Genomic DNA, 61443 nt, shown 5'->3' with positions numbered 1-61443 from the left:
CTCCCATAAGACAATCTAGATAGCTTTGGGAAGGTGGCTATCTAAATTACTATTTTTTTGGTAATGTTGTAATAAAAATTTTGAATAAATTATCTCTCAAAAAAATCATAGTGCTGGTGCTCTTCTTTCCCCTTTGCTCGTGGCTTCTCCATGCCCAACACCCCCAATCCCCTCCCCGTGCCACCGTGGCTCCTCCGAACCCGCAACCCCCTTGTCTGCCCATGGCTCCTCTGCCCTCATCCCCCACCACCCTCCATGGCTCCTCCGCGATCGTCCCCTTTGTACACAATTGCCCCCTCCCCTCGATCTGTGGCTCCTCCCCCCCTTTTGTCTGTGGCTCCTCTGTCTTCGTCCCCCATCATCCCTCCATGGCTCCTCATACTCGTCTCCACCACCCCTATGACCTTTCTGCACATGCCCGTCCTCTTATGCTTATGGTTCCCCACACCTTCCAATCTGCCGCTTCTCCGTGTCATCACTACACCCATACGTCAGAGAGAAAAAAGAGTACCAGAGCAATAATAGATTTTAAAATTTTAATTTACGTTATCAATAATATATTGTCATATCAAATATATTAATCAATATTTCATTAATTTTATCATAATATTGTATATATATATAATAATTAATATTATTGATAATTTAATTACTGATAACCCATGCTGTCTTCCAAAATTATCTGGCGGCACGTGAAACGCAACCTAAAAATTTGGGTATTTAAGAGGATATATATATATTATTGTTTAAGTGGGTCGATCAAGAAAAGGATAGACGAAATTCTAGGACTAAATTTAAAATTTTCATTCCCCGAACCTCGAGCAGGGAAGAAATCTCGAACCCGAGTCTCGGAACCTCTGCTTCCTTTCCCTCCACCCTTCTTCAATCCCTTACCTTTCGGCGACGACGGCAGCAAACAGAATCATCTCTCTTCCCCGCCAAAGTTTCCCAAACCGAAGCCATGTCTCCAAACCTTCTCTCCTTCGCCTCCAAATCTCCTCACATGAAACCCACCACTCCATCTTTTCCTCTCCTTCTACTTATATACTCTGCAACTCCACCTCATATTCCATTGTCTTCTCTCGGAAAGAAACAAGATGGCTTCCGAAGAAGGCGCAGTTCTCGATGCGCAGCAACAGCGGCAATCCGTCGAATGGTTCAAGTACTCAAAGAGGGTGGTTTTGAGGTCGATCTTGTGTCGCGAAGACAAGGGGCTGGGACTGGTCGGAGAGAGAGTTGTGGTGGGGGGATGGGTCAAATCGCGGAAAGAAAAGGCAGAGAAGTGTCCGGCGGAGGCGCAGGACGAAACGTGGTGCGAAGCCCTCTTTTCTCGAATGCCTCTCCTCAGATCGATCGCGAGGATTTTGGTGGGAAACGACGGAGCTTTTGTTCCGAGACCTGCTGCAGGGCCGGCTAAAAGCGAGCTGGTTGTCGCTTACTTGCGCATCAATGATGGGTCTTGTGTTGCTAACCTTCAGGTTTGGATTTGCTAGAATTATTGATTGCTTTATAAGAGATGTACATGAGAATTCTTTGCTATAGTATTTTAAAAAGCATGCTTATTTTTCTGACATCAATCTTGATCAGTGATTTCTAATATACAATTTTTTATTACAGATTGATTGGGTGTCTTGAAATGGGTTAGTAATAATCATAAAAATTCTTACTGATGTAGCATCACAAGGATGGGCAAAGAAAGTCTTTAACTTATTCTCTGTATTGCTGATGAACTATACTGGTAGAGTATTAGTGTATAGATGCTCGGCATTTAAAAGATTACATGCAAATATTGATACTGTTTTTACAAATGTATATAGTTGGTATACGTGCAAAATGGATTTTATTGGGTCTTTTCATTGACTTGGGTTGCAATATTTTTCAGATAGTAGTGGACTCCTCCATGTCTCTTCTTGGCCAAGTTATGTCTATTGGAACTTCTATCCTGGCGAAAGGTGTGGTAGAGAAGATACCATCTCCAGGCAAATATGTTGTACAGCTTAAAGTAGAGAAGATTCTACATGTTGGGATTGTTGATATCAAGAAATATCCTTTAGCAAAGACAAGGCTAACTTTGGAATTTATCAGAGCTTATCCCCACCTTCGTCCTCGTAGAACAATGGTTAGTTGAATATCAAATTTCCAATTGTCAACTGATACTTGGCTTTTCTCAGATTATCACACTATCTTTATTGACTTTACATCACTTTCCTGGGATAATCTCTTATTCTGAATCTCTTTGAGATGGCCTTGCTTGAAAATCCCTATCCATCTATTCTCTTTGCTCCTTTTTTTTATTATAAAGCAGGAAATAAGAAGTTTAAAAAGCCTTTTAATCGTTTAAGTAGTTTTCAAGTTATTCTAACTTGAATGCATAATATCCACACGTGGCCATGGTTGAAGTGTATATCTAGATGTTCTTCTAGTGCATCACTTATGTTCGCAAATTAATCAATGGGATGTTCTTGCATGAATTGTCTCTCTGAAACAAGATCCATAGACAAAGCCAAGGGGGTGCATATATCCTCCCATTCTGGGTGCTATTGTCTTTGATATACAACATAATTCTTATGTTTCTTCAAGAGGCCACTCTACCTCCTATTTTGGATTATATGAGTGCAATAGCAAAAATAAACACTCTTTTCTATATTTTGACTGCTTCATCATGCTAACTTCAGATACCCAATTTGCATTTAGCAAATAGAACTTGCTCCATAAATTTATGCAATTAGAAATAAACATAAAATGTCCTTTAATATAGGAGACTACTTGAGTCTGAATATGAAATGTAATATAGAGCAGATTTCTTTAAGGATTTGCAAGAATGGTAAAGCCACTTGAACTTAGTTTTGTTATTTTCTATCAGCACATCTGTTTATCCATTTAAACTAGGATGATGTATAAATGAATTTTTTGGAGAAAAGATATGAAAATGAATTTTATTCCACATAAAAATGAAGACAACTATTAAATGATTCATGCTAAAAGCAATTGTTTTCATTATTGAACATAACAAATAAGTCTTCTTTCCTATTGATTGTGATTGTCACATCTAGACTAGCAAGCAACTCCTTTTCTTCTTCTTCTTCATTTTTTTTTTTTTTTTGTGCAGGCGGGGGGGGGGGGGTATGCAAAGTCCATTTTTGTGACTCTAATTTGCAATATTAATCATGCAGGTTGCATCTGTCAACCGTATCCGTAATGTCCTATCTTATGCTACTCATATGTTCTTCCAGAACAACGGTTTCTTATATGTTCACATGCCTATCATCACAACTACTGATTCAAGAGTTTGTAGCAAGATGTTCCATGTTACAACTCTTTTCAGCAAATCAGATGATATGGAAAAGTTAATCAAAACAAGTGATGATGAACACATCAACCTTGAAGTAGTCAAGGCCGCAATAAGGGAAAAAAGGAATAGAATTGACGAGCTGAAAAGAAGTGACAGCAATAAAGAAGCTCTAATTGATGCGCAACGGGATCTTCAGAAGGCTAATGAGCTAGCTCTACAGCTGGAAAAGCAACAAAAATCAGCCTTTGTAAAAATTGGAGAAGTTGATTTCTCCAATGATTTCTTTTCTTGTCCAGCATATCTCTCATTTTCTATGAAACTTCATCTTGAAAGTTATGCATGTGCACTTAGTAGTGTTTACACATTTGGACCAATATTTCAAGCAGATGAGTCTCAGTCTCCAAGGCACTTGGCAGAAATGTGGATGGTCGAGGCTGAACTGGCTTTTGCGGAATTAGAGGTAGGTCCATGTCATGTTATTCATGCTTCTTTGCATCTCATTATCCCTTTCTTATTTCTTAATACTTTTTGAGTTGAATTGAATATCAGGCTTAAATTTTATGGAAAACGTACATGCACACATTAGACAAACAAAAGAAAAAAGGAGGAACAAAGTAAGAAACAAAGAAGGATATTTAGCTTGAACAGTTCAGCTATTTATAGCAACTCGGATTAAAAGAGTTAACAGGATCATAATTCTTACTCTTGGAAATGTTTTCTTCAGGATGTCAATTTCCCAAGAAGAAAGTGAAAAAAACAGAGGAAATATTTTTAAATGATTCTGAAACATAAATGAATTGGAAAAATAATTGCATAGTTTTCATGGACATCAAGCTGGAAATCTTGTCTTGCTTGAAACTAAAAATCCTCGATGTCAATCAGACTATCAGAGCGTAAAACCACTAGTTTAAAACTTGATTAGACCTAAAATGTTCAACTATAATTAGGAGTTAAGCTTTACCAAAGAACTTAAACAAGTAACTTAACATTGTCAAAATCGAACTAGCCATCAAAACAGAAAGGTGTCTGGCCAGATTTAGCCAGGTAACTAATGGCGTCATATCCAAGAATATTTGTGTTTGGTGCTTCAGTGTAGAGAGTAGTATACCAAAGAACTCAAACAAGTAACTTAACATTGTCAAAATTGAACTAGACATCAAAACAGAAAGGTCTCCGCCAGATTTAGCCAGGTAACCAATGGCATCATATCCAACTATATTTGTCTTTGGTGCTTCGGTGAAGAGAGTAATAGAAGATGCTACTATGGTATTAATCTGAGTACATTAGACCAATCTTCTTTTTATATTGAAAAGAATATAGTTGTCATTGTAATGCATTGACAATGACCAGAACTTCTTGAACAATTTATCTAACCTGATTGTTGACTCAAAATCAATGCACGTGGAAGCTGATGGGTTTTGAAAGTACCAGTGAGTGATAAAAGAAGCTATGGAAGCTGTGCTGTTTTCACCTGAAAAAATTATCAAGTATTGTTGTTGTTCTAACTCTGCAAGCTTTTCTATCTTTTTGTTTCCTTAAGATCTAATGGTCCAAACCAGAAATTATATTGTCTGAGTCATGTGCTTTCACAGATCTGCTTCGACATACAGCTGGCAGATGAGCAAGCTGTTTGCAAGCTAGCTTGAGTTCGGCCCAGAATTTGTCTCAAGTTTAGTTTATTCGGTTAAAAAACGAGCTCAGCTAGAGCTACACTTAGCTCGCTCAAGCTCAGATTGAATTAGCTCAAAATTCTAATTTTTAAGCCATTTACATAACTATATATTATTTTAGTTACATCAATTATACAAGTAATTATTTTTATAATTATTTATTATAAATTAGTATAGGTTATGTAGAGTGTCGGTTAATTATAAGATTAAAATATATTGGGATTATTGCTCCAAACTATGTAAATGAAAGCCTCAAATAATTCTAGACTATCACTAGATCTCTTAAATAATCTATGTGGGAACAGCTTGAGCTCAGCTTGAAATTAAATGAGCTAGCTTGTACTCGACTTGATTATTAATCGATCCGAGCTACGGCTAGGCCTGGCTTGGCTCATGTTCAGCTCATTTCCAGTCCCACTTACATGACGCAATACATTGGTATGTTTGGTGTTTTGTTATTTGTCCTTTGTCCTTATGAATCTCTGAGGCAGTTAATAGCCTAATTTTTTAGTTATAGGTGTTCTATTGGGATGATTTTGTAAGGCAGTGAATGAATCATGACCATAAGTATGATCTTTCTTATAATATTAGGATTTCACCTATCCTTGATGGATTCTTTTCACCCACTCAACCAATGTTGCTCTCCTCATTTCATCCTTAAATTTGAACCATGTTTTTATTAAGTGTCAGTGAGCTGTTTTATGTCTTATGGCATGCAACTAGAAGCCCTAGAACTGCTGAGGTGCTAACCCAAAGACATGGTTTTGGTGATGTTGTTATTACTCCATGTCAGGCATGGCTGAAACTATTACACTATAATGACGTTATAATCAACAACTATTTAATTTAAACAAGATTCAACAGCACATACATATTTTCTGACTGTCCTTTTGTATGTCTAAAAGTTTAAGACTTTTGACAAAAAAAATTCTGTATTGATGCTTCCAGGATGTAATGAACTGTGTGGAGGACTTGTTGAAGTTTATTTGTCACTCAGTATTGGAGAATTGTTCTGATGACATGACATTCATGTCAAAATATAAAGACAAGAACTGCATCAATCGCCTTCAATCAATAGGGTCAAGTTCTTTTGCTAGAATCACTTATGCAGAAGCAGTGGAGGTTCTAAATCAGGTATTTGTACAGAATATTTTTGGCAGAAGCCATGAAACTATTTAGTTGAAAATTTTGAACATTAGAACATGATGGACAGGTAAAGGATCAGACATTTGAAACAAAAGTAGATCAGGGTCTATCAGAGGAGCATGAGAGGTATGTTTTCAATTAGAGAATGGGGAAATTCAATTCAGTAGATAAGTTTGTGCTGCATGGTTGCCATGCATTTAAATATTAGTACATCGTTGTGCCTTTCCCATGATGTCAACATTCCTCTGATATTTGTTTGTGATGGTGGCAGTTATTTGGCGGATAAGATCTACAGAAGGCCAGTAATTATATATGAGCATCCAAAAGAAGTCAAGCCATTTTATGTGCATGTCAAAGATGATGGAAAAACGGCTTCCACTTTTGATATCATTGCACCGAAGGTAAATTTTTTATGCTCGATTAAGTTTGAGACATGCAAGCACAGCCTAGACTTTCTAGTTAAAAGTTAAGCTTTTGATGGCTGCACTTGTAGTGTTTCATCCACTAGTCACTCAGCTGGATTTTCATCCACAGGCTGGAGTTTTGGTTAGAGGAAGCCAAAAGGAGGAGCGCATTGATATGATCAGTAAGAGGTATTAGATTTTATCTGGGTATTATTGTGCTTGATTTTGTCTCTCTTTTGAGCTAAGAACACTCGTATCTCTCAGAAAATTATCTTTGGATCTGTTGTGGTGAAAATATAAGTAATTGGGCAAATGCGATTCTATCCTAGTTTCATGATCCCAGCTAGCAAGCAATCTTCGTATTCTTTCTTCTTCTGCTAATGTTTTCCGGTCCACGGGCTTTTTGGTTGATGCTGCAACTTACAAAAGACCCACCTGCAAATATTGTTACAGGATCGAGGAGCTTGGTCTACCTCAAGAACAGTATGATTGGTATCTGGATCTTCGAAGACATGGCACTGTCAAACACTCAGGTTTCAGCCTTGGGTTTGAGAAGATGATTATGTTTGCCACTGGGCTTGATGACATCAGAGACACAATTCCATTCCCCCGAACCCATGGCTCTGCAAATACATAGACTATTTGCTCACCTGATGATGGCACAAAGCACCGTACAGTAATGAATCATGTATTTAATAAAATATTATTGGCATTGTATTATTCTCAAGAAATTTGTTATTATAGTGGCCTCTTATGATGGAGACCGCAGTATCCATATTGTTACTTACCATTTTCTTCTGTACAAAATGCAGAACGTTGGATATAAAGTATTCTGATTCTAAATATATACAAGTTATTTTTTAAAATCTTCCATCCAGATGACCTACGCTGTTCCGCATGATGCAAAATTGTTCAAGTGTTTTCACAAAGTGCAAAACATTTTAGGAGCTTATTACCATGTGTCAAGCAACAAATGACAGAATGAAATGTTCGTTTTCATCTATGACAAGGGGCCATCTGATCAACTTGAATTTGGTTCTTGTGCATTCCAAGACATGTAAAGTTTTTGTAGACAATTCCCATTATCTACTTGAATAAACTTGAACGACCCACCATTTGTTAGGGCACAACAACTAGAAATGTCAAGACAATTCCTATTATCTAAAGGTTATGAAACATGAAAAATCATCCGTTAAGGGTCTATGTGGGGATGCTATAATGTTTGACCCCAAAAAAAAAAAAGTTTTTGATAAAAGCTACATTTTCAACATCAAAAGCCATTTGGAATTAGTCAGTCTTTTGCTGTAAAAATATTTGGCTATCGACATCCGAAAGCTATTCGGAAGCTGAGTTATTTGATGCAAATTAATCACCGAGTATGAACATTTGTTTCTTATACACTCCTTTGACTCTTGAAATATGGACAAATCCTTTCAGATGGCGAACGGCTAATCTTGACTCTTGCCCTGCCAACCTTGGAGAGCATGGGGTATGACCATGGATATGAGCTGTGAGGATTCACACACAGACGCGTGTTCGTAAACACCACCCAACAACCCGTCCCAAAATTCTCCTTGCCATGTGCGATATTCCCAACCCTTATCGTGCAATTTCGAGTGCTCACGCATAACCCACAACAAATGGACGCGCAAGCTAGTTGGTCAAATGCTGATGAGGAGGAGACATTTCTAAAGAGAAATCAAACCCCACTACAAAACTAATGAAGACAGGATGGCGTGGTTCCTTTCATGATGGCCATAGTGGCACATAGTCTCAAGACTAAACATGTCCTATCAGGTTCTCTTCCTTATATTTTTTAAGTTGTGTTAGATTAAAAAAGGAACACCCCAACAACGTGTTATAACATCCTTTACGTTTTTTTGGGGTGGAGAAAACAATTTTCCAAACAAAGGGTTGGTGATTGTCTCGACCCCAAAATAATAATAATAATAATAAAATTAAAATTAATTTTTTTTTTAAAAAAAAATCCCGAATTGTGGGCAGGGTGATATGTTGACCAATTGCTCATATATTCATTTTATTTTTTTTGGTAAGCTCGTGTATTTCCTCTGGCCTGCAAACTCTATGATGATTGTGCTGTATGGCATTAATCCTAAATATCATATATGAGCCAATATTACCGTCGGTCAAATGAGATATTGAAAAATGAGATAAACTTATATAAAAATCATAAAGTTCGTCAAAATATAAGCAAGTTCGCTTTAATAAAGTCGTTGCTACCTTACATTGCTGTAGATAGCGCAAACTCCATCTCATATAAAGTTCTCGTACGAATAACCGGTGCTTCTGCAGTACCGACCCCCACTTTGTTGTTTAGAACAATTACTAGGAATTGTCACGGTGTACAAGGAGTAGGTAGGTATTAGCTGAAGTCGGACAGCAGTTCAGCTTTTTCTTCTGATCAGAACCGTTGGATAAAAAGGTGGTACCCGAAACATCGTTGCATTCGGGGGCCAAACCATGCAGCCATGCTGTCTGGATCCAGAAGAAAGAGGATGGAAGACGTTGACAGCAAAATTTTGACCGACGTCTTAAACGTCCCAAAAGCGCTTCCACCTCACCAGGCTTGCCAAATATCGCTCCGTTCATCCAGCATCGAAGAAGGTAAAAAAGAGAAACTACCAGAAGACGGTGTGGGGGGGAAAATTTGGAAGAGAGAATGTCGTCGGACGAGGAGGAGGAGGCGGAGGAGTATCTGTTCAAGGTGGTGATAATCGGGGACTCGGCGGTGGGGAAGTCGAACCTGCTGTCGAGGTACGCGCGGAACGAGTTCAATCTCCACTCCAAGGCTACCATCGGGGTGGAGTTCCAGACGCAGACCCTCGACATCGAGGGCAAGGAGGTCAAGGCCCAGATCTGGGACACCGCCGGCCAGGAGCGATTCCGCGCCGTCACCTCCGCCTACTACCGCGGCGCCTTCGGTGCCCTCGTCGTCTATGACATCTCCCGCCGCTCCACCTTCGACTCCGTCCCCCGATGGCTCCACGAGCTCGACAGTAATGCTACTCTATATGCTCTCTGCTGATATCTTCTCTCCAGCTGCTGCTACCAGTACTTGTCTTCTTCTTTCTTGTTAGAAGAACTGATAGATTTTCGAAATCTCTGTGTGATTTTGGTGGATCTGTGCTTTTTTTTTTCCCATTTTTCTGTAAGTATTGTTTGGCTGATGGTTGCGGGCGGGTAGTTTTGCTGCTAAGATTAGTTAGAAAGATGGAGAATTGGGTAGCTGGTGGAGGGACTTGAGAAAGGTGGCAACTTTGTTGATGGTAATGTCGGTAGTGGTCTGATTCTATGTGATTTAGTGATCTTTGATTCTGGCAGTAGATTTTTGGTTGGAGGAATGGAGAAACTGGAAAACAGGTTGAGGAAGGGGAACAAAGACACGGCTTGGTTGATGGGAATGTTGGTGTTGGATGTGCTAATTGTGGAGCATCTATTGTTGTTGTTGTTGTTTATGCATGATGGTGGGTTTTGGATTTGGGTTTTCTTTTTGGACTGGGGTTGCTGATTGGTGATAGATAGATGTCGTTAGAGGGTGGATGAATTATGACATTAATGGAGGAACAAAAATAAATCCAGAATTTGGTTGATTTGTATGATTGTTAGAAATGTGTTTATGATGCAGTGGATCTGTTATTCTTTTACAATAGGAATTGTTGTGGAATTTTGTTTGATTCTCCAAATCAGTTTACTGCTTTTTCGTAAAAAGAAAAGGAAAACGTTATTGTAATTAGTGGAATGAAGAGAGAATGTAACAAAGAAAATGAACTCCGAAACTGGGTGAGCAGAATGGTGGGAATCAATTTATTCACTTACTAGAGTTGCTCATCCTTAATGATTGATGAGATTTAAATTTGGAATTTCCTTTGTATACCTAGCTTAATACTCTTAGTGCTAATTCTGGTTTTAGTTTGAAGAATTCAGAAATTACAAGATGGAGAAAACATGCAAATTAGCTGATAGTTATTTTGAGAATGGATGTATTTATGTGGTTGATCTGCCTTTTCTATATGGTGCTTGATTTTGGGTTTGGGCCTAAGCATTTATACGAGTTTTATCTGTAATACATTTGATCACAATTTCTTTTTTCTAAGGTTTGACATTTTTTTCCTTTTCTTTCAAGTATAAATTTGGGATGCAATTTTGGATTTTGCTTCCTAGGATCACTAGAATTGATTTTAAGGTTTTTTTTTTTTTCTTTTATTTATAGGTATCATCCTCTATTTACATCATTTTTGGGATAGGGATGCATTTAATTCCTTAGAGCAAGTCAAAAGGGCATCCCAATGCACAAGGCTCCCATCACTACGAGGAGGGTCAAATGTATGCAGACTTGCCCCATGTGCAAAAGTGTTGTTTCCGTGTTTCGAACATGTGAAACTCAGGTTGCAATTAGTTTTTGGATAATTGTGACTTACTCCTCAAAGTAAGTCAATATTAGTTTATTGGAAAATTTTTGAAATCCTCCTTTCCAAGTCACCATGAGAATATGTAATGTCAAACAATAGTTTTACGGTCACCACATGCAGCAACTAATCTTTTCTGATTTTCAAAGAGCAAGCTGAGAATCAACGTATGTGCCTTAGGAGCCAAGACACATCCTCTTTACAGGACCTTTTTTATCTTGGAATGCTTAGGTTATAACCAGAGTATGCTACAGCTTCCTTCAATACGTTCCCTGTGTAGTTTTTCATGGGAAGCATGCCTTTAATTTTGGATCCTTCATGACCTTTTTGGTCTGATTGGATTCTAGATCAAACAAAGCCATATCTTTTCAATGAATGTTTTGATTAGGGAGCAGTAATATTGATTATAATCTTTGTAGCATGGGGCACTTCTTCTCATACAGTCAGATTGCTCAATCTGTATGAAAATGGATGAGAATCTTGATCAAAAAAACCTACATATGTTTGATATGGAAGCCTTATGCATCGTAAGATCAATCTCATTTTCAAAAAAGAAAATGTAATACAGTTTCCATTTAAGAAATTTAAAGCTCTAGAGGGTTTGCCATAATGAACTTTCTTCAGAAATCAAAGCTATATCTGCAAGCAATTTCCCTGCTCAGTCTTTCATTTTACCAATTCCTACATAATAATTGATATATCAAGGATTTTTCTGTAAACACTTATATGTTTTGTACCCGAGAAATCTGGCAATATAAATTCTTTGATGTGCTTTTTTATGAACTATATATGACTACACATGAAAGCATGACATGTTTAAGTAATTTTTGGGAATTTACAAGTATCCACTTGGCCACCTAGCCATGCTGCCTAGGCCTTTAGAAGGCTGAATGCCTAACACTGGCTAGGCAATTTGACAACTTTGCTACTATGTATGCTTGAGAGCCTTAGCTGATGTTGATGACCACTATGAAGCCTCTAACAAAGTCTCTTATTCAATTAATGAGGTCCTTTTGATTGTATCTCTATCAAGTTCATTTTTTGGAGTGGGAAGAGGAGAGGATCCTATCATCAATCATATAAAATTATACATCAACATGTTCAAAAAATAAATAAATAATTAAAGTGATTATAGAACATAGTTCCTGGCAATTAATTTTAATTTTAAGGAGATCACAGTAATCCATTTAGTAATCCATTCTCTTAAATCAGTGACATTTAACAAGATATGATTCAACAAATGGAGAAACACTGTACAAAGTAATTATGCTTTTGTTCGGTGATATTCCTACTACTTTGCTTATAAGCAGCAGGACAAGAGTCCTATGAACATATGAGCATGTCTATTTCTAGTTGCTTTAAGCACAACAATTGACAACTCATGAATTTTGTTTATATTTTGTATCAAGTCTCACAGCATTTATTCTATTTGCATTTGCATAATCAGATCTGACAGAACATGTTAATATTCTTACCTATATGCGTTTTTATCTTGTTTTTCTCTTCCCCTTTATACTTTATCTGCTATTCTCATTCGATAGCATCAAAAAAATTGCTTGATATGTTTGAATTTAAAGGACTCTTTCTCACCCCAGTTGTTAGGGAACTTTTCTACTTAAGCTTGGTTTTATGAAACAAGCACTGAAAGGGTTCGAGACAGTTTACTCCATATCCACTACTAGTCACTACTGATGGCTCTCTCTCATGTCAAGGTTAGCACAGTCTTCAAGAACCTAACATGGTGACCTCCATATGCATGTATATGTTGAACTGGCTGTTCCAGAGCTGCACATGAATAACAAATTGTTGCTGAACATAATTTTTGGCTTGACATTTTTGTAAGAACTTAAAAAACAAAATGATAAGGCCACACTGTTTGATAATATCAAGTGCTGTTTCAAACTCAGATGCATGCATGCAGTTTGACCAGTGACTTAACTTTCTTCTCTTCTTTTTTACACCTATCATCTTGCAATTATGCCTATTATCAAGGTACAAGTGCATTGACCTGTAAATTGAAGTATAGCAGTTAAAGGCATTGCGCCACTTTTTTTCTGTAATTTAGCAAGAATCCTCTTTGGAAATGCTAGCGGCCCAAAAACTTCCAATACCCAATCAATGCAATCAAATGCGGATATTGATTAAACAACCTAGGACTTATATTTAGTAGTAGATTTTAATGTCCCAGAGAAGTAGCTGATATTGATTTCATTTTTCTGCAAAAGTTGCTGATACTGATTAATGAAGTCCTTGTAGAAATTTACTATGGTAGAATGTACAAGATATACATGTGCAAACCTCATCAGCATTAGTCATGTTATCAAGATTAAATCTATTTTATGAAATCTGTGGTGGTGATCCATTATCATTCTAAGCAAGCTATTAGTCTGTAGATGGTAATGTTCATCTATACTTTGTAAGATGCAAGAGTCAATTTTAGACATATGTCAACATATTAATGTGCTTTGATCTCTTGTGCCTTTTAGTGATTAATCATCTGAAATCTCTGTGAAACTTTGTCGCAGCACATTCAGACACAACCGTCGCAAGAATGCTGGTCGGTAATAAGTGTGATTTGGCTAATATTAGGGAAGTGTCTGTTGAGGAAGGTAAAAGCCTTGCAGAAGCTGAAGGGCTGTTTTTTATCGAGACTTCCGCCCTAGATTCCACAAATGTGAAGACCGCCTTTGAGATTGTTATCAAGGAGATCTACAATAATGTCAGCAGAAAGGTCTTAAACTCAGATTCCTACAAAGCAGAATTATCGCTCAACAGGGTAAGCATTACTGGCAATGGAACTGATGAATCAAAGCAAACAACCAGAAGTTCTCTTGCTGTTAGTTTCACTTGTCGGTTTTCTGGGAGCCAAGGCTTTATCATGGTGGGCCACAAGATTGGATAGGCCAAATTAGTTTTTGTTTGTTACATATCTGGAAGTGTATTCATGTCCCCTAAATTATAAAATAAAAAAATGTTGTTGTTAGATATGATTCCTTGTGCTATCTAGAAAAAACATGCTACTGCCATGGCTTGATAAGGTAGTTAATATTTGTAAATCTGCATAGCAGGCCTGTGTTATCTTCTTTTTCACCATTATTCTCTCTTGCAAGCAGTACTGCAGAATAAGAGCTTTATGTGCAGTCAGATCAGGCTAATCTAGTGGTTAAATTCCTCATTCACCTGGGGAGAGGTTTGTATGGTATGAACTCAGGAGCTGTTTCCCCGAGTGTTTCGACATAGACCAGGCTAATCTAGTGGTTAAATTCCTCACTGTTTTTTGAAATGGTTGGAGGTGTTCGCTACCTCCCTCGTTCTGTATTTTCTTTCTTTCCTAAGATTGCTTTGGACGTCATTTCAAAATTTTTGTGATATCTATTAGCAATTTTGATTTCTTCTAATATTCTGAAAACAAAACTGGTTTCCTAGTCTAGTTCGTTTTCATTTTTCAGACCTTTAGACGATATAACAAATGTGTGGTGCTTGTGGTGGGGGGTAGCTGCGGTGTTGATGTTGTTATTCGGACTTCGGAGGCCTGGCAGATGGCGTGTGGGAGCAGGTCTACCGGACGTTGCTTCTATATTGGATTTTGTTTATTTTGCTTTAAAGGGAAAAAACGAGAAAAGAAACTGAGAGTAAAGGGGGCGACTAGGGATGGGATGTACCAAAATGTTTTCCAGACTATTGTAAAATCAAGTGCTGTTTGGTAAGGAGATATCTTACATCATCTCAGTGATGTAAGCTAGGTGATGAAATCTTCTTATTTGGTATTGTAAAATTCTATCTTCAGTAATAACCACAAATACCTCAATTGATGGCATATTACCAAATACTGAAGATGTGCTGAAATTATTTTGAGATAAAAATATTTTTAATCAATAAATTAAAGAGAAAATAAAATTCTTTCTTATCTTTTTCTATAGATGGCTATCTACTAGATGTCAATTTTATTTTTATTGATAGGTTTAGTTAAATGATATAGATATTTTTTATTTATTTATTAGATATCTATTTTATTTCTATAGATAGATATGATTAATTGGCATGGACGGATCATGCTAAATTTTTTGTGCTTTTCTTTTTTTTTATTTTATTTTGATGAGCTAAATCATTCCTGATGGGCATTTCTGATATTGATGGTCAAAATTGACTGAGCTTAGCCTGATTATATATAATATTATCACAATATCATTTTAATAGCTTCATCAAAATAAATATCTATAATAATAATAATAAATAAATAAATAAATATATTATTACTATTGCTATATATTTTTGTGAAGAGTTGTGAATGAAGAATATTTAATCAAGTTGTAGAGTAATTATTATATACTAATGTATAAAGCTATTTATGGTATTTTATACATTATCACTATCACTATTTGGTGATATACCAAACACAGAAAAATTTTATTTTCAATGATATACCAAACATGCTGTTCACATATCACCTCAGTATTTGTACATCATCATAATATTCATATCACCCCAGTGATCATATCATCTCAGTGATTACATCACTGGTGATATACCAAACAGATCATTCATAGAAATGGCAATGGACAATGAAATTATTCCTAATAATTGAATTAATTATACATAATCCGATAATAGAGGTGTTTTCATAGTTTGTTAGTGTCATTACTAAAATTTATTAATGATCTATTTATTTTATTTTTTATGGCTGCAGTCTTAGACTTCATGTGTTTTAGCCACAACTGAAGTTTTATAAAATTGAAGTTGTGGAGCTCAGTCATAAGATATACCAAAGAAGGCCATGCTCATTCAGAAAGAGAGTTTGTTTTTAGACCCAAAAAGATGACTGGCCCATATAGCCTAGTTTTTTCCCAAATATTTGAAGTTAATTTTATGGAGTCTCATTCACCACATATTTCTATTTAGTGCCATCTACGATGTTATTCTAATTTTTTTTATATCCTTCGTCACAACCTCTACTGTATCATCTAATGTCTTCCCGACGTTTTTTTTATCACCTTCAACATAAATCAAAGTAGATTTCTTTATAAGAGCCTCCATAGGTTTTTATTGTATATGTCCATATCAATTTTTATTTCTTTATATTTAATTTTTGCAGCTTCTGGAACTTTTCTAATATTTTTATTTTTTATTTTATGTATTCTAGTTTTACCATACATCTATCTTGGTATACTTATTTCTGCTACATTCAACTTATTTTCATATACCTTTTTTTATTGCCTAGCATTTGAGCTATACAATATAGCAAGTATTGCTAGTCTTTTTTTTTTTTTTTTTTTTTTTTAGTCTCTAAAGTATGTGCCTGTTACCTAATATTCCAAAAGCATCTTTCTTGTCCCACCGGTCCTAGTTCTATAGCATATATCTTCATCTATCTCTCCAGTATTTTATATAATAGTTCTCAAATAATGAAAATAGTCATATATATTTTGATGTCTCTTAGTTGTCAATCTTAATTGGTATCACATATTCATTTCTATGCTTACTAAATTTATATTTCATATGTTTTGCCGTTGTTCTACTAATCTTTAAACCCCAATCTTTTTTTATTTTCTTCCATATATTCAGTTTAGTATTTAATATAGTTCTCCTTTTGCCAGTCAATGCTGTATCATCCATAAATAACATAAATCATAGTATATCTTTCTGATATTAGCAGTAAGTTGATCCATAATTAGTGCAAAAAGATATGGACTTAATACTAATTATTGATGCAAAGCTAGAGTAACTGGAAATACACACATGTATAATAATAAATTCTAACACTTATCCTCAAATATTTTAATATACATTTATGTAAATAATTTTTCTTAAATAACACCAAAATTACTTCTTTGCGTACATATTACAAGTTTTTCTAAGTCATGAAGACCATATATAGACTTTTCATTTTTCTCTATATTTTTGTATCAACATTGATATTTCAAACATAAATCCAAATTAGATATCTGAAAAAATTATTATTTTTGCGAACTATTGTCTAATAATTTTCATAATTTCATAGAGTGCCTCATAGCTTTGTTCATTACCTTCATTCTTATAGATCGAGCTACAATACTTCTCCAATCATCTCTGCCTTTTTTAAATTTTTAATATCTTATTAAATAAATTAGTAAGCTAATTTTGTCCAATATCTTTCATGATCTTTTGAACCTTAACATATATTTTATCTAATCCTAATGCCTTACCTTCTTTAATCTTTTTTAAAGCTATCTCCACTTTATTTTTATAAATTATATGAATCGAACACTGACTCCTCTATGCTTTTTTACTTCTTCAATAATATCTTCGTTGTAGAAATACTATTAATAATGGTTAAAGATAATATCTCCATGTTTCTTTATTTTTCTCATCTTTCACTAAAATCCTATTATCCTTGCTTTTCATGCATCCAAACTCAGTCAATATTTTTAGATTTCCTCTCTCTAACTTTGACTATTTTATAAATTTTATTTATCTTTTTAATCTAATATATCATATAAATTATCATATGTCACATATTAAGAAATGTTTTCTAAATTCTTATATCTTATAAATTATCTTATCTATATGCACGCATGTGTGCATGCATGCATGCATGCAAAAGCTTTGTCATGCTGGTCTTCTGCTTCGCTGAGCACAACTTCGACCTCCATTTCTTTTGCCTTCAACCCACATCAGCAGCAGCCAAAACAGTCATCAACAGGATGTCTCCAAAGAGCTTTTGATTCCCTTCTCATGACTGCATTGTGACCATACAATCTCGTGTAAGATGGAGAGACGAAAACTCGATGGCTTCTCTCTCTCCATTCGTGCTTTTTCCAGGCCCACCATTGTTCTTCTTGCTGTACAGATTTGAAAGCAGCTCATGATGGACAGCACTTTGAAAAAGGATGGCAAGGCAGTCACAGCCAAACAGAGAATATTGCATGCTTTATTTAAAAATTAATAGCCGTATATAAAAATTTTTTATCAAGTATGTACATTGTAACTCGTATATTTCAAGAATAACAATGGAGCAACCATTTAAAGAAATGATGAAGTGATGTAATAATTATTTAGGAAAAACATGAACACCTGGGAATACCTCCCGAGCTTTTAGTGGTTATTCAACCATCACCCAATCTCATCGACTGTTGAGATTGCAGATAGATCAGTTTGTATCAGTACCCATAAAGGATTCCTGCTAATTAAAATCAACAAAATAAAACTTCAGAATCAACCAAAATCCATCTCCATACAATATATCCATTTTACAATCCTCCAACAGTGAAAGAAAAATGTTATAAGGTTTTAAACATTCTCGACAAAAAAAAAAAAAATCTCAACAAAACATGCACATTTATGTTAATTAATTCGCATCATAATCACCACCTAATACATTCGGAGGACATACTTGGCAAAGAGATGGCTGAAAAGATAATATATTTTAAAATTCCAAGCCTTCAGAAGTAGCACAGACGCAACCAGATAATCTCTCACCAAGAAAATACATTTGAACATCTATTGAGAAAGAGATCCAGCTCTTTCCTTTCCCATGCGAACATAGCCATGTGTGCTAAGTTGGGATGACTGAAGACTGAAGAGTATACAATTTCATTTTTCTGGCATGGCATAAACCCAATAATACACTTACATGTTATGGTAATAATAAATACACTAAATTCTGTTCATCTTACAAAGACTGGAGAAAGCAGGAAACCTCTATTATTACAAAGATATTGCTTCAGATTCAGATGATGCCTTCTTTACCAAACCAAGTGCTCTGAAACAACCAACTATACAAAATAGAAGTCACAAGCATGACTCTCAGAGCAAACTTGAGGCTATTTATCTCCTTCCATCTCCCTCTAGGCTGAGGCATCAGTCATCTATTAGATGAATTAGGATTTAGGACAGAGGGAACGTCTCCCAACACTGCAGAAAATTATTGATGCACAAATTAAATATTCATTATCAGATAATTATTGATGCACAAATAAAAGAACCGTCAGTGTCATTAAAGGGCCTTTGTTTCTCTTAAAAGAGAAATTACAAACAAGTAAATCAAAAGAAATGATTGTGGTATGATTCAGACATGACCTTCCAATCAGGTTCGAATCTCATAAGCAGCAAGAGAAGTGGCAAAACACATATAGGTCCAAATAATTTCTTTTTGTGATTATTAAATGGTGCTTTTAAGAAAATCAAATTAGGTTTGTCCGCACCTTTTGACCAGCCCAACAAAAGAAAACATTTTTTCATGGCAAAAGGCAAACAAGATGTTCAGAATAAAGATAACCACTACCAATGACTATTTCTGGAAAGAAACAGAACAAGAGAATAACAACAATCAGAAATACTAATTTAATACTAGCTTGGTTAGTCTGCACTAAATAACCAGCCATAAACTAATTGAGATATGCACTTGAAGTCACACCAATTCGACCACCCACACAATTCCTATCAAGATGCACTCAAAATTATTTTTTGTCCCCTTTGATATTCCCTTAGCATCAATGTACTCAAATAGGTTCTCACTTTGATGTCCCAATCACATTTACCTGACAGTTGCACCCACTATTTTTTTTTCCCTAAATCTTTTCTTGGGTCCAAATATGATTTCGATATTATACTGACTGGAAAGTGCATCCAGTCAGGAGTTTAATGCTTTTTACAGAACAAAATTTTGAGTTTGGGCTACAAGGTTAAAACCCATTTATAGAAGGCTGCACAGAATGCTTTGAGTTACAGAGGATCGAAAGATATTTCAACAGGCCTGGAAAAAAAAAAAACAATAGGCTCTAGGGAGTTATAGCCTGGCTCCTATAGGGTTCTTGGGCTTTTTCACCTTGTTGAACTGAAAACCATCCCTACATATTTCTCATCCTTTTCTTTAGTTGCACATCTAAAGCTAGTGAAGTCTGGCAGCATCAAGGAACCTCTAAAATAAGCCCACACTCTTAAGGAGAATTACAGGATTTAAAGGTATCCTGATGGACCTGGCACAGAATAAAAGGGATGCTAGAGGAAGTTATAGCCTGGTTTGTAGAGGATTTTTAGGGCTTCTGCATCTTGTTTGAACCAAAAAAACCATCTTTACATATTTCTCATCCTTTTCTTTAGTTGGACATCTAAAGCTAGTGAAGTCTAGTAGCACCAAGGAACCTATAAGATAAGCCCATACTCTCAATATCTAAAGCATCCTAGAAAAATCCCCGTGTTCTCACTGATGGCAAGGCTAGCTTGTTTCTTAAGACAGACCATACATTAAATTTTTATTCTAAGATATTGTGGAAGCAGAGGTTTGTGTCTAGGAGAGCCAAAGCTATGGCTTCATGTTTCAAAATTCATCTGCTTCTTTATTCTTCTTTGGTCTCTCTACTTTAATGCTTTACTCTTTGGATTTCTGCATATAACTTTTTTCTTGCACAATTATCTTTATCTTTGGTAAAGTCTCAATTTTTTATTGGGGGTTAAATTTTCTAGAGTGGGAAAGATCCTGAACCTTCATCCATTTCCATCAACCCAACCAAATTAGTTTCATTTTTAATTTTTTCCAATGGTAATCATTAAGATGGATGCTAAAGTTACATTTTTGGCACGTCTCTTATTTTTTAATTCGTGCAGTTTCCTTATGCAAAGACCCTTAAGAAGCATATACACTGGTTTAAAGAGGTAGAAAACCATAAAATCTCCTAGGAGTGAATAAAGGAATTCATGGATCTTGTCGACTTAAGTAGGTAGAAATCCTAAGATCCTCATATTTTAATCAGATCGTGCACAAAGGTTAATACTTCATTGCTGGCATGCTCTGTTAAGTTTGGAGAATATGACCACGTCCAATAATGCTGAATCTCAATATGTTACATGTTACATGCACACTCCAAATCTTGGGTTTGTAACACATCAAACACTTCCGACACTTTGAATACTTTGAGCAGTTCATGACACTCCTTGACACTTCATACCATGATGCCACCATCATCACATATCTACTTTTGGCACTTGTTCATGAAAACTATCAGACTTTCATAATGGTTAGCCAAAGATTTGTCAAGCTTTATGAGCTTATATTGCATTGGACTAGCTCATTATTCATTATATGCATACATCAATACGTTACTTAAACATATATGCCCCATGTCCAATTTTTGGAGATCCCCATGTCAATCTTTTGGATAATTGAATATTAGTACTCATGTCACTTGTCCAAGTAACATTGCTTAAAAGATTCCTTCTTTTGAACCAACTTTCCAGATCACAAGAGATATGACCATATTAGGATGGGTTGCACAACCTTTCTGTCTGGAAAATGGAAAAAAAATTAAGAATAGCAATTACAGTCACCTTTGTGAATGGTGGTTATACCAGAAGTAATACCAATGTGAGAAATTCACCACCTTAAAGCTTTATAAATACTTAAAAGTTTGAAGAGAAACGTCTTTAGATGGAACATTCATGGTTATCGCGTAGAATGACAATCTTCTAGATTATAACAAAGGCTCAAACTTGCGAAGCTGAGATGACTTCAGGTCCTCAATTATATAGAGAGTGGAAATTATAGGATAACAGAAGCCTCAAGGGAAGAAGAAAAGAAAAATGAAAAAAAGCATAAGAAAAGGTATGGTTAAAGAGGAAAGCAAGATGCAGGAGCCATTTCTATAGTGTTATTTGATTGGGGGACTACTTACAAGGTGAAAAATGACAAAAATACCTAAATAATTGTGCAGCCAGGGTTTGGCCTTTATGACCTAGGCCCATTACACAATAAACTCAAATACATTGAACCAGGCTCAGTGGTAGGCACATTAGCTGTCCAGTCCAACTATAGAACCCAAAGACAAGTATATAAAGGATTACCCAGAAGCTTTGTAAGATGCTAAACGTATCATAATTTTTGCATGTCAATACTCAATATGCGTAATGCTGTCCTTTGACTGGAAGCTCGATGTAATTGTTGCTACCTCACATTATCAGAGTGCAGTGCCCAGCAAAAAAAAAAAAGGCAAGATGTCAAAGCATAGAAAATGTTAGTTCCTAGCCATATGGTTATTTATTATTTGTTGCTTAAAGGAAACCCCAAACATTCATTATGATCTACAGCCATGAGAACTCATGCAATGTAAATAACACATGTTTTCTATATGAAAAGGCAGCATAACATAGTAAATTTTTCAAGATAAGGACATTCTAGCAAAGGCACTTTAACCTTCAATAGCTGTTCACTGGCATGACATGTTTCATTTTTAAAAAAAAATTAAGGTATAGAGTTAGTTACCAGTGAAAAACGTGAGAGATCATCAGAATATATCACTATTTTGAGGCTACTGTTCTTGTAACTGTGGAAACTCCATCAACGAATTTAGTCCGGAATAAGACATTAGCATTGTTAAACATCCCCTCTTTAAGAGAAACAACAATGAACTGCAGAAAAAAAAATATATATATTAACTAAGAATTCAGTACAAAGTCAAAGTTGTGATAATTATGCAATCCTCCGCAGACCCAAGTTGGAATACTGGGAGATGAATGAAATAGGGAAGACAAGGAACATAAAAAGAAGAAAACATAAAAGTTATGGTTTGTGTAGAGATGAATATTTTTGTACTCAGATTAATATTACAATCCTAGTTGGTGGAAAGACGATACACTCAAGCAAATTCTAAAGATGAACAAGAGAATAGGATAGGTACCTGTATAAAATAATAAAAGCACGCTTCTACCTAGTAGCAAGAACATAAAAGGGAAATCCAAACTCCCAAAACTTTAAGATTAAAAGAAAAAAAATACAGTTTGTCATTTCAAGGCCTACACCTTAGAACACAACTCTATTCAACTAAGCCTTAATGCCAGACTAGGTTGGATCAGCTACATGAATCCATTTCCCCCATTCCACGGCCTATAACTTAGAACAAAGTTCCTAGTAGTAGGAAATGAAAACAAAACTTTTCCTTTTCACAAGAATTAGAAAATACTGATGGATAAACAATGTTACAGAATATTAAATACAATACAACTCTCAAGCCAAGTGATATAGGAAAGAAGTTAACCTGTGAATGTGGAAAATGAGTTTTGATCATTCTTCCAATGTTTTGTGTATGGCTGAGATCAAGAGCAGCATCCACCTGTTGAAGAAAGAAAACATTAAAAGACATAGTTTGAGCATCAAGAAGATATTTTTACAAATCAAAACTGCAAAAGCTGTTAGAATAAAGTTAGCACTGTTACAGATAATTATGTAAAATTACAAAGTATGATCATTTTTATGCCTTTCAGTCAAACTGAATTCAAGTCGCAAAAATATGCCCACCCAAATTTCACTGAAAAGCAATCTGATTTACCTGAGGGCTGGATTAGATAAGCCCTACTGAACAAATTAAAAAATAGAAGATCAGAAATTAGGAAACCCTCAGCTGAATATCAGCCTTGAAACTCAAAATTTATGTGTATGTTAGAGAAACATGTGACAGAAAATAGACAAATAAGGGAATGCAATTTGCTTGAGGGAGAATCATCAATCCACAGATTGAATACAATCAAATTATTAAAGGAAGGATGAGCAAGAGAGATGAAAGAAAACTAAATTTCAGTAAATTTTTATAAATGGTTTATGGCATCTCCTTTGTAGCTTATACAAATAAATGGACAATTTACCAAGAACTGGCAAGTAAAAGTAATAGACATAACCAATAGGAACAACTGAAGAAAGGAAAGAGAGGGATTCATCTTAAACAGCAGACCCTATTTTAACCATTTCCTTCATTCCTTATTTTTTTTCCATTTCCTTTTCTTCCCATTAATTTCTAGTTTTGTTGCTTTTATTTAACCTTTCCTGTCTTCTGTCTTGCAAATAGGCTCTGCAGGCCTGCTATTTTCCAATGAAACAGGAGGAAGTAGATGCCAGGCCTTCAAGATGCAATATCCCAATTCTAAGTGGAACAAAGTTATAAACCACAAAATTTATTTTAGAAAGAGGAAAATCCCCACCCACCCACCCACCGCCAAGGAAAAAAGGAGGAAAAATAAAAATTACAGTGGAGAACTAGTTTTAGTTGTTGAACTTAACAACATCAAAACCTAAAATAAACTATCAAAAACTTAAAAGAACAAATATATACACCTAAGCACAAAATTAAGTAAAATAATAGAAAATAAAAAAAATGTTTTAACTCCACAACAAAGTTAAATGCTCTTCAACTTGATGTAGGGCTACACTATATATAAGAAGAAATTACAAAGTTATGCTCTCCATTTTGTGTAAAATATGATTAAAATCACCACCATTCTGCTCAAAAGATAAAATGATACAAGTGGGAGGGGAAAGGACCGACAAAAATATTCCACTAACTCAAGGCTTCAACCTTCTCTGAATCACGGGCCATAGTCTATTGTAGAATCCAAATAACTGAAAGAACCTTAATCCAGCATAGTTCCACACGTCCGAGACACCTTTGGTATTTATTCGCCCCCCAAATGATCTAGAATGATCGCAGCAACTCTCTAGTTGGAGATTGATGAAAGCAGAATCAAGGTAAATAGTCAAAATCTAAAGGATGGTCCATCTAGGCCTCCTACTTGCTATCTCTGCTCTCACTCTGCACTAAAGTTCACTGAAACTTGGACAGCAATCCTGAGCTAAGGCACCATGACTCCAGCTTGAGTGTCAAAGACAGCCCTTTAAGATAAGCTTCTAGTTTCTTCTCATGATCTCCTTTCTCCATGCTTAGATTAGAGCTTCCTGCTGAATCAGAGTTTACAGCTTCATGCCTACCAGAAGAACAATGGGAATGAGGCCCAAATGAAAGACCGATGCTAGGATAGAACTGAAAGCAACTACTGAACTTGCATCAGAGTTGTTTGAAGCACCATCAGAATGCTAACAGCCTCTCAGCATGCTGAGGTAAGGCTATATACATCTGATCCTCCCCAGACCCCACAATGCTATGTACATCTGATCCTCCCCGGACCCCACAATTGTGGGAGCCTCATGCATTGGGCTGCCTTTAATATCTGAATGCTAACATTAAAAATCTTTGAAAATATTAGCCTGCTTTGCACCATTCATCCACCATAACGTTCTCTGCTTTCATCTCCTTTGCAACAACAACTAAATCAACCCATTAGAAGCTCCACCATTTAAATGCATCGCAAGAATGCAAGCACTTGCAGGCATTTTGGTAACAAGGTGCCTAAAAAGTAGTACATATGAATAACTATCTTTTTTTTCTTCACTTATATAGAAAGTCGCATTCTACATCATAGAATGTCGAGATAATACTCTTCCACAATTGCATTTGAATATCTTCAGTCTTTCCTTCCTCTATTCACAAAAATTGCTCCTAATTATAAGTCTATATCACATACGACTTTCAATCTTCATTTACAACGGCCAAATTTTTGTCCTTTCATGCAACCATGGCTTAAAAAAAAGGGAAGAAGAAGAAGAAGAAGAGAAAAATGTTTCTTCCAATATACTATTTTTTTTTTATAAAAAAGTTAAGTTGATCCATGGAACAATTTACCTCCAAAACTCTAAGTTTGACATGTTTTAGAAGGAAAAAAATAGTAAGGTGGTTCACAAGATAAATTTAAGTTCCAATGAAGAAAATACCATTAGGAATGACGTCTTGGATGAAATTTATGCAGTTTAAGCCTTTTAGAACAAAAAGGGAGTAGGATTCATTAGTATGAACCAAAATGTACATGAGTTGCATGACAATTTACCAGGCAAATCGGCAATATAATGAATTATCTAGGATATAGCATAAAATAATTAATGATATGGTGTTGGAAACATGCTTGAAACATATGAAATAAGCTGAAAGTAAGAATAAGTGTAAGTAGATATGTATAAATACTCAATTCAATGATTCCATTTTCTAGCCCCCCAACTTGATTATAGAATGTTAGTCTGCCTTCTAGTAGTGTTTCTGGACACTTGCATCTAGCTCTGAAAATCCATATCAGATACATAATTGAATCGAATATGAATCACACCCTTAGACATTTATAAAATTCTCTGTGCAGCACCTAAAGATTGTTGGAGAGCTCGACTCTACCAAAAATGAGTGTGATCCTTTATTTTAGATGTTAGAAGTGAAATTTGTTCAAGACTGTCAAGGATGTAGGTATAAAAAAATTAACTTGAGATATATTATTTTTTCTTATATCCTTAAGTCAATTGAAGAATTTGGATGAGAAATATACATTGAAGACTATAAAGCAATGTCTTCTAAATTTTAACTTTATAGAATATTTAAGGTATGAATATATATTATTTGCTTAAATATAAATTATACCCCATGTATCCCGGTATCTCCATTTTTTTCTCTTGCCAAGTTAGACACTTGGATATATGTCCAAATCCAATTCCCATATCTGTATCCCTACAATATTACCATCTAGAAATGCTAGCATAGGTGTGACTTGTGACACATTATTAAGAATAGATTTATTAAATACCTAAGAAAATTAACATACACTTTCCAAGAATTCATCTGAGCCTGCAGCTAGCAAAAGCATACAAGCCAGTACCACAGACAGCTTGTGTGTTTCATGGGGCATTTGCATATTCGAATGAAACGACAAGCATGCTCACCACATGCTGTCTGCAATGATATGAAATGGATGTAGGAAGGACATTAGCAGCGTCCTTCAATTATAATAGGGCCTTTTGTATATATGCCCCTGCAAATGTTGCTATTGCATATTTACCTCCAAGAATCACTATTTGTATGTCTTGTTTTTGCAATGATGCCCCTCTCTTTAGAATTTTGCCTTACAATGTTAATAAATAACCATTTGAAGTGTCAAAATATATATATATATAAATCTTTGCAAATATAGAATACTTTCAGGAATGAATGTATGTATATGAAAAAACTGATTATAATAATATCCTACCATCTATGATCAATCAAAATTTGATCATCTTGCAAGATTAATCAAGGAATTGAACCACCAACAGCCTATGGAATGAAAAAGCATGTACAATAAAATTGGTTAATTACATCATAAGCTAAAGAGCATTCCGGACAAGCCCTTTCAAATACTTGTCAGACCACCGTTAAGTATTGTGAAAATGTTAGTAACCAGTATGGAAAAACAAAACTCAAAGAAGAAAAGGCACGGTTGCATGGTCGATTTGCAAAGCATGGGCAGGAGATTCAAAGCCAGAACAACATAAACTCACAGTGAAGATTCATTCATTCTTGGAACCAGTTTAATGCTTCATTCCAGTGTTAATTGAAGGTTATGATGGTTGTGGATATTAAAAATAGGGCACTTCAACTAGTGAAACATTGTAAAGCATGACAAATGACAATCAAAATTTGCTGATAAAATAGCCACAATGATTATATTGGTTCATTTGGGGACATTGTGAGGCATATTGTGAAGCCAGAAGGGTTGTAGGAATGATAATCATAGTCCTCTTTCTTTATATATATATATAACCTTCAAAAGGTGCACATCAGACAAACAAGTGACTGCATATTTTCATATATGATACATAGCATTAAAAAGCTCTCTTAACCCAAGACCAAAAGTAAAATAATATTCATATTGGAAGAGTGGGTAACAAGCTCGGAGCGATAAGAGTATCTATCAAAACTGATGTACACAATGGCTGGAGACTGATTGCTCAAATGCATTTTTTTCTTGCTTTCCATTTTCTTCATCGATAGATTAATTTCCATAGTTCTAGCTCAACATTTGGACTTTACACAGCTTTCAGTCATATTGTCATTTGACAGATTATTCAACCAAGGTTCCATTAGATTTTGCATATATAATTTATATGTATATTAGGGTCTATGCCTAGGTTTCACCTAGTCATTTAGATATATAACCAGATTATAGGGGTTCACTTAAATTAGATGATTTGATTTTGAGATTGATTCAAAGGTTTAACTCAAACTAGGACCTTTTTGTTGTTGTAGTGGTGCCTTTTCCTTTTGTGTCTATGTATGTTTAGGGGGTGGAGAGGTTGTGCCAAGGTAGTCATGTCACTCGTCTCCAATGCCTAAGGTTTCATCCTTCTATGATGATGTATGGGTAAGGTATTTTACAACAGGGATTTAGCCCCCCTCGTGAGCTCTCATCTTGTTTATAATAAACTTTCCTCGCCCTTGTTAACTCCATTTCCACCCATACATATTCATATCCATCAATTTCCAGCCTATATTTACAAATTTAGCAGTGTATTTGCTGTAGTTAATTCCAAACAATATTTCTGGTTAGTAGCACTCAGTCATGCAGTAATTTCATGTAAACTGGCCCTTCACCTTTTCTCTGTTATGCATAAACCTCAGTAGTTATCTTATTGAAATAACACCAGGTTTTTTCTGGATTTGAACAATATCTTATGTGCACTTTGGAACACTCAGGCCCAAGATGTGAACCAGCCCATTCCCACACACCCAAGATTTTAGCAATTGTAAACATGCCACTCAACCCCCTTGAGCATTGGCCTTTATGAGAAGCTAGGACACACAAAACAATTTTATTTTTGGGGTTATTAAGGTCCTTTCCCTCAATTGACTCCATTTTACATTTAATCCTTGTTGACTGAAAATTCTAATGCCTGATCCATAATGTCAGTGGTTATTTTATGTTTGATATCTGGCCCTTAATTGTGTATAAAAAAGATACAACTACACAGAAACAAGCCTAAATATGTGCATAAACAGGCTTAACTGTTTGCAAGAACTAAAATAGAATGCTGAATGCGCCAAGGACTTAACGCAATATGGCGGCCAAACAAATAACTGATTGTTAGTTTCCTGATTATTTATCTTCTATGGTGCATGATTCAGAAGTTTTTTTTTTTTTTGTTAAATAAAATTCAGAAGCATGTTCTCCTCTTCTTATACCTCCTTTCCTATAATATAGGAAGTAGAATGATTTCTCTATACCAAAAGAAGTTTAAAGGAAGGTTAACAGATCATCATAAAAACTAAATACATATAAAGTTAAGATACTTTGTAAAATCTGCAACAATAAACGCATTACAAATTACCTGTGCAGGCAGGTTATTTGAAACCAGTGATCAAAAGCATCAAAATTTAAATTGAACTTAAATTAGGGAAACATCACTCTCCTAATTTAGAATTCTAGTCTCAAATACAAAAAATATTGCTCAATCACAGAGAAGTAGGTGGTGTAACCATAGATGAATGTATAGTAAATATATATTAAAATACCTCATCTAGTATATAAAGTGGTGCAGGTTTGAAAAGAAGCAATGCCAGAATAAGAGAAAGTGCAAGAAGAGATCGTTGTCCTCCACTGAGTTCAGACAGAGACTGCTTCCAAACACTTCCAAATGCAACACGGACCTCAAGACCATCTAAGAAACTGCATCCCTCAGGAGGTTCGAGCTTAGCCATTGTGCCTGGCAAAAGCATACTAAAGATGGAGCCAAAATCCCTGTAAAGGATGTTTCTTACTCAAATATAAATTCAGCTAAAGCACAGGAAAAAGTAACAGTGGAAGCAATAACAAAATGCACAAATAAAATGGCCCCTTCTGAAGACCACCTTAGCAATACTGATGGCACAGACTTTACTGATTATGTAAATTGATAAGATGAAGATTGTGCACTCACTTGTTCACTTTGGCCCATGTTATTTCCAGAGTTTCTTTCTTCTTTTCATCCAGCTCTTCAATCACCTTCTTAATTTTTGACTTGTCATTCTACAAAAATGAATTTCAATAAATAAAATTAGGAAAAAAAAAAACTTTAAGCAAACAATATCTTGAACAACTGTTCTTGAACAGCAAGGCAGAGAGAAGCATGCCTCAATGATGTTTTTCTTAGATATTAGATCATTGTATTCATCTTCTGCTTTCTCAAACATTGCCATAACTTTTTTGTTTACCCTTTTCTCCAGGCTACAGACAACATTCATATAATCAGTAACAATAACTTTTCAATCAGTAAATATCAAAGCAATCAACCTTCAAACTAGCTTGCAACTTTATGGGATACAATTTACAACTACACCAAGTACGATCCTGCATGCAAACTCACGCACCCAGACTGTTCAGCTTGCAGCTTTTCAAGTTCTTCCCTTGATTTGTAAGGATCACGTGATGAAAAGTCATAGTCAGTCCCGCTTTTTCCAAACAGTTGCTTCTCAGTGGTGATCCATCCATGTTTCTCAAGTAACTTATCAACTTTCAAGGAACATTCTTTCTGCTCTATCTCCATACGTTTTACCTAGGAGTTACATGAAATGAATATAAAAATTCTTCAGCTTTCATTTAGCAGAGTGAATAAAGTCCCATGATAATTTACCTCATTTTCCAACTTCTTTCTCTCAACATTTGCATCACTAAGCTTCTGTTGAAGCATTTGCTGTTCTTTAGCAATGTGACTTATTTGTGAATCGCATTCTTTCATTTTTGAGCGACTTAAGTTCAATTCGGATTCAGCTTGATCAAATTCCTGCTTTATGGAGCCAACCTGTCCCAGGAGGAGGAGATAATCACAAAACGGAATGAATGCAATAAGATAAAAGGTCCACATTCCTGAACAATTGATGACACCTTGCTTTTTTGTTTTTCCAATTCTGTGGTAAGAGTACTGATCAGAGTTTCTGAAGAAGCCAACTGGTTTTCAAGCATAGCAAGCTCTTGAACAACCGCATCTTTCTCCATCATAAGCTTCTCCCTTTCACTTTCATAACCCTGATATAATGGACAAGAAAGTCATTGAAACACCAATTAAATTTCCATCATTCAATTTATAGTGGGGCAGCCAATCAACTGCAAGGATTGCAAAATGAAGATCAAGAAAATTACATAAAACTAAGAAATGTGACTGCAATCAAGTTGAAATAATCTTCACTGAAAAAAGGAATTAAAAATTATTCTCCCACCAAATCAGATTCAGATATTGGCTTGACTATACATAGCATTTCTGTTATAATGAACCTGCTGTTAGCTCCCCTAAGTTATTGATGTTATCATAACTTTGCTAGCCGGGTTTAAGGGGTGGATTACTTTTCTTTTTTTCTTTTGAGGATTTCTGTTATAATGAACCTGCTGTTAGCTCTCATAATTTATTGACGTTGTCATAACTTTGCTGGCTGGGTTTAAGGGGTGGATTACTTTTTCTTTTTACATTTTGAGGATTTCTTTTGAGGATATACCAGTGACTTAATTCAATAAATGGTTGACTAAAAGTCTTCTTACCAGTGTGATGGGACAAGATTCCAATCTAAATGTGCAATAACTAAGTATTTAAGCGATATACCAGTGACTTAATTAAATAAATGGTTGACTAAAAGTCTTCTTACCAGTGTGATGGGGCAAGATTCCAATCTAAATGTGCAATAACTAAGGATTTAAGCTACTATGAAGACTATCATAAATTTAAAAAGAAAGAAGGAAAAAAAAAAAAGAAACACTGATCAACTAAATGTTGCTATATAATGACCTGAGAAAATACATCCTTTGCTACAGGATTTATGAGAGCAAGTTAGGATCTCATAAGGAGTGAACTTAACAGATTAGCTTATAATAAGAGGCAAATGAAGATATGAAAAATAATGTTTAAACTGTAAAGCACAAAAGATGTGTATCATTCTTTGTGATACTACGTTCCACTGATGGCCATGAAGAACTTTGTATTACCTTTTCATATAAAATGGGAGTTTATAACTACAGAGTTTCCTTTCAGAGTGCAACTTAACAAGTATACAAGTTTGCTGAAGAGTGTGGCTGATGAGAATATATACAGATTTCTGCTAAATAACCAGCATCAGTGTCTTTGGGTTTGTCAGCTTGCTAACCCAATGTCATTCTTTAGCATATTAGGCTACAGCAAATGCATGATAGACAGAATTATTTTGTCCAGCTTTAAATTCATTTTTTCATACTTTCTGTTGAAAGAGTAACTTTTGGAAGGGGAGATCGAAAAGCCCATGAATCCAAAAGAAAAGAACACTAAGGACCGCCCTCAGAATATAAATAAACTCACCAACAAACCTGATTCTATCGATCCTGACAGTATATAACCATCATGACTAAGTATTATATATCTTTTTCAGGTATTGACATCAGTAGGGGAAATAAACTTTTGGAGCTGTCAGCATGTAACACCTCCAATTATGGATTAATCGCACAAAAAGACCTCTCTTGGCCAGCAGTTAAAAGCTTCTAGCTGGTGAACTACACTTATTCAAGATTGAAGAGAGATGTTAAATTCTTAATTCCAACAATGGTAGCAGAGAGGAGCTTGAAGCCAACGACAATGGTATTGAGAAGCAAGAGTAGCTCAATAGCTAGAAGCTCCAAAGGACGAAGTGAGCAAGGAAGTGGGAAAAAATGCAACAAATTTCATTGTGGTTAATGAAAGAATAAATTGGGTCACAATGGGAAATCTATCAGATAAGAGAGGCCTTGATATGCAAATATATAACAAAGGACTCTTCAAATATAATTAATCTGTAAATAGAGGCATATGCAAAAAAAAAAAAAAAAAGCTTGGAAGTTATTTATCCAGTTTATGTAAATGATTGTTTTGAAACAGAAAATATTTAACATTGATCGTAACACAAGCTGTCAAATTTTTTTCAAAATTTTAAAGACAAACACATTTTCTTCTTCATTTTCTTTAAAACTTTATCCAATACATCAATAATTTTTTAATAAAAAGAAATTAATATCCGACAATAGTAAAAATACAACTAACATCTCCATTAATACGCTACAATCTTCAAGCATAAATTTGAGAGAATAAGAATCAAAATTCCAGTGTTAGTAATTTAGTATTCAAACTTGGGTGTGAATGCCCCAGTCATGTTGGTCAATTATTTAACCTTAACCTTAAATGAGGTAGATGCTACACTTCATTCAACAAAGAATTCTAACATCAGTATTCAGTAATCACATTTCCATCATGCACCCACCACATGCTGTCTAAATTCATACCATCTAATAAATAGGTAAAAATCAACACAACATGAAGGTTTTCTCGAATCATACAACAAGATAACCACCAGCAAGTATGTCAAACAATGCAGAAATATGCAACAGAAAAAAGCTCTACATGGTATAGCATCAACATAACGTTGATAAAAAAATATAGGCAGTCAATTTGCTTAATAACAGATTTGAAAAAATGAATAAAAACAATTTAGTGCATAACTTGCAAGCATATAAATCTATATAATAAAGAATGTATCAATCAAAGAAATAAGTAAAATTCAGCAGGTGTCATGATGCCACCAGTCATCGACAAAGAGAGGCTTCATTCAGTAATAACTATTGCCTTTAAAGCATATCAACAGTTTTCCTAAAAGCTCACTTTCAGTTATAACATTGACTTTAAGGAATGTTCTAGCAGTGGCGTCTTAAAGAATTGCCCATGAAAGAAGAAATAAAAAGAACATAACAAGTAGAAAGTAATGCTTATATTTTTTTCAGAATTTATATTTTGAATAGAAAATAGAGTATTTGCTCATGTATGGTTTAGTAAAAAAAAAAATTGGTAAGAAAGTTATTGAGAAAGTGGTTTAAGATATGATTACGTTAGATAGAACCAAGCACTTACTTGTCAATTTCTTCCAAAATCACTGGCTTTTGGAGAAGAAAAAAATTTATACTAGTTTGAGAAAAAATTAGTCCTATATTGTGTGTTAAGTTTTTCTCTTCCTGAATGTTATTTTCATCAACAAAAATGGAAAAGAAGCTTCCTCCCCAACAAACTATCTTTCTTTCAGTTTCTCAGAAAGCCAACAGAACCTCAATAAGCAGGAAACAATGTAAATTGAATAACATTAGGAATGGCCGAATTCTATAAAGGAATAGAAAATTTCTGACCAGATTTTGAGAAATTGAATTAAAATTTAGCCTAAGTAGAAAACATTTAACTGAAAGGATAGCCAATTGCATACAAAATAATGATGCAGGAAATGTTAATGAGACAAAAGAGAAAAAAATGTTTTACCAACAGATTGCCAAAATAAAAGGAATTTTTAAAAAAGAAAAAATCCACGACCTTGAGATGCTTTGAAGCTGACTGCATATCAGATTTCAGGGTTTTAATCTTTTTATCAAGATCTTTGAGTCTGCTCTCACGATGATTGCTATGTTCCTTGATGGATATTTCAAGAGCAGAAACAGTGGAAACACATTTTTCATAATGAAGTTGCTTTTCTTTTGCTTTCAGTTTTGCTTCTTCAAGCTCTTGTTCAATCCTCTTCACCAACTCACCTAGCTGCACTTCAGGTAGATGTTTAGTTCAGAAAGAAATATGCACAATATATGATAGCATGAACATGAAAACTCAAGATTTAACATTGGATACATAGAAACAGAGAGCCAGACAAATAGCTGTAAGAGGAAAGCTGCAACCTTGTGGTGCTCATTTTGCTCAGCTCTGCTCTGGAAGAGTGAAAGATCATATGACTTGAGTTCAAACTGAGATTTCAGGTGCATGTACCTCTTCTGAAGAGGCAACAGCATTGCAATCTGAAAGTCCAATGCAAAAGCGAATATAATTCTAAGAAATGCTGAATCAATTATAAGTCTGATAATCGATGAAATCCAATAACTAATAATTTATCAGTCTTATAATGATGATTGATGTGTATTGAAAGAATAATTAATGCATGTAGCACATTTTTAAAAATGGGCATTTGAAAATGAAAGAGGATGAGATTCGGTTCAATTAATACTTGCACAGGTGCATATTAGTGAACTATAATATTTTATGTTTCTAATCATCGGTAATGCTCTTTGCATTATGCAACAAGGTACATTACAATGGCATCATCTCTGATAGAAGTTGCATAGGCATAATATATATTCAGGAATGCTCCTACAAAGCCCCACTGACAGCACATTCCTATAAGGCCAAATGAGTCTAAAGAATCTTTTGGTGAAGCTATTTGAAAATAAAACAAAAATAAGATAAAGTTATTGCAAAAATTGTTCAATATGTGCAAATAACAAAAATAGAATTCTTTTTCTATTACAAAATAAAATAGGCAGAAAGCTGGAATCATTTAGCAAAAGTCCTACTTCAAGCACCATTGACATAAGGCTCTATCAAACTCTATTTCTTACTTGCCACCACTCCCAAAAAGGAAAGGTTTGACTAAATAAAGTTTCAAAGAGAAAAGACCACAGAATCTTAGCTGCCTTTCCTTTTGATGAAATCAAGTACTTCAAATCTCTCATGAACAATCAAAACATAGACATGCCACAGTGACATAGTTGCATAGCATATTTATTTATAATATCTGTTGAGAATTTTTTAAAATCTCTTATCTAATTGTAGGATATTTATATAGTTCCCTAATCTTTCTCTCTTTCTAATTGTAGGATATTTGTATAGTTTCCTATTCTTCCTCTCTTTCCTTATTCACTGTAACCATATTTAATTATCCCTTATTTGATGGGATTTACACCGGATTTGATCTTATCCCTTATTTCATGGGATTTACATGGATTTTGATCTTATCCCTTATTTCATGGGATTTTATCTCTGAAGAAGATCATCCTTTTGTATATTTATATGGGATTGATTACCCACTAAAAATGTATTAGTGAATCACATCTTTTCTCATGGTATCAGAGCTCTTTCCGTAGGGCCTGTTTTTTCGCCGCTACTTTTCTGTTTGTCTGCATCACTAAAGTCCACAGCCTTCATCATTGTTGGTCCCATTGCCATCAACCTTGTCTATCTTCATCGTAGACGTCTTCAAAGTCGACCCCATCTGCCTTTATCGCAGACGTCTTCATCGTTCCCTGCCTTCATCGCAAAAGTCGTCATTATTCACAGCTTTTCTCTATCGGCCGAATCTGACTGCACTCCCGTTGTCAATCAATCTCTCTGTTGTTGCTATTATTTGATCCCTTCTTCTAGTCAACATGTCTGAAACTTCTGAGGCCACGGCGTCCAGCCCTTCCGGATCCATCTTTAGGACAACTCAACCTGTTTTAAACGATGAACTGCAGGCCATGAACCCTTCCTATCATCTTGATGGAAAGAATTATCTTCAATGGTCACAGTTGGTGAAAACTTTTCTTAAAAGACGTGGTAAGCTTAATCATTTAATTGCTCCTGATCCGAGTCCCTCAGATCCAAAATTTCCTACATGGGATGAAGCTAATTCCGTGATCATGTCATAGCTCTGAAACTCAATGCAATCTGAAGTCAGCTGCAATTACATGTTTCTCTCGTCTGCTAAAGAAATATGGGACATTGTTCGACGGACGTATTCCAAAGTTCAGGACACAGCCGTCATTTATGAACTTAAAAACAAAATCTCCCACACCAAGCAAGGTTCTCTTTCTGCCATTGAATATTATAATCTTATGACTGGCTTGTGGCTTGAGTTAGATTTACCATCAAGCCATCAAAATATCTTGCCATGAAGATACTAATACCCTTCTAAGTCTTGTGGAACGAGATCGTCTCTTCGAGTTTCTTACAGGACTGAATGTTGAATATAATCAAGTTCGTGTTTAAATTCTAAGAAGGGAGCGACTTCCACAATTAAAGATCTTCTCTATCATTCGGGCTGAGAAAAGTCGCCGAAGTGTAATGCTCGAACCCCCCTTCAGAAGGATTCGCCTTGGTATCCACCAAGAGTTCAGATAAAGGTCACAAGCTAAATATTTTTGGAGCAAAACCAGATGATCGTGCTTCAGACAACCCTTCCAAACAGTCCAACTGTGATGATCTTTGGTGTACTTACTGCAAGAAACCTCGGCACACGAGATAATTGTTTTAAACTTCATGGCAAAGCACAAGTCTTGAGTAGAACCGAAGGATTCAAAGGGCAACAGCGGAATCAAGCTAATTTCACCAACAAGAAGGGATCTATACCTAAAAAACCTGAAAAAGCTGAATTTCGAAAATCCAACAAAGTGGAGGTTGAGAAATTACGTCTACTTCCTCTGGTTCATGTTCATTGGCTCAATCTGGTGAGTGCCTTGTTTCTAATTCTCTAAATGCCGATACATTGCCTCATTCCTCCTCCTGGGTACTTGACTCGAGAGCAACGGATCATATCACCCATGGCCCATCTCGATTTGAGACCTACAAACCATGCCCAGAAAATCAAACAATTATCGTGGCTGATGGTTTTCCTATTACCATAGCCGGCCAAGGACAAATTTCCTTTGCCCCTTCCTTTCATTTAAAAAATGTGTTACATGTTCCAAAATTATCCACTAATCTAATCTCCATTCATCAACTCACCAAAGATTTAAATTATTGTATCACATTTTTTGATACCCATTGCATCTTTTAGGATAATGTTAGGTGTATGTCTTGGAAAAACAATATGGCTGACATATTGTAATAGTTCTAGGACATACTTTTATACTTAAATATATTTGATAATCAATAAAGGATATTTTTCTTTCCATTCTTATCTAATGTGTTCAAGAATCATCCTAAAAATTAATAGCTTAAAGATACATATTCTCAAGTGTTGAGAATTAAAAACATGTATAATGAATTTCTAAATTGCTCTCGATCGATGGATCATCATGGGGACAGTGAATGATCCGGTTAGATCGATGCACGGATCATTTCCTTCAAGATAGACGAGTTTCTAATCTTTAGTGTGAGGATACTGAACGAGAGTGCGGATGGTTGTTGGAGAACATCAGTACTGAGCGTGACCAAGTGAGAGATCACATGAATATCTACTCACTCGTCAGTGATCTTCTCGATGCTGTAGTCGTGTGAGTGATTTCTTAATCTGTGGTGTCTCGACTGCTCACAGTGGAGTTGCTATTGTTTGACTACACATAAACATGATCTCTAGCCATATGAATCCTTATAGTGGATGTTGGCTGTAGTAGATTCACTAAAGAAGTAGGATACACACTTAGATGGGATCTACCGACTTTAGTAAATAAAGAGTAGTCTTATAAAATTTGAGAGACTGGATCCTTAAGTCTGTGGCCACAACAAGGTGATAAATGGAAAGAAATTTCCATCGATATCACGATTTGGACTTAAGCTAATCGAATTTTAAATAGGACGGATGATGGGATTTGACAAGGTTCCATAATCTCCATCCTGTCGAGACTCACGATAGAGGAACTGAATCACACGATAACTACGCCTAGAGATTCTATTTATTCTATTCTGCTGGGTTGCCACCACATGCTGCTAGACGTCACTAATGGATGGTGGGAGCTCACTAAGATCATTCTGGATCGACGATTCTTGATGGATTAGAGTTGAAAGTATTTCGATCCATTGAATGGTGTTTCGATGATACTATGATGGAGATTATGGTATATCTCACTATCAGACATAACAAAACCTATGGATCACACACAAAAGGGATTTGATCAGATCAAACGGTTGGATTATGATTAAATTATCAATAAGATTGATAATTTTGATCAACTTGTAAAAGTTATAATGACAGGATCAGCTAATAGTTAGCTAAAAGGATCTAATTGCAATTGTTGCAATCCAATTTGATGAGATCAAGTTTGAAGATCAAATCCTAAATAATTAAATCAGATTTAATTTATTTAGGCTTGACTTAATTGAGTCTAATTAGGCATCTGGATTCAAGATTGTTTCCTAATTGGATTAGAAAAGAGTCTGGAATAAATTAAACTCGAATCGGATTCAAATCGGACTCAGATTGGACCCAAATTGAACCTAATTAGATAACTATGCAAGAGTCCCAGTAGACGGGGACTCTCTCTCTTATCTCATGGTAGAAAGGAGGGGCACCCCCTCCTTTGGCGTGCGACAAAAGAGAAGAGAGGCACCAACCCACATGCGCCCCCCTCCTTTGGCATGCGACAAAAGAGAAGAGAGGCGCCAAAGGTTGGCACCCCTCTTCCTTGGGACTCTCTGTCTATCTCTATCTGATTGAGTTGGATTAGGTTGAGTTTAACTTAAGCTCTTATCATATAAGAGTTTAAAAATAACTGAACTCTATCCATCCATTGGCCTACATCTATAAAAGGGCTAGGGTTTTTGGGTGTGGAACAATCAATCACAACAAGCAAATCAACACAGCCACCTTGTGCCACCCCATCCTCCTTCCACCTAGATCCACACGCTCACCTTCCTTGGTCGGCCACCCTAGAGAGGAAAAGAGACAGATCAGTGAGAAAGAGAAAGGAAGAAAGGGAGAAAGGAGTTCTCCTATTGTCTTTTGGATCCTCCAATTCTGCACGAAAGGATCCGCGAGTCTTCTTCTACAACCATCGAAGAAAAAGATCAGATCTAAACCTGAAAGAGCAAGATCTGCAAAAGAGCTAGCACCTCAGTGGTCTCGGACACTTCGATCTGCTTCAGCCCTGTGTGGATACCTGTAGAGGCCGGACGCGTGTGCGGCTTCAATAGAACCTGCAGACATCCTCAAATCTGATCTGAAAGAGTTTTGCGCTACAAATAGGTGATCAGATCACCAGTTTAATTTCAGATTATTTTATTATGAAATCAGATGCATGTTTTTCATCTTGTTTTTCATGATATGAACTAGATCCTTAGATGTTAGATTAGTTCTATGCATGCGTAGATTAAAAGTTGTTTTAATCTATCTTTCGCTGTTGCTTTCGAAATTATTTTGAAAATTCTGCATGCATAACACCTCGAAACCCAACAGATAAGTCACGGAAAAGAAATTGGATCTGCTAAGGAATGAAATGGCCTTTACTACCTTGATGTTGCCAGTAGTTCTTCCACTCCTACAAACCAATTCACTCTCCTGCACATCGTCCAATTCTGCTCATCCTTTCTCTTCCAATGAATCTAAAATCTGGATCCAACATCTTCGTCTTAGCCATCCATCCTTTCTTTTGCTGAAAAATATGTTTTCTTTATTGTTCGATAATGTTGATGTTCAAAGATTTCATTATGGCACTTATGAATTTGCTAAACATCATCGTATGTCATTCCCTTTGAGAATTAATAAATCTTCTAAACCTTTTCTTCTCATTCATATAGATATTTGGGGTCCATCTAGAATTCCTACTCATACTGGGGTAAAGTGGTTTGTGACATTCATTGATGACTGTACTAGGACCACATGGATATATCTTATGAATGAAAAATCCAAGATCAGCCATATAATTCCATCTTTCCACCAAATGATAAAGACAAAATTCGAGGTATCCATACAAAGGATTCATTCTGATAATGCTCGAGATTATTTTAATTTCACACTTGCTTCCATCTTTCACAAAGAAGAAATCATTCATGAATCCTCCTATGTTGCACGCCGTAACAAAATAGGGTAGCAGAGAGAAAAAAATGTCATCTTCTAAATGTCACTCGTGCTCTTCTTTTCCATTCTAATGCCTCAAAATTTCTTTGTGGAGATGCTATTCTTATAGCAACTTTTCTGATTAATGGAGTCCCTTCACGTGTTCTTGGTAATCAATCTCCTATTCACCTATTGTCTACCTTTCATTCTGAGCTTCATTATCCAAGTAATCTTCCTCTTCACGTCTTTGGGTGTGTCTTCTATGTCCATGTTCATAAACAACACCAGGGAAAGCTTGATCCTAGAGCTCTAAAATGTATTTTCGTGGGCTATTCCAATATACAAAAAGGAAATAAGTGTCATCATCCTCCTACCCAAAAAATATTTATCTCCATGGATGTCACCTTTAATGAGAATCAATTTTATTTTTTCAAACCCCATTCCTCTCTTCGAGAGAAGAAGCCTAAGGATGGTTCGGAATGGGTTGTCCTTGATAATCTCAAAAGTCTACAACCCATGCCTCCCCCACATGAACCATCCTCATATGAGATGCCTCCTCCATATAAACCATCCTCATATGAGCCGGGACGAGACACTGAAAATCAGCAACAAAAGCAACCTAAATTACTGCAGTATTCAAGGAGAAAAAAGATGATTTGCGAACCAATGCAGACCCAAGACTCCAATCCGGATGAACAAGAGCTAGGTAAACTAGTTTCTCTCACTGATTCTATTCTTAATGTTCCTGAAGAGCCTATTTCTCAAGACCTAGAGCTCCCAATTACCTTAAGAAAGGCCATCAGAAAGTGCATTCAACATCGACTCTATCCAATTTCACAGTTTGTCTTCCTTCATTACCTTTCTTCACAACATAAAGGTTTCCTCACTATCCTAGACTCAATTGATATCCCTAAAACCATACAAGAGGTATTAAAAGACAAGAATTGGATACAAGCCATAAAAGAGGAAATGACTGTACTAGAGAAGAATAAGACTTGGGAGGTTGTGACTAAGCTAAAAGGGAAACAACCAGTTGGATGCAAATGAGCTTATACTTTAAAATACAAAGTAGATGGGTCTCTTGAGAGGTACAAGGCAAGATTAGTTGCAAAACGGTATACACAAACCTATGGGGTAGACTACCAGAAAACTTTTGCATCAGTAGCAAAGATGAATACCGTAAGAATTCTATTATCTTTTGCTGCTATGTTTGCTTGGGATTTACAGCAATATGATGTGAAGGATGCATTCCTACATGAAGATTTGGAAGAAGAGATCTTTATGGAGCCACCACCCGGATTTGATGGAGATTTTGAAGCTAATAAAATCTATCGTTTGAAAAAGGCTTTGTACGGCTTAAAACAATCTCCTAGAGCATGGTTTGAGAGATTTACAAAGACAATGCTGAGAATGGGATACAAACAAAGCCGAGAAGACCATACATTATTTATAAAACACTCAGATAAAGGTGAAGTTACAGTCTTACTAATGTATGTGGATGATATTATTATGACAAGAAATGACGTAGCTGAAAGAGAATCTCTTAGAAAAAGATTGGCTCAAGAATTTGAGCTCAAAGAACTCGAAAAACTGAAATACTTCCTAGGCATTGAAGTGGCTTACTGAAAAAATGGTATATTTATCTCTTAATGGAAATATGTACTAGACCTACTCAAAGAAATCAAAAATATGTGCAACAAAGCAGCAAGTATACCTATTGATTATAATCACAGGATAGGAAGAACTGAAGAGGGTAGCTCAGTTGATAAGGAGAGATATCAGAGACTTGTAGGGAGATTAATTTATCTCTAACATACAAGACCAGACATAACCTACTTTGTGAGTGTAATCAGCTAGTTTATACATGATCCAAAAGAAGAATACTTGCAAGCAATTTACAAAATCCTCCACTATCTTAAAGCTACACCAGATAAGGGAATCTTGTTTCAAAAAAGAGGAAAGCTTACTTTTGAGTCCTCTACTAATGCTAATTATGCTAGATCATAAGTTGATAAAAGGTCAATATCTAGACACTGCACATTCCTAGGAGATAATCTGGTGACTTGGAGGAGTAAAAAATGGAATATGATAGCAAAGTCTAGTGCTAACACTGAGTTCAGAGCCATGGCTCAGGGGATTTGTGAACCACTATGCGTAAAAATAATCCTAAATGACTTAAAGATCAAGAGAGAGGGAACGATAAAGCTATACTGTGACAACAAGTCGACCATTAAAATTATGCATAATCCGATTCAGTATGATTGGATCAAGCACATTGAAATAGAACACTTCATAAAGGAGAAGTTGGACAGTGGATTGATTAGTATTCCATAAATGTCATCAGAGAATCAATTAGCTGATGTTCTAACCAAGGGCCTACCTACAATGAGATTTCAAGAAATTATTAGTAAGCTAGGAATAGAAGACATCCACCCACCAGCTTGAAGGAAAGTGTTGAGAATTCCCTAAAATCTCTCATCTAATTGTAAGATATTTGTATAGTTTCCTATTCTTTCTCTCCTTCCTTATTCACTGTAACAATATTTAATTATCCATTATTTGATGGGATTTAGATGGGATTTGATCTTATCCCTTATTGCATGAGATTTACACAGGATTTGATCTTATCCCTTATTTCATGGGATTTGATCTCTTAAGAAGATCATCCTTTTGTATATTTATATGGGATTGATTACCCACTGAAAATGTAGAAATGGATCACAGCTTTTCTCAATATCAAATGTGTATACTATAACCACTAGTACTTAGAACATGAGGAGCACATGACTAGTTCAAGAAGAACAAATATTATCAATGGATGACAAAAAACCAATAAAATAAATATGTTTGACAGATTGACACAACCAAAAGGATTATTAGAGAGAAAAGGAGCATTTGTGTGCATGAATATCAATGACCAACCTTGTCCTCATTCTTTAACACTTTAACCACTTTTCTTCTCTATCGTCCTCCAATAGACTAGTATGAGAAATCACATATATTCACATGCATGCAGTTGTGATCTAGCATTAGCTCCTGTACAACCATCATCATGTACATGCGCATGTATCTAGCCTCAAAAGTCGGGAACTTACACATCAGCCCCATGTGAAGGGCCAGATGTATATATATATGTTTAGGCAGCAAACCAATATTGGTGAGCATTGACAAACCTCTAAACAAGTGCATATGACAACATTCATATGTATTTACTTGTGAACATGTATTGGCCAAAAAGCGTAACACCACATAGCTAAAGAGGTAATAAAAGTTCACATGTATGGGCTGTAAAGTCAATTCACATGCAAGAATAGAGTATAAGAGCAAGTAGATCATAATTCTAGCTGGGCTACCACACCTTGCTTCACAGAAAAAGTCCTAGCCATCAAAACATCAAATTCCAAGATAGAAACTACAAATCCCATGATCAAGATCATATGGCTATGCTTCATGGTAAGTCTCTATTAGTCAAAGAGCTAGTTCGTTGTGAACAGAAAATGTGAACAAATTCTAAAAGATGTGCAGGTCTAGATTGCCTTTCTCCACCATAATTAATGACTCCACACATTAAATCTGTAGGATCCCATAATAATACATGGCACGGCATAAGCTGGCCCAGCATGCTATTGAGAAAAGGTGCAAGTTCTTTTTTCTAGACATAAGAAACAGCTTGAGAACTAGTCCATCTAGCAGAACTTAGCTCTAATCTCAGCACAAGAAAGAAATAAGATTCTAAGAGAAGTGGTTTAGTATGAGTCATCTTTCCTCTAATTACCATCATGGTCCAAAGATCCCTTTATCATCTTTCTTTATCCAGCAAGAGGAAAAGATCGACTCAAACTCCCATCTGAAAACTCAATGACACCCATCTCAGTTATTAATCTCAACATAAAAGGGGAGAAAGAGAGCACCCCTATGCCCAATAGACACATCTCAGCAAGCACACAAAAAAGAGATAAGGGAGAGGGGGGAGAGAAAGAGAGAAGGGGGTTGGACACAATTCTCATTTGTTTACCTAGACACTAGTACTCACACTCTTATATATATTCCAAGCAAGGCTTTAAATACCGTGGGATGAGGCTACCCTAATTTTCCCATGGAATGGGACACCTTACATCTCGACACTCGAGATAGTGAATGTCCCATTCCGTCCCGATCAATTCTCCAAGCTGCCCCATCCAAATACTCAGGATGATGCCCTGTCCTAACACTCGATATAATGGGACTCCCAGCCGTCCCACTGGTATTTAAAGCCTTGATTCCAAAGCTTCTATATAAAAGAAAAGACACAAAGGGTCCCTTATCCAAAGAGAATGGACCAAGGAAAAAAAAAAGGACTCGTTGACACCATGCTATTCCTTCCATCTTCCACTAAAGCCTTCATGTCGCTTTTAAAACCGATTATAAAGTTCACAAAGAGAGAATTGCTTTTATCATTTCCATCATGGAATAATCCCTTGTTGGGATCTATTGAGAACTCATCCACAAAGAAGTATCCTTAGACGTGCTTCCCTGAATGAGCACTGCCTTTCAAGAGATTACTAGTCTCACAAGAGGGCTACTCCATCCAAAGATACCATAATTCTCATAATAAGAGCACAGCTCCATTGAAAAGAACAACAGCCTAACAAAAAACAAATTGTTTTATCATGCACAAGGAGTCCACTGGGTTGCCACCAGCTCTTCTTGAGATATTCGAAGTCTGTTATGAAAAGAACATCCTTGGAATTACTTCCTTGAACAAGGAGACCCCCATCTTATAAGAGAAGCATTGCTCCACTACAAAGACCACTATCATAGAAAAATGAAAAAGGAAATAAAAGAAAAGCATTGCCCTATCATACTTTAGGAATCCATCGGATTGCCTTCATGGAATAATCCCATAATCAGATTGCATTCATGGAATAATCCCATAATCAGATTGCCTTCTTGGAAGAAACTCACTGTGGAAAGAGGACCTTTCAAGCATTCCTGTAAAGAAGTTGCTGGAAGAATGAAGACCCCACATGTTTTAAAGCATCTAATTTGACATACTATCAATGATCAAAAAGGTCTAATTGCCAACAACTACAAAATACCATTGGTATTGTTGCCTCAACCTGGTTGTTCCCATTCTTTTCACTAGCAAGCAAGGGCAGAATAGTGATGGTAAGCAAGAGTGAAAGAAGATAGAATGTTGCATCTGACATGCTCATCAAACCCAACAACTTCCCCTTCAAACTAGATAGGTCTTGAATGTTATCATTTTCTTCCATAATTATAGTCCATTTGGTTGCCAATAAAAATCCATACAGTTAATAAGAACATAATTAAGAAAATTCAAAAGGAAACAAAGGTCCAAAATTTTATCTAAAGAAACTTCCTCGCATTTTTAGGATGAAACTGGGATAACTTATCGGTATCCTAACCACTCTTTTTGCAATATTCTCTTCTCAACCAATCAAGAGACATTCTCAGTTTTCTTTTCTTTTCATTACTTTTTACTTTTTCTTCAAATGAACTATTCTTTTTCTTCAAATGACCTATTCATTTTTTTCTTCATTTTCTTCCTAGTGTCTACATTCTAACAGATAGACACAACAATAAAATAAATTGCATAAACAAGAAAAGATATAGGAGTCATAAAACTGAAATTGCACAGCATAACAGTCTAGTTAATTAAAAAGGTTGACCTTTTCTTCAATTTCTGAAAATTTCCTCTGATGAATGCAGAGCTCTGATTCAGCCTCAACTAATGCATGAAGCTGTCTTAACAGCTCGCCACCACCTCTGCAAGCATAATTTAATAAAATAGGGAAAAATATTGAAGTTGTTTACATTCATCATAGAAAACAACAAAAAGGCACTATATGATTCCTGTTTACCAAAGACACTTTAAGTGCAATGTACAGTGTCCACCTATCTAGGGTATAGAAAAATTTAAAATGGAACAATCCTTAGGAACATTTTGGGAGGATGATGTAATGCAGAATTATAAAATGAGAATAATAAGAGAAAATGCAACAGCACAAATAACACAAAATAAAAGGGATAGATATGATGATGCCTTACTTGCGACTTCCACCGGTCAAAAGACCACTTGGCTGAAAAATATCACCTTCAAGAGTAACACTAGGGGTGGAGATGTCTCGATTGAATGCAACCTGCACCAAAAATTACAATGGAAAATAGAAGTAAATTACCTACGAACCAACTCTTATTTTGTAACGCTTCAGTGACATACAGCGAGATTAAACGGTTTCGTATTGTAGTCATGTTAAGCCTGACTTCTTTAGTAACTAATGTCCTAGTCAGATTATTTGAAAGTAGCATTAATAGTAATAATCATAAAAATATCAAATGGAATGTAGCAAAAATTGATGAAAATTAGCGCCGTAATGAGAGAGAAGCTTAACATTGTTATGTTTCAAGAGGCCAACTGTTATCACATTAATACAGAATCAAGGTCTTTAAGCATCAAAAATTGAAGGTTGAGACCTTTATTATTTTATTGTGTTCTATCAATAAGCATTCAACCAATTGTCTCCCCTGCTCTTGACTCATCTTTGGGACCAATATTAGCACTCCCAATTTTACAAGATGTTCTTGAGTGAGAAAGTCATAGAAGTGAACATTCAAGAAAAAGGGAGAGCATTCATTATAACTTGCTTATGATCATTTAAAAAAAATGCAGCATACATATTTACTCACACCATACATGCAACAGAATGTCATATCGCATGCCTTACACTAGTATAATTTTACTAGAGAAGATCCTTATCTTTAAAAATTTGAAACAAATAAAAGGATACAGCAAATGAATCGCTTGGAAAGTATTAGGTAGCAATTCTATAATCTTTCATAGCTAACATCCCAACCTCAAGATTTGTATCGTCAAGTACCAGCTCTCTGAACATACAAATGAGCTGAAGCTTTGGCTTTGTGTATGCTTGATTAGATCATATCCATTTATCTAAGACTTTGATTTTTGGCAGACATATTTAGAGGTTATAAATGTGTTCCTTTTTATTACATACACTTTCTTCATATTGTATCTTCTAAGTTAGAGACTAAACAAAAGGAGCGCACCTCGGAAATTGGCACATTACTAGCACACATACTAAGAAGAGGCAACTGGCCAGAGAACAAAAAAAATGGAATATAAATGAAGGAGAGAAACAACTTCCCAAAGGTCACAGAGTTTAGGAGCCCCACAAAGTTTAGTAGAAATAATTTCAGGCTATGTTTGTCAAGTCTGTTATAGTTCTTAACATTTAGTGACTTGCATTTAGGGGCAAATTATGTAAGATCTTAGTTAGATATCTAAACATCTAATCCTTGATTTTGAAAATCAAAACTAGTAATCTTAGTAACATGGTTGCCACATTCTTATCCACTATTCCTATGCTTTCTAGCTGTGCAATACCTTCTTTGGTCCTTTGAAGCTTATTTGCTCTTTTGTCCGGACAACAAATATTTTCGTGAAGACTTGAACCTAACCACTTTTTTTGTATTATCCGAGCATATTCTTGATCATTTGTAAGAAAAGGACTTGGCAAACTGCGTCTCAGCAAACCACAGATTAGGTGGCTCATTACAAGGTTATGCATTAAGCTCGTTGAGATTCTACAGCAGAGCATTACAAGTAATGAGTTGCTGACAGACTCCTCCATCTCCTAAACAAATTTCAGAATGCATATCTGTAAGTTCAACTATTTTACTTTAATCTCCACATATGCAATTACTTTAGTTAGGTACAAGAGAATAGCCATCAGCATTTAATCAATGTAATGTTAGAGCTATGTTTTCAAGATCTCGAAGTACATAAGAGCCTAGAATAAGACAAGCTAGAGTATATGAAGGTTCTAGCAACATTATACATTGGATAGTCCCTATGACAACCTTGAACTTCCAAGCAGCTGATAAATGATACTCAAGTATTTCACATGTAAATGCTGTGTTACAGTGTAGGATTTGTATTCGATATGTGCTTGTCTGTGACTCTTTCTGGCTCCAGCAATTAGGCTTTTCCTTTTTTTTTTGTGCAAAATTTTAGTGTAGATTCCATTAATTTTGTTCTTCATATTTAACTTTGCACATGAAGATTTTAGCAAAATTGGCTGATTCTAATTATTTGTATATGAAACCTAAAATCATTGGACCATGAATCTCTTACAACATGGCTCCTTTTTAATCGGAGCTGTTCGGAAAATATTAATCCATGCACCACATTCACAATAAAACTTTTCTGGAGGCTCCATAAGAGGCATTTACCATGTCACAGCATCGCCCCGACAAACATTATATACAATAAACAGCATATTAAAAAATTATTTCACTGGGAAAAAGAGTGCCACAATGAACAGCAATAATCTCACAATTAAAAATAAACCAACAAAATCAAGCATACCTCCTTTGCTGCATTTGTACTTCGGCAAACAAATGTTGAACCAAATACAAAAGCCATTGCATTCTGCAAGTAAGAAGATATTAGCAGACGGTTATAAGAAGCACATCTTATTCTCATTTTCCTTTATGCCATTACTAATTCCCATGAAATCCATGTAAGAGATAAAATGGCAAAAAAAGGAAGTTTTGGTATCCCTCCTAGATCTATAAAAATGAAATGGATACAAACTTGAGACATGTAATATTGGCTACCATGTAAATTACTGCTCCAATGGAAATGAATCAAATGTTACTTTCCGGGTGTATCTTCTGCATAAGAGCATGGTTTCACTGGCGAAACCAATTGTGCAGCTGATCAATCCATCACAGACTTTCACCAAGCAAGATTGCAATTTAGTACCCAACAGTTGTATGCTGCTAAAAACATGCTGGCAGCTACAGCAATAGACATGTTGATCAGCCATGGCTTGTGCTTGTGTCTCAAGAACTAAGAACTGCTAGTATCACAAAAATACAGCCCATATGTGGTAATCTAAATTGAGTGGCTTTATAAAGAAGTTCTTTTCCTCCTAGTATGGGGGAGCCTCATCATATGCAACAACAGCTTCATAATTGGTCCATGACAGTAGAGTTGTGGTCAAATCTCTATCATATACAATTAGAAGGCATGGAGATCAGCCTCACACAGCTGGCCTCTAGAGAATGAGGCTACCTTTTATGTAGTCGTTTATTTATTTCACTTGTTCCACTCCAAAACGAACGAAAACATATAATTTTCATTAATCCATGCTTCCTGTTCCAGCATATTTATCTTGCTGTAAGGGACCTGCAAATCTCTATGTTTTGAGACTCCATCCAAAGTACTCTAATCTCTAGACTCATATACAGGCAACATGACTTATATGAAAAAAACATATATATATATATATATATATATATATATATATATATATATATATATATATATAAAATATATATAGGGGTAGACTTTGGTCAAGTCGACTCGATTTGGGCTCAGATCTAGTCAGATCAAAACTGGACAACAGGAATTCTACATTGATGATCCAAGCCATTGGATGTAATCTACTACCTCAAAACTGCCTGAATATCAAAAATCATATGATTTGAAAACCTCTAGCCTATGCATCAAGTTATCAAAAGATACAACTAATTTAATTTTATTTAAGCGTCTAATTTTTGACTACTTGATGCATAGATTAGGGGTATCTAAATCATATAATTTTTTGTGTACAAGCACTTTTGAGGTAGTAGATCACCTCCAATGTCTTGGATCATTGATGTAGGACCTCTATTGTAGACACACACACACATACATACATACATGCATACATGTATGTATGTTTCCATTTCCTATATATCTCATAGGTTCTAAAGGTATAAGGAATGAGGCTACATTTTATGCATTGTTTATTTATTTCACTTATTCCACTCCAAATAAAAGAAAACATATAATTTTCATTAATTCATGCTTACTGTTCCTGCACATTTATCTCTTTGTAAGGGACCTGCAAATCTCTATGTTTTGAGACTCCATCCAAGATTAATTAAAGATTTTTAAAAAAAATAATCTAAACAAACAAGGAACTCTTATCTCTAGAATCATATACAGACAACATGACTTATCTGAAAATTTTAAAAAAAAAAAATGTTTCCCTTTCCCATATATCTCATCAATTCTAAAGATATAAATAACAGAAAAAAGGTCTAGGACAAATATGCTAAGCAAGCTAAAAGAATGCTTGTTTAACAAGAGGCTACCTTCACTTCTTCATCATATCCAACCAAAAGAAGGGCCAACTGAGCATTGCCTTCACCCACCTACACAGAAACTCAAAACTTTTGAGCAACTAAACAGATACAGAAATATGCAATGGATATGTCAAACTAAAAGCAATACTTGACACATACATAACACTCAGAAACTAACCAGTCTAACAGCTGCCTGTTGAACTCTCGGAGGAATGGTATTGGTTTGGATTTTATTCAAAGGTATAATTGTTACTCTTCTCTGCAGAGCTCCATTTTGTAGCAGCTGTTTTCCGGTATTTTCTGTGTCTACAACAACATTAAACAGCTTGCCTCCAGCAGCAACCTGCAGAATAAATCCGATGTTGTTTTCTGGTGCCATAAACGTGAAGCCAGATAACCATAAGGAAAATGAAGGAAAAAAGCCCCCCAGCATCAACCGAGATATAGGAGTTTACAAAATTAAACCTCTAGGGCAGTCATTGTTGAACTGTCTTTTACTTTTATAAGCTTTGCAACTACCCCTTTAACCTTTGATCTGTCAAAATTCTTTGCAGGATCACGGTAGTTAAACTGAACATTTGCCAGCTGTCCTGAAAGAATACGGACTTCATCTTTGAGCTTCTGAATTACTTCTAACTCAACAGACCGATCCTGAGCACAAGCCACCGCCAAAGTATATCAAGAAAATTTTATTTTAGCACACCGACCATTTGTTAAGAGCAGTGTCATTTGATAGATTCAAACTTATGCAAACCTTTTGCAAAGCTTCCATCTGGCCTTCTTGATAAGTAATAGATTCCATGGCTGCTTTAACAGTATCCAAATCTTTCTTTCTGGCATTGAGCTCATTTTCTACAGCAGCCGCTTCATCACGTTTTGAAATCAGTAGCCCCTTTTTCTCTTTCAGCTCCTTCTCAGAGTGGCTAATTTTTGTTTTGAGCTGTTTCAGCTCTGATTCAGCATTTCCAACTTCAGCTTTGGCATCTCTTAATTGATCTTCAAGACACTTTTCTTCATTTCCACTGCTCTTACCAGCTAGAACACCCTAGCAATGATCAATTTTGACTTATTAGAACAAATCTACAGCAGATGTGTCAGGTCATCAATTTTTAATTCCATAAGATTTGAATGCAGAGCTCATTTATCAATAACCATACCTGGTATTCTCTCTCACACTCATCCAAATTCTTAGATAGATCTTCAACTCTTTTTTTGAGATCAGCTGCATCATCCTCAGCTTTCTTGACAGCAGAATCCCTCTCAGCTATTGATCTTTTTGTGTCTTCAATGCTCTTAATGACCTGTCAAAAGAAAACATTACTAGACATAGTTAAGAGATGAACCAAGCTGGATGATACAAAATGTACACAGAGTAAATATACACACAAGAACTGCTAAAAAAGAAAGAAAAAAACAAATCCACATGATATGGCATTCAAATTATATTATATCTCTATGTATCAAAAACTAGAGACGATCAGAATATGACAACAGGTACTGAAACAACTATTACCTTTCGAGCAGCCTTTTTCTCGGAGTTCAAAGATTCTTCTTGATTATTCAATACAGAAGTTTCCTTCACAAGAGAGCGAGAAAGAGCATCCACCTTCTCCGACAAAGCCTTCATCACACCACCTACCTTTGCTTCCTTCTCAGCAGTCAGGATGGATATCTTCTCCTCCATTTCCTGTATCTCACTTTTTAGCCTCTGAGTGCAGTCTTCCAGTTCAGCAGTCTTCATCCTCATCTGACCTACCTCATTTACAGCACTATCCCTTACCTTCTCAGCCTGAACAAACTCATAAGCAATGCAGAACCTTCTGAGCCGATCTAATTCTGCATTGGCATTTGCCCACCTCATGTATTGCATTCTCTCCTTCCTAAGCTTCTCCAGAGCAGGAAGGATCTCTTGGTCAAGAAGCTTATTGATCTCATCCACTTTGCTTTGCTTCTTCTCAAGTGTCTTCAAGGCTGATTCCTTTTTCATTTCATACATTCGTGTGCCAGCAGCCTCTTCCAACATTGATAGAATTTCTGGTGGTTTCATGTTTAGGACTTTAGTGATGCGTCCTTGCATTATAAGGAAATGTGGGTTGTTGACATTAAGCTGCACAGAATGGAAAAGGGTCTGAACACGAGAAGGCTGGGCAAGGTGCCCATTAATGAGGTATTTGTTCCTTCCCCCAACCACGATCTACAAAGTCATCAATATCAATCATTAATTACATATTTCATTACGGAAAGCTCACTAAAACAATTTGGGGAAAATAAAAGGAAAACAGAAAACATAAGGAACCATTGTCTACCAAGTAGACCACATCTGCCCAACATGGCACATGGTGTTCAGTTTAGTTAGATGCATCATCGCTTATGCTATCAATGTCATGGAAATTTTTACCTGTTCCACCTGCCTGCTAATAAGTACTACTGCGAGTATATTATCATAAAATACTAAGTCATAATCCATAACCTACATATCATTTGCAGCCTTAAATAGATTATATATGATGACAATGACATAACAGCAACTATGATGATGATGATGACGACGACAAAAACCACAGCCAGGAACAAGGAAAAAGGGAAAAAAAGGTTAAAGTTTTGACTTTTGGACAGCAAATTGTAAAGGAGAGGCTCAAACTATGAAACGGAAATAAACCACATAAATTTGAGGTTGCATTAAGAAGACACTGAAGGACCTATCTTACCATAGCCATCTGGTAGAAAATAAACAGTATAAGAAACCAATAGGCAGGAAAATTGACAAAAACGTCTTTTGAAGGTGTACTAAAATAAACAGTATAAGAAACCAACAGGCAGGAAAATTGACAAAAACGTCTTTTGAAGGTGTACAAAGGTCTATATTTCAGATATAAGTTTCAAAAAAAATAAACCTACGAGGCTCGAATAGAGTAGTTATGACAAGAGGATTGGATTTCCAGTGCTGTGTCCATATAGGATTCTTAAAACTTTCAAATGACACCAGAAAAATAAAAAATTTTCGGAAAGGTTCAAAATTGAATGTTTAATGCCCATGGAAAGACAAAATAAAATCATATTACGATCATAATCTTGCAATATAATCAAACATGTTTATCTTTTCCCCTTAAATCTACTCGATGAAATTTGCCAACAGACCTGCCCAGTATTCATAACGCTAAGAGCTAAATTAATACAAAGAAAAGAAAGAGAGAAACTAAACTTCAATTTCTAAGTTAGGTAACAGCATCAACCTCGACAGTTCGAGCCTTCGTAGTGTGCACAAATATGAGATCCAGATATATCAAACGAACTTCACTTACCTGCCTGGTGACAGTGATTTCCTGGCAGTCCTCATACCCAAGAGGGCTTCGGCTGCGATCAGAATTATCGAAGACAATTGAGACCGTTGCCTTGGTGATTCCGGCCTGGCCCTGCTTGTAGACGAGCTCCTGGAGGTTAGTGGCCCGGACCTGCTGGAGATTGGTGATCCCGAGCACGAAGCATATGGAATCGAGAATATTGGACTTCCCCGACCCATTGAGACCCGTGATCGCGTTGAAGTAGGGATCGAAGCCGGAGACCACCGTCCTGGTGGCGTAGGACTTGAATCCCTCCAAGCAGATCTCTTTTATGTACATGCCGGCTAGAACCCTAGTTCGGAGGGCGGAAACCCAGAGATGCGGCGGCGGGGGGGGAGGAGTGTGTGGAAGTGGAGGTGGAGGTCGACGAGAGGACGAAGGTGGTCGGAGATCAGTACCCTAGAGACGATTCGCAGGAGGAGGGGAGGAGGAAAGCGGGTTCGGAGGTCGGAACCCTAGAGGTGGAAGAGAATGCGGACGAGATTTGGGAGGCGGGAAAGGGATCTGGTTTCGCGTCTCTTTGCTTTTGAAAAATTGGGATCAGGAGACCGGGAGGGTGAGGTTAACGGGTGGGATGTAATCATGTAAGGGTGATGCTGTCAGAACTGGACCGGAATAGGCCATCTAACCAATTCGGCATATACCCTTAAATCAGATTGGTCAAACATTGGTCAAAATTAGATGAACCGTCTAAATTGAATAAACCAGTTGAACCGGACGACCCGCTTGAACCAGACAAACCATAAAAATTTGAAATGCAGGCTGGAATTACTAATTTACTACCCTAAACTCAAATGCCCAAAGCCCAAAAACCAAGACTAGTAAACAAATGCAATCCAAATTTTGGGGGGGTGGGGGGGGGGGGGGGGGGGCTATAACTATCACGATCATGGTTAGGACATCTTTATTTTTTCCCTTTTTATAATTTTAAAATAATAAAATCTTAAATCATGGCATTATACAAATATCAGCATTTTGTGAGCTGGTTGAACCAAATGAACTAACTGATCTAGGGACTTGCTGGTAAAATAATTCAACATTCGATTCAATTTTTAAAAATTAATAAAAGCTTTGGCCACATAGATAAGCTCAACTATGGTTATGGGTTGGTGGATAGTTTAAAGAATATCAAGAATAATATCCATTTTTATGTTCAAATCTATCTAAATATGGACAAAATTTAAATATCCAAGTACTATCCATATTTGTATCTATATTTGTTAAAAAATGGATATAAATATGGATCAATAGCTACTTGATCCACATTTGAATATCTCATTCTATTTGTAACTCTATTTAATTTTATATAGTACATATAAATTTTTTTAAAAAAATAAATAATTATATTAACATGCTATTAATTTGATTTATCTTCCATTTAATAATATTTTTGATTATGTAGTCATAATTTTAATTATCAAAATTATATCCATACTTCTGATATCTGGTTTGTACCTATATCTATTTAAAACTAATATGAATATAAATTTTTTGCATTCAACAAACATATGTATCTGTATCTGTATTCATCAAACACAACAAATATTTTACCAAAAAAAACAAAAAACACAACAAATATGGATATAGATGTATCACCATCCGATTCATATTCGATCTGATTTCAACCCTATCAAAGATCATCTGTGGCGTACCTTTTGTATCATCTTGAATAGCTACCATATTATCTATATCGGAGAAAGATGGATGTTGTTCACTATTAGAATTCGAACAATCATGCTTGGTACCTTACACGATGCAGCTTAGGATTTTTTTGCTATTTCTCATATACTTTTATAGTTGATAGTAAGAGGTGTGTTTGTTGTTATCCTTGATCTTGCTGTATCCCCAAAATTTTTTTATCTTAAAGTTATATATATATATATATATGGCTGAAAATTGATGTGGTTAATTGAAAACGTACAAAAGATGAAAGGTATGAGAGATGGTAAACTCTTCCACTTTTTACTAGGTTAAATTTATAGTGTTTAAATCCGCTAGGACAAGTGTTTTGCAATACAAGTCATAATTGCCACCACACCATTCTATTATGGAGATGGATGATACCAAACATATGATGTATTACAGGATTTAATGTTGAGTATTTGACAACCATCCATCTCTATAATTGGATGATATGGCAACAAACAAGGCTCGTATAAGATCCGCAATGCATGATGTGCACCACAAAGTGTGTTGACTCAAAATGATATCACCTTTTCTTGGTAATAACTTTAGCGTGGGATAAGGATGTTGACTGATCCACTCATATTCCTTATAAAGTTGAAGTAATGGGCAGGTTTGCTAGATAAACCACCTTAATTCTAGAAACATCTTGCAACGAACAAGGCCCCGAGTATTTTTTTTATTATGGCAATACATAGGTTAAAATATAAAAGAAATAGACAAACATCTAGTAGGTCCACTTAATAAATATGTCAGTACTAAGACTTGGCAAAAGCTAAATTCCTCTTTCCATACTCTTTAATAACATATAAATAAATCTAACCCACCAACCACAAATCATGGAGTGGTTAGGTCCATTTTTTTATTAACCATGCTTGGAATCCAAACATAGCAATTAATCACAACAATAAAAATATGATTATTTTTATATATGAATGGTCATAGTTTATGCAATTATTCAGATGTATTTTATAAATAACATGACCAACCTTAGGATATGTGGTTGTTTTTCATGGGTGTGATATCATCACATCCAAATAAATTTATTCAAGATGAAGAATTAGAATAATTAAAGAGAATGTTTTTGTTTCTAGTTTTATTCTCTCTTGATAGTGTCCATTTGTAATTATGCTATGTATTATCGCAAAAATACCCAAACAATAATCTAGTTATATATGGCCAATTTTTTCATAATGATTTTCATTGTCCTCGATGGTTATTGAACATCTGAGTTTATTTAGTCAAGAAATATTGTGGGTTTAAGATATTGTATTTTACCACCAAATCTATACAAAATCTACATAGATTTTAGTAAATGTAAAACAATACCTAAAAATTATTATATTTGACATATAATTAGTACATCCAATCAATTTAATTAAATTGATTACAATGATCATGTCTATGAGATACATATCTATAGAATATATTATTTTTTGTTCTATAGCAAAATATTATCTGTTTACCTGCTTATCTACTTTTAATAAAAGAGAGATGGATATTTATGTGCTACTATAATTACCTGGGTCTAAATACTAGAAAATTTACTACCTGACATGAAACTTTTGTTAGTTAGGTGGAGAGGTGTGATCATTTATTCAATGCCTCCTTCACCATAATGGGATAAATATTTATTAATGAATTATGATAGCTAGAGCAAAAACTTTCTCTATGTATAAAAAAATTAGAGATGCAAAATATTCAAACATGAAATGTAGAGAACCGATAGGTAGTTGATTACATAGATTGTAGTATATGTCATATGTAGATGCATAATTAGAAAAAAAAAATGTGATCTTGCAACTAATTTGAAATGGCTCAATTGATTTGGTGGGATATAGTCTAGAAAGAGAGAAAAATGGTTTGGATGATGGAAGGTTGCAAAAAGTAATCTTCATAAAGCAGAAAAATAGAATCTACTTAAACAGGCTCATTTTTAAGTTTGATGTAATTTTATCCAATGTATTTTTTGAATTTTAAATTTATTCGTGTATGTTATATGCATATAGTTATAATTCACATGGATGAATTGTAGGGAGAAGACTAAATATATATCCATTAGAAAATGTACAATAAAAGAGAAAATGGAACATTCATAATAAAAAAGAAAAGGCTAAGGAGACCAAATAAACACCAACTAAACAAAAACAAACTTAATAGAGTATATTGATATCTCATAACCATTGTTAGACGTCATGGGGTGGGTTTATTGTGGATCATGGGTTTGGACAGTAAAATTTCTAACCAATATGGGTTGGACAGAGAAATATAGGATGTTACAAAAAAAAAAAAAAAAGATATGGATGGAGGATTGGAGACTGGAGCACCAAACTTATATTTTTATCATATCTATTTTATTTCAAATTTATCATTCTTTTGATAAAATCTGGTTTTCTTGAATAGATTTCAAAATAATTTGATGGTACTATTGTCCATTTAGGTTTTATTGTAAGAAGCAATCGAGTGATATTTGTTGGAGATGTCTAACCAGGACACCACCACCATAGGATCTTTTCGATATCACTCGGTACAGCAGTAAAAAAGAAGAAACAAAAATAGAAACACAATCAAATATGTGGATCAGCCAAAAGGCTCGCCTCTACGAGGTATGCAAGCTTCACTATGAAAAAAAAAATTATAAGAGGAGATCATACTCTCAACCCTCGTACACCCAATCTCTCTCTCATAAGAACATCTCTCTCACAAAAGCTCTCTCTCAAGGAGACCTAATGAACTTCTGAAATGATCGTTGTCCACTGTCTGACAGTCTGCCTGAAGCTCCTTGCTCCTGCTCTCTGTCGGCTCTTTTTCAGGATCTGCTATCTACTGTCTGACTTCCTGTCTCTTGGTTGCTGCACACAGATCTCCGCCGAACTCACCACAGGCCATCGGTGCTCTCTGTTTCACCATAGGCCTCTTAAAGGCCAAAATCTATATTCAATTCCAAATCCGAGGCATAACAAGACTTTTGAAAGCACCCCAGAACCTCTTGAACCATCAAATCACGCTCGCAAGTCCCCAACCGCCGTTCGATTGCATGCCAGTCACCCGATCCACGAATATCCCCAAAGACCATGAGAAATGCCCTTTGAAACACCATTGGTCCATCGTGGACCATGCGAAACACCAAGAAAATGGGTGCACGGTCCACGCACCTCTCCATGGACCACAGTCCGCAGTGGACCACGGTATATCACGCTCTATCGTTTACTGTGGGCCGTGCGCCCGTGCTTCCACTGGGCCGACTCACGTGCACTGCACCCATGCACGCATGCCTAGGCTCGGGCTGCACCCGCACATCCACTGCTGGGCCATGCTGCCTGCCGTCGGCCTCCATCGCCTAGTGGGTTGTGCCATTTATTCTCAAGCTTTTCTCGCATGTATCTCCTCCGTCTGGACTCCATTTGGACTATTCTTATGCTCGTTGGACTCTGTTCGTCATCTTAGACCTGCTATGGGCTCCTTGTGGATCAAATCTTTAGGCATCAAATCCTAACAATCTCCATCTCGACTTGACATTCGGCCTCCTCCTAACTCTGAGAGCTTCTAGATCTCTTCGCCTCCATGTCTTGGGGCAATCGCCTATTGATCATAGATAGACAAACATGGGAGTCGAGCCAAGTCGCTCGAACCCATCTCCATCGTATGCTGTGCTCTTCCTAATCTGAGACCTGCTAGGGTATCCTCCTACGGTAATAGTAATCTCATCCTACGATATCGCCTCTCATTCTCTTGAGTCTCGTGTCTCACACCTGATCTACTTCCACCTAGAGCTCCACCTTGCTTTGGGCTTCTCCAAACTCCTAAAGCTTCATCTCACACTGGACTCTCCGTCAGATAGTAATGTCCTATCATCTTTTTCTTTTCCTCCAGAATAATCCTATCACTGTGCATGGCTTTTAGGGTTCCTCCATCAGCTATCCACCTATAGCCGATCGAATCCAGTATGCTCAGTGAGATGAGATGTCATATGAAATCGGATATGTATTGGACCTCTTTCAATCTCTTCACTGCATCATCATGTATCCTCCAGCTAGCTATCTCAATCCCTCTGATCGCACAGCTCGATCCATTCGACAGATGAATAGTGCCCTTACTGCTCTCTAGAGAGTCAAACTGCTCCTCTCTGTAACATACATGATAAGTACTTACAGAATCTAAAATTTACTATTGAAAAGAAGTAGATACCTTATTAGATATCTCCAGAATATTATTCTCTGACTTACTACTGACCGTCGCTGAGTAGCCCTCGTTCGTTCCCTGAGTTGAGGTCAATCTCTAGCTAGATATCCCACCTCATCACACTGATAATATTTGATCTTGTCAAGTCCCTTGCTCTGGACTTGGACTGCCCTCATCGTGATCTCCTGTCACTCCATCTGCCACCTCATACTTCTTTAAAAATAGCCAAAGCTGAGCCACCGTCTGAGCTCGAAGTCAGATTCTCCCACCTGAGAACCTCGCTCTAGAGAATCACCATGGTGACCTCGTTCATCTTGATGATGCTCTTCTCTCTAAAAAAGCAGTCACCAAGAACTCATATGAAGGAGAAGCGATGGTAGCAAGACCAGCACCCTGATCATCTTCTCCTCAACTTTCTCGTCAATACTGAGGAGGTCGGTGAGGATCTTCTGGAAGTAGCTGTGATGCTCCAGCATGCTATGTTCTTCAGTCATCTGTAGCTAGTAGAATTGCCTCCAAAGAAAGAGAGTATTGGTGAGAGACTTCGTCATGTACTACTCTTTGAGCTTCGACCACAGCATCGTCGGAAAAGTTTCGCCAAGTGCACGTATCACCATTTCATCTGTCAGGTACATGCACATCTGTTGATCTCCACCTTGATTGAGCATGTCTTTTCCATCCTCAATCTTAGTCACCACCATCGCAACCTATGCCTTGGTACCGCCTGGCTCTGATACCATTTGTTGGAGATATCTAGCCAGGACACTACCACCACAGGACCTTTTTGATATTACTCGATAAAGTAGAAATAAAAAAAATAAAAATAGAAACACAATCAAATACATGGATCTACCAAAAGGTTCATCTCCACGGGGCATGCAAGCTTCACTATAAAAAAGAAAAAATTATAAGAAGAGATCACATCCTCAACCCTCGTACACCCAATCTCTCTCACAAGAAGCTTTCCTTCATAAAAGCTCTCTCTCTCAAGAAGAACTCCAAACCTCTAAAATGACTGCTGTCTGCTGCCTGATAGTCTACTTGAAGTCCCTTGCTTTTGCTCTCTGTCGACTCTTTTTCAGGGTCTACTACCCACTGCCTGACTCCCTATCTCTTGACTACTGCACACAGGTCTCCATCGAACTCACCACAGGCCTCTTAAAGGCCAAAATCCATATTCAATCCCGAGTCCAAGGCACAACAGAACTCCTGGTAGCACCCCAGAACCTCCTAAATTGCCGGATCGCACCCGCATACCCCCAGCCACCATCCGATCGCATGCTAGTCACCTGCTACACGAAAATTCCCAAAGATCATAAGAAACACCCTCCAAAACATCGTTGGTCCATCGTGGACCATGCAAAAAGCTAGGAAAACGGGTGCATGATCCACGCACCTCTCCATGGATCATGATCCATGGTGGACCGTGGTACACCATGTGCTATGGGCCGCATGCTCGCGCATCTGCAGGGCCAGCATGCATGCACCCCTGCATGGGCATGCCTAGGCCCGGGCCGCGCGCATGCGTCCGTGCGTTATCGAGCTTGGCTGCACCGCCATCGGTCTCTGCTGCCTCGTGGGTCGTGCCATATATTTTTGAGCTTCTCTCACGCGTTTCTCCTCTGTCTGGACTCCATTTGGGCTATTCTTGGATTCGTTAGACTCCGTTCGTCATTCTAGACCTCACTGTGGTCTCCTTATGGGCTGAATCTTGAGGTGTCAAATTTCAACAATCTCCATCTCGACTCGATATTCGACCTCCTTCTAACTCTGAGAGATTTTAGATCTCCTTACCCCATGCCCTGGATCCATCGCCTGCTGATTATGGATGGACAAATATGGGAGTCGAGCTAGGCTGCTCGATCCTATCTCCATCGTTTGTTGTGCTTCTCCTGATCCGAAACCTGCTCGGAGTATTCTCCTATGGTAATAGGAATTTCATCCTGCGATATCACCTCTCATCCTCCTGAGTTTT

At 36.2% G+C, this 61443-nt stretch overlaps 3 protein-coding genes across 4 annotated transcripts; 2 read left to right on the top strand and 1 right to left on the bottom strand.

Annotated features, from left to right (window-relative positions):
* Window positions 1–779: 779 nt before the first annotated feature.
* On the top strand, window positions 780–7372 carry LOC105049594 (asparagine--tRNA ligase, cytoplasmic 2-like). Its single transcript, XM_010929294.4, has 8 exons — window positions 780–1478; window positions 1883–2119; window positions 3174–3752; window positions 5911–6096; window positions 6176–6234; window positions 6380–6509; window positions 6643–6701; window positions 6966–7372. The coding sequence occupies exons 1-8, from the start codon at window positions 1098–1100 to the stop codon at window positions 7147–7149; spliced, it is 1815 nt and encodes a 604-aa protein (XP_010927596.2). The 5' UTR covers window positions 780–1097; the 3' UTR covers window positions 7150–7372.
* A 1642-nt stretch (window positions 7373–9014) lies between these two features.
* Window positions 9015–14017, top strand: LOC105049593 (ras-related protein RABA5c). Its single transcript, XM_010929293.4, has 2 exons — window positions 9015–9529; window positions 13465–14017. Exons 1-2 carry the CDS (start codon window positions 9193–9195, stop codon window positions 13839–13841), a joined length of 714 nt encoding a protein of 237 aa, XP_010927595.2. The 5' UTR covers window positions 9015–9192; the 3' UTR covers window positions 13842–14017.
* A 4177-nt stretch (window positions 14018–18194) lies between these two features.
* Window positions 18195–54136, bottom strand: LOC105049592 (structural maintenance of chromosomes protein 2-2). 2 transcript variants are annotated; one of them, XM_010929292.4, is made up of 21 exons: window positions 53565–54135; window positions 51776–52456; window positions 51420–51563; window positions 51017–51307; window positions 50728–50913; window positions 50441–50605; window positions 50272–50331; window positions 48494–48556; window positions 46156–46247; window positions 45777–45873; window positions 34259–34375; window positions 33903–34121; window positions 30446–30586; window positions 30195–30362; window positions 29932–30116; window positions 29695–29788; window positions 29502–29590; window positions 29098–29323; window positions 22945–23019; window positions 22173–22318; window positions 18196–18829 (listed from the first exon to the last, which is right to left on the bottom strand). In XM_010929292.4, the coding sequence occupies exons 1-20, from the start codon at window positions 53880–53882 to the stop codon at window positions 22208–22210; spliced, it is 3522 nt and encodes a 1173-aa protein (XP_010927594.1). In that variant the 5' UTR covers window positions 53883–54135; the 3' UTR covers window positions 18196–18829; window positions 22173–22207. The 2 variants fall into 2 exon arrangements, with proteins under 2 accessions (XP_019707663.1, XP_010927594.1); XM_019852104.3 differs by lacking the exon at window positions 22173–22318 and having other exon boundaries at window positions 18195–18829; window positions 53565–54136.
* Window positions 54137–61443: the final 7307 nt, after the last annotated feature.

The sequence above is a fragment of the Elaeis guineensis genome, chromosome 8 (genome assembly GCF_000442705.2).
Source record: "Elaeis guineensis isolate ETL-2024a chromosome 8, EG11, whole genome shotgun sequence".
Taxonomy (NCBI): Eukaryota; Viridiplantae; Streptophyta; class Magnoliopsida; order Arecales; family Arecaceae; genus Elaeis; species Elaeis guineensis.
This window is presented reverse-complemented; position numbering and strand designations above follow the sequence as displayed.

Coding starts and splice junctions, on each gene's coding strand:
- LOC105049594 (XM_010929294.4), top strand. CDS start 1,098: ATGGCTTCCGAAGAAGGCGCAGTTCTCGATGCGCAGCAACAGCGGCAA. Junction 3,753..5,910: donor TGGCTTTTGCGGAATTAGAG/GTAGGTCCATGT, acceptor TGATGCTTCCAG/GATGTAATGAACTGTGTGGA. Junction 6,510..6,642: donor TTGATATCATTGCACCGAAG/GTAAATTTTTTA, acceptor TTTCATCCACAG/GCTGGAGTTTTGGTTAGAGG.
- LOC105049592 (XM_010929292.4), bottom strand. CDS start 53,882: ATGTACATAAAAGAGATCTGCTTGGAGGGATTCAAGTCCTACGCCACC. Junction 45,874..46,155: donor TTGACCGGTGGAAGTCGCAA/GTAAGGCATCAT, acceptor TTATGCTTGCAG/AGGTGGTGGCGAGCTGTTAA. Junction 30,587..33,902: donor CAGCTTCAAAGCATCTCAAG/GTCGTGGATTTT, acceptor CCATTATATCAG/GGTTATGAAAGTGAAAGGGA.
- LOC105049593 (XM_010929293.4), top strand. CDS start 9,193: ATGTCGTCGGACGAGGAGGAGGAGGCGGAGGAGTATCTGTTCAAGGTG. Junction 9,530..13,464: donor ATGGCTCCACGAGCTCGACA/GTAATGCTACTC, acceptor ACTTTGTCGCAG/CACATTCAGACACAACCGTC.